The sequence below is a fragment of the Cupressus sempervirens genome, chromosome 3 (genome assembly GCF_028749045.1).
Source record: "Cupressus sempervirens isolate cs-2001-9-10 chromosome 3, ASM2874904v1, whole genome shotgun sequence".
Lineage (NCBI taxonomy): Eukaryota > Viridiplantae > Streptophyta > Pinopsida > Cupressales > Cupressaceae > Cupressus > Cupressus sempervirens.
This window is the reverse complement of record NC_143120.1, coordinates 180,340,662-180,412,750: the sequence shown is the minus strand read 5'-3', so window position 1 is coordinate 180,412,750 and position 72,089 is coordinate 180,340,662. Positions and strand designations below refer to the sequence as shown.

At 35.2% G+C, this 72,089-nt stretch overlaps 1 protein-coding gene, 1 long non-coding RNA gene and 2 other non-coding genes across 4 annotated transcripts; 1 reads left to right on the top strand and 3 right to left on the bottom strand.

Moving 5' to 3' along the window:
• Positions 1-25,493: 25,493 nt before the first annotated feature.
• Positions 25,494-25,564, top strand: TRNAC-GCA (transfer RNA cysteine (anticodon GCA)). The gene has a single exon. It is a non-coding gene; the product is annotated as a tRNA-Cys (tRNA).
• A 4,762-nt stretch (positions 25,565-30,326) lies between these two features.
• On the bottom strand, positions 30,327-30,398 carry TRNAN-GUU (transfer RNA asparagine (anticodon GUU)). The gene has a single exon. It is a non-coding gene; the product is annotated as a tRNA-Asn (tRNA).
• A 1,571-nt stretch (positions 30,399-31,969) lies between these two features.
• On the bottom strand, positions 31,970-71,117 carry LOC149565372 (transmembrane 9 superfamily member 7-like). The gene is made up of 7 exons (XM_089818885.1): positions 70,929-71,117; positions 35,255-35,419; positions 35,013-35,122; positions 34,701-34,806; positions 34,401-34,513; positions 33,574-33,727; positions 31,970-33,468 (listed from the first exon to the last, which is right to left on the bottom strand). Exons 1-7 carry the CDS (start codon positions 71,031-71,033, stop codon positions 32,311-32,313), a joined length of 1,911 nt encoding a protein of 636 aa, XP_089675011.1. The 5' UTR covers positions 71,034-71,117; the 3' UTR covers positions 31,970-32,310.
• LOC149565373 (uncharacterized) lies at positions 42,335-43,511 on the bottom strand. The gene is made up of 2 exons (XR_016361491.1): positions 43,245-43,511; positions 42,335-43,130 (listed from the first exon to the last, which is right to left on the bottom strand). It is a non-coding gene; the product is annotated as an uncharacterized LOC149565373 (long non-coding RNA).
• Positions 71,118-72,089: the final 972 nt, after the last annotated feature.

Sequence of the window (72,089 nt, the reverse complement as noted above, 5' to 3'; positions counted from 1 at the left end):
AGCTGATGTGTGAATTCTATAACCAAAATCTCTTGTGTTGAATTTGTCTCTTGCTGATGTGTCTGATACTCTTTACCTTGTCATTATTTTGCCTTTGTTTTTGTGTACCCTATTTCTTCTTTGTTTGTACTCTTTGTTTATGCTCCCCCTTTCACATCTTCTTGCAATTTATCCTTTTGGATGTATCTCCTTATTTCTTCCTCAAAATCTAAATATCTCCCCCTTTGAATATTCTTTATTTCCTTCAAAGAATGTAGTATTTGTATCTTCCTCATTCTTATTATATGCACAATGTTCATATCTCCCCCTATATCAAAAATGTATATCTCCCCCATGCATATGTATTATATCTCCCCCTTTTTGACACTTATGTCAAAGGGTCCTAAAGATGAATATAATATTTAGCCAAAAATGTTTTATTTACCTCCATGATCATCTTCAGAGAAGCATCCCAATTGTTCAATGTTATTTCTAGTTATTTGTGTTGGATGGCTATCTCTACTGCAAGATGTACAAGGCCTTCTAAAGTAGAAAAATTGGGGTCTTTCTTTAAGAAACTTTTTGCATAGGCCTATTCCTTATGTAGTACTTCTAGATGTGGAGTAATAGAGGATTGAATCTACATTGATTTGGCCTTTATATTGGCCTCTTCTGTTGTCCATACAACTAACTCTTTCTGTGTGTGAAGTGTTGTTGCGAAATGCTTCTCACTTTGAGCTAGATTTTTGGGTAGTTGTGTGCTAGAAATCTTGAAATTTTGTTCCAATCTCAGTATCCTTTGGCTAGTTTCTTGTGTGATATATGATGAATCACACAACTTGGAGTATAGTGAGAATACATTCCCAAGTACTGTTTTCACTTTTTCAACCTTCTTAGCCAACTCTACTTGTGAAAGCATTATCTCACTAGATATTTTCTCATTAAATTTCATTTGAAACTTCTTTTCTGACCATTCTAATAATTTAACATTCGTATCAAGGTCTTCATTCTGTACCTAGTCCACTGTGTTGGACAATTGCTCCATGATGGGCTTGGTTTCATCAGGTATTTGCAAGCTAAATGCATCAAGGAATATGTCTTTGATTTCCACAAAAGCTTGCTTCTATCTATACTCATTTTTTAGTATCTCTTGTTTCTTCCTTCTCTCTAGTGCCTCTTGCACTTCATTTATCTGCGCTAAATTCATTGTCCTAAAGTCATAATTGGGTATGACTATTTCTTCATCAAGTGCAGGGTCTCCATAGTGAAGTACCCTTGCAACCTTGGTGGAGCTCGAGCCTGGTGCTAAAATCTGTAGTGGTACTACATCAGTGCTCGACCTTTTAGTAGGATTCTTTGAGGTAGGCAAGTTCACCAATGTTTGTATTGCCTCCTGCTCCTTAGGGGTTTTTTCCTCTTCCTTCTCCTCTTCTCTACTGCCTTGGTCAATAATGATTATTTGAGGAGGTGCACCTTTGATTTGTGTTGTAGGAACATCTTGTCTTGTTTGTTCCTTTGCTGGCTCCTCGACAGTTGTTATCACTTTTACTGTAGAATCAACCTTAGCAATTTTATCTTGTGCTTCTTGCTCTTCAAGTTGATCTATTGTAGCTATGGGAGGTTATGAAGGTGGCTCTTGTGTGCTTTCCTTCTCCCTCATGATTTCTGCTACAGCCTTCTGTAATTTTTCCACACTCACCAAAACTAGATTAGTGCATAGTTGTAATTGCAATGTAGTTTGGTGAAGGATCTTTTTGAGATCCTCTGTAGTGGGTGGATTGATTTTCTAACCTGAGGTTTTAGGAACATCCTTTACAATTATTGTTTCTACAGGTGCTATATGTAGAGGACTTGGTGGTGGCATTTGGGTGTCTTGGACACTTTGTTCTTCCTGCTGCTCTTCAATTGTTGCCTCTTCACCCTGTGTCTTCTCCATTGTTTCCTCTTCTTTTTCTTTCTCTACCTTTTCCTCTTTTTCATTTTTTTCTTCTTCTTCATCATTTCTCCCTTCAAATTGGTCTTCCTTCCCTTCCTTGATAGTTTTTAATCCATAAATTAGTTTCCACATTTGTGTGGACTTTTGCACAACATCTTCAATTTGGTTTTGCAAAATTCTAAAGGCTCTGTATTTGGGTGCAAATTTTCTCCCATGTTTCTTGCTAGCCTTTGTTATTTGACTTTTAGTTAGTTTAAGCATTACATGAGCTAATGTAGATGCTCTTATTTCATTTTCCATCTTAAGATAGTAATGCCATTTATTTTCAACTAATGAGCTTAGCTCTTTAGGCATTGAATTGTCTAGTTCAAGTGGGGTGGTCTTGAACTTAGCCATCATAGTGTAGATGGACTCTTCCATTGTGTTTTGTTGTTCCTTTGACAACTTATTAAAATCAATGGTTTTTAGACTAGATAGATCTGCATTATCTCTAATGTTATTGCAAACACTTTCCAATTTAGATGTGGTAGAACGTCTTACCAATCTAAATTGATCTTCATCAGACTAGGTCCTTTCCTCATTTGATTTAGGAGGTGCAACATATTTTCTTCTCTTATTTTTCTCTGTAGGCCCTCCTTTCTCTGTTTCCTTTTGTTTCCCCTATTCTTTTTCCATTTACGTAGTTGCCTTGGTATCTGCCCTTGTTGTTGGCTTGGTTGGGCTTGGCTTTGTTGCTGTCTTCTTCCCCTTTGGTTGTGCAACTGGCTATTTTTGAGCTTTTCTTTTCTTTGGCTGAGCCTTGGGTGCTTCCTGCTTAGCACCTTCCTCCTCTTCAACATCGTCCCCCATTCCTTGGGTTAAAGGAAGTCATCCCTAACCTTGTTCCTCTTCATCATCCTTAGCTTCTTCACCTTCTTCTTCTTTTGCTACTTTTGCAGTACCCTCATCAAATTTGGCTTTTAACTTCTTTACAAATTTATCTTTCTTTTTTAGTGTGGAGGTAGTCTTTAACTCCATATCCACCTTATACTTGACCACATCATAGGTTACAAAATGTGGTGCACTTTTGTCTACTTCCTCTACTAATAATGTCATTATTTCTATTGATGCTTCATCTATATGTATTTCATAGCCAAGAGGTCTTAACTATCTCACTCTTTGTATGGTAGTTTTTATGTATGTATAGTCAATATCTACAAGAAAACATACATCATTTACATGTTTCTCTACTAGGGAAACTAGTATTCTTAGCATTTGCTTCATTGAATTCTTAAAGTCTTCAAAATAACTAGTCATTAGGGTCTCAAAATTAGCTCCCATCTGCTCTATGTATTCATTAACTTGAGCTATGATAGACATATTCATTTTCCATTCCACTTTACCAAAAGAAGGAAACTCATTCTACACATAAAAGAAAATACAAGTCAAAATAGCACCAAATTTGCATTGGGTTCCTTTGGTTCTCCTGACTACTGCTAAATTTTCATTAAGCTATTGTAGTTGCAGTTGTGCAAGATCATAAGTATGATCCTTTTCCACCAATTTGTAGCCTGCATCCACTACAATGCAAGGTACAATATTAAGTCTGCTAGATTGGTAGAATTTGTGTGCAATAACCTTAACAGCAAAATCAACAAGAGGGTCTTGAATGGTATCAATTGTCATCCCTCTCTTGTTCCTCTTGGCACTAGTATTTTTCTCAATTGCCTCCTTGGCATCACTCCTAAGGGTCTTTGGCCGATCTAGGTTTGGGTACCTTATCACTCTATGTACAATTCTCTTTGTGATTTTCACTGGGCCATCCTCCAACCATAAGCTTCCATCATGTATTCTACTAAGCACTAGTGTGATCCATTCAATCTTGAATACTGTGGGGAATTCTAGGGCTTGTGTCAAACCCTTCTTTTCAACAATCTAGTATTCTTCCTTCAACACTCCATTATCACACAATCTCTCATAAGCTTCCCTCATTCCATGTCTCCTATGGCTCCAATTTTGCAATTGTAACATTGTCTAACATCCTAAACCATAACTACCTTAGGGGGTATGATAGATAGGGCTCCAACTAGGTTGTTTTTATATGCTACCTCTGGTATTGGGTGGAAATTAGGTTGTTTCACTTCATTGGACACTAGTTGGACTTCAAATGATTCCTTCTCCTAAGTTTTCCTTGAGCTAGAAGCCATTTTTGCAATCTAGGGTTTATACATGAAGAAAATATGAAACTACGTAGCTCAGCACAAACATAAATACCTCAAGATTGATGAAATCATGCTAAAATTTTGTTGGAATCTTCTTAAACACTAGATTCTCTGTTGTGAGGTCGCTCTACACTCTTTTTCATCTTTGTTATTTGTTTGCAATGAAGAAAAATGATTTGAAATGCGACAATATACCCTATTTTCATTGCATTTATTGCTTACCACATTTACAACTATCCACTCATCTTTTGAAGGATTTTTACATTATTTGGCTTCCATTAGCTCTTCATTACTCAGCATCAACAAGAGTATCACTCACTTAGCTTTAACTAGATTTTCTCTTTACTCAGCTTCCATTACCAACTCAGCTCCAACTGATCATTCAGCTTCTACTATTTTTCATAGTCAACTCAGCATGCACTGGGATTTTACTCAGCATGTGAGGGCAACTTGGCAACACTTGTGAAATTTTAACTTTGCATCTTTAATCATGTTGATCTCTTCCTTTCAGTACATTCTTATTTAGGAACTAATGTATGATGAGACTTTGTAAATCAATCCCTCATGCCTTTTCTTTGCTTAGTTTGTTGAAGTTTGATCACTTGACCTGTTAGGTGAAGTGATCTCTTCATTTGATGTGTTGCTTCCATCTTTCTTCTTCCATGTCTTATTCATTTCTCCTTTGATGTGTTCAACATCTACCTTCTCTTTACCTTTGTTGTTCTTTAAGTTAGGTGTCTTTGACCTTGTTGGGAAATTTATGTTGATATGACCAGTCTTCAAGCAACTAAAACATGTGGTTTGTCTCAACCATTTGCTATAGTTCCCTCTGAAATGTGTTCTTATGCAATTTTCAAGAATGTTTCCATATTCTTGATAGTAATAATAGCTATACTTGGTGTTGTAGTCCCAATTGTAGTGATGTCCATGGTTATTTCCTCTTGTTGGTTGATTAGGTGTCCACATAGGCTTTGATTTGCACTCAAAATCTCTATGTCCATACTTCTTGCAATTGTAATAGTGAACTTCAAATCTTGGTGTCCTAATAGTCCTAGTCCTGCAGTTACATGCTTGATGTCCTTGCTTTTTGCACTTATGACGGTGACTCACATTCTTAGGTTTGTCATGTTGATGAGAATTCTTACTTCTTCATACATTAGAGATATGTCCCTTTCTACAACAGAAATCATAAGTAGGTTTAGTGTTCTTACCTTTGTTACTCCTTTCTTCTACAGTCTTGGATGACTCTCCTTGTTTAGTGCTGGTGTATCCTAGTCCTAAAGTATCATTGCTAGCCCTTGGTGATTTCAATAGCTACTCAAAGTACTTGATGGCCTCATTAGGTTTGTTAAAGCTCTCTAAAATCTCCTTTTCGCTTTTCAAGTCATTTTGCAGTTGTTCATTTTGCATCTTCAGTGTAGAGATCTCAATATCCTTGATATTCAGTTCATGATGAGCATTCATATTCTAGCTTAGGGTGTCTAGCTGCATGTTTGATATTCTTGCAAGTTCAATTGACTTTTCTTCCAATCTATTGGCAAGATTTCTCTTGTCTTCTTTTAGAATAGCCTTATCTTCAATGGCTCTTTTCTTCAGTTCAGTCACTTCACAGAGCATCATGGCTTGTGATTCTTGTTCAATCTTGAGTGTTCTGATTTCTTCTACTTGAGCTCTATTCTTCTCCATCATTTCTGCTATGGTTGCATCAAACTCTTTGGAATCTCCATTTGAAAATAGTTTTGAGGTTTCAATCTCCTTGTATTGTGTATCATTCTCAGCTATGGCAATGTCTCTTCTTCTTTTTAAGGATTTTCTCAGTTCCTCCCTAACTTCTTCCAAAGTATGTAAAGCAAGTTGTATGTCAATTGCCTAATTTTCTATGATCTTCCCAAGTTTGTAGACTTCCATTTCCAAATCTTTTCTCCAAGTTGTAAGGCTCCTTCTTGTGAGAGCTTGGCTCTAATACCAATTGTTGGAATTTACAAGTGGGAAGATTTTCTTTTGAGAGGGGGGGGGAATCAAAAGTTTTTAACTTTAACCTCTTTAAAACCTTTTAATTGAAATCATTCACATGCATCTAATCCATCTAATAAATATGAAAGTAAAGACATGCATGAAAACAAATAACACAAGAATTTGGTAAACTAGAAACCCTCCAAAATGAGAAGGTAAAACTGGGGTGGGGATGACACCCACAAAGTATCATTGCAGCAATATGTAACTATTCAAGGTTACAAAGTGTGACCACTTCCAATGGTATGCCCTATGAAAGGCTTGTCCTGTTAAAGACTTTACACCCTGTTAAAATTGACCTGGTTAAAGGATTTACAAACACTCACTTGAAGTGTTACCCTGTTAAAGGATTTACAATCTTGTTAAGGATCTACAATATGGCTATTAAACCTATATAGTTGTTAGGCTAACCTATCAACATAGGATTTTCATTCTCTCAATACAATAGTTAGAAAGTATAGAAGAATGTCTTGACCTGATGAATTGCAATCCTTAATTGTTGATTCCATATCCTTGTTCAGCTCTATCTGCTCTGGTACTTGCTTTATCTGATATATCACTCTTTGGATTCTGCAATGCTGCTCTGCTCTATCTAAGTCTTTAAACACCCCTCTACACTTTGCTATAATTCACCCATACACTTCTCACATGTACACATACAACAAGATATTGTCCTCCTTTTAAAGACTTTGAAGCCTTAGGGTTAGGTATGAATCTACAATCCATACTCATTCTTCATTTCTTGCTCAATTCTTGCACTTTTCCTATTGGTTGCATGCCTTGTCCTTGTTTCTTATTGGTTGCATGTTGACTACATAGCTAATGCAAAAGATTCGATCTTATATTCAAGATTCTTCAAGATTCATCCTATGTCAGCTCCAAAAATAGTTTACATCTAAGTTTGTGAAGATACAAACTCGTATGTTGATTCTGTGTTACTCGGCACTTACTAATTGCTAATACTCGGCACATATAGGAATTCTGTTTCACTCAGCTCCTATGGTAATTCTATTTTTCTCAACATCTATACTCTACTCGGCATCACTTATCACTTGGCACTTGAACTTTTCTCAGCACCTAAAGTTCACTCGGCACCTAAAGTTCACTCAGCACCTATTGGATTCTCTAGCTCGACACACATTGTAGCTCGACATCTGTATTATATTCGACATCATCTTGAGAATTTGGTTAAGTGTGTTGACACTCAAATGTCAAAACCAATCTAAGACCAACACATAGAAAGATTGTGCAATGGGTGCCTAAGTTGAAAGTTCTACCCCATCCCTTTGTATGAATTCTTTAATAAATTTTAAGTGAACAAAACACGACTGGGATTGTGATTTTTCATTCTCATTCCCCATTCCCACTATCATTCCTATTTCCCATTCTAATTTTCTATTCCTATGCTTGTCACCAAACGAGCCCTAAGGGCACAATACACTTCTTATTTTTCACCTTAATAAAGCACAGGAAGTTCTTTGTTATTCTACAATAAAATGGAAATAACTTATTTTAAACCTAAAGGGGCTAATGAGTAGATCAATAATTGAAACATAGTCAATTATAGAGGTCACAGTTAATAAAAATTATAATTTAATTGATTATTATTATTTTCATTCTTTTGTACTTCAACAATAAAGTTGATACTAGTTTTTAGTTTTAGGAAAGTGATATATTTTGTACAATAGATTATTTAAATTAGTTACTAAAATCTGTACAATTTTTCTTTTGTTTCAATTGTCAAGATTGTTTCTATTATAAATTAATATGAATAACTAAATTCGAAATAAATATTTTTTATTTATTTATTTCTATGTTGTAATAAACTTTTAAAACAAATGTCTAGTTTTTAAAACTCTTTAGATATTTTAAAATAAAGTTTTAATCATATTCTTGTAGATGTATTATTAAAAAGCTATACTACTATCTAAATGATTTATTTATTTATATTTCATAAATTAAGTTAATTTGTATTATTCATACCCTCCAATTTTTTTCAAAAAATTATAGAAGTATTTTTTTTATCAATAAGAGGCCGAATCCAAGATTCATTATTCTTATGTGTGATTAATTATTATTATTTATTTAGTTTGTGTAGAGTTGAACCCAAATACCTCTCGGATAAGAGGCTCACAATTTACTGTTGTGTTGTAGGCTCTTGCCTAAAAATTACAAAAGTATTATTCAAAAGCTAGAGTGTATCTAAATTAAGATTGAAATTACTTTACAAAAATTTAAGCAATGTTCTGATATACCTTAGATATATGAATTTAGATGCTACCCTATAAAATAGCTTGAAATAAATGTATAATATATAAATGAAATAACATCTTCAACAAAATATAAGAAAAAAATCTTTTTTTTAATATAGAAAAGATATATTTTTAAAATTATAAATAAAAGAAGATGGTGAATCTAATGCAACATATGACTTTAATTATATTAAAGAGAAAAGATTAATATATAAAATTAAATATTTTGAATTAAGAGAAAATAGAACTTCTTAATGAACTCGCTTTTAAAACGGGGAGGAATACAAATAAATATCTAACTTATTAGAAAAATAAAATTGTTGAAAAATAAATATGAAATGATAACTACTTATATATAGAAAATATTTATAGTACATGTACTCATTTAATTTAATAATATAATGTCAAAATTCTAATTAATTTCTAGAGAGAAATGATCTAAACACTCATGCAAGAAAATGATATTCATAAGAAGCTTTGTAAGAAACCAAAAAATTCAGGGCAGATAGTTGAACAACTAATGCTTGGCAATATATTGCAATCACAATGCTACCTTTAAGCATGGACATTAAAGGGTCAATTTAATTATATTTGGATAATCTCATGTGGGAAATTTAAAGGAGTAGAAAAACTCATTGGAAAAATCCAACAATTAGAACCAGTTAACCTAAAACGACATATAAAATCCAATGACAATGCAACTTGTGATCATCTTGTATGTCTCAAATGCTATACAAATATTTGATCTACAACTTTTAGCTTGACATGTTCAAATAGGAATAAAAATAATTTGAATATGATATTTTACAAAATGAAATTAGACTATGAAAACAATGATAATCTACACATTGCTTAACAACTATTGTAGTTTAGATACAAAACAAAAATCTTTAGTTCAAATATAAAACAAATAATCTTCAAAGGATGTTAAGCAAAATGAATATTTTTAAAATTTGATCAAAATACAAAGTCACTAGCCATATACACATGGGATGAATTTGTTTGGCTAATTCTTACAAGAGTTTGAGAATTTTAAGGAAATAAATAAAGTAACTTGTTAAAAGAGGTGGAGAATTTTTAAGAAACAAATAAGGTAACTTAATAAATATTAAAATTATGATGAGTGATAAGAATAGAAAGAAATTTAAAGGAAATAAAAAGACATAAAAGAAAATTAATTAAATTTTAAAATAATAAGAAAATAGTTTAAAATCATCCAAAAAGAATTTTTTAAGATTGGGCTGACAATTTTCCATCAAGAATTTGTAAAATCTAGGAGCAAAACTCCCACATATAAGCCAATCGACTTACTTATATTTATAGAATGCATTTCTTTTAATTTAGAATCTTACTATTTTGAATATTGATATGTTGCATATTCAAACTTCAATGTTTATGGATCTGATTCGCTGCATAAATTTATATATGTGTGTATTGTTGTATCAAAGATAAAGCAATGCTTTCAATTACTGAATTGTTATTGTTCTCCAGATCTTGCTTTGTATTTATTGATTTATGTACTTGCAAGAATGAATTCACTTAGGGCCTATTTGGCCATGAGAATAGGAATATATATTCTGGATTTTTTAATTTTGGAATAGAAATTAGGAATATGTATTCCTATTCTATGTTTGGTTAGACAAAATTGAAATTCGAGTTCGAATAGTAGGCGAAGACCAAAGAAGCATAGGTATGGTAACAATGAGATTTTGTACAACATGGCTTCATCTCTACTGTATCAGCACAAAGAATGGGAGCACAGGGTTGTTCACCTAGATGCGAAGCTGAGCAATGTGATGCTCAATAGGGAATGCTATATCTGACTTAAGGATTGTATAGTAAGGATAAGGTTTTAAAGTGTGTGAATCCCAAATTGGAAGGGCTTGCTTATGATAGAGAGGAGATACAAAGGGTTTTAATTTTGGGTTTAGTGTGCTCATAGTGTGATCCTCAATTGCAACCTTCAATAAGACAAGCCATTCAAGTGCTTGTGATCCTATCGACCACATCGACAAGGAAGTCTCATGTGTTTGCTTTGTTTTCCATATAACTTGAAGATAAGTTTCTTAAATTTCCTTGGTAGAATTGTATTCCAACTATCATGATCCAAGTACCACTGATGCCTTGTCTTCAAGCTTTCTTTGCTGAATAATTTTTGCTCCTTTGTAGAAAAAATTTAAAAATGCAAGTTAACCACTGGCACCAATATCTCTTTATTGGCACGGGATTAAGATTCATGTCTGTGGTAATGGGAGTTTGTGTGTATTTTCCTCATTTAGTCACACATCTCCTTGTCTTTATGTAATGGCTGATTATAACATGCTTGTTCAAAATTGGCTAAATCAACGAGGCTCTCAATGGTGACAAATGGCATTTTCCTACTTTCTATGACTGTGGGACTCTCGTTGGTTGTCCTCATGGGCATGGACTTAAAATTTTTATCATATATGAAAAGTCAAAATTGGAATAGGAATACATATTCGAATAACACCTACTTAGGTGGAATAAAAAATGCTCATTTTGGGACTAAAATGGGAATACTTATTCCTATTCTCAATTTTGATTTGGCGCATCCAAATGGAGGATTCAAAATTTTAAGCATTGACAAATGCCTATTCCAATCTAATCCCCGCTACCAAATGGGCCCTCAGTAAATTTCATGATGAGATACGTGGGTGAATGCGCATGTCTCTAATTAGATTCATGACCATTTATCACCATAACTCGTCATAGATTAGTTAACATTTTACAAATGCTAATGTAGATCAGTATATATTACACTGCTCATTATTGTGCATTACTTACACATAATACTTGCATGATCGATAATATTAAGAAGCCAAATAAGGATCAACATCTTCAGTATTGTGATAATCATATGAAATGTCTAAGGATTGACATCTATGGCCACGTCAATAATCATATGAAATAAATTTCACTAGTAAATTTGCACCTATTTTTCAATGAGGGTTGGTTAATTTTTCAACCATTAATAGTCAAAAAAAATTGTCGCTATAATTTTGTCAAAATTTTGATGAAATCTAGGGCTGTCTATTTATCGACGAACAACCCCATTGAAAATGAGTCCAATCTTTGTCAAGAGGTGGCATCAACCATAACTACCAAATGTCAAAACTTTGACAATTAGGAGTGTCTATCGATGAGCTTTCCATGTCATCGGCAACAAGCCTTGTCGAAAATTTGACAAAATGTGATCAAAATCCTATAGGCTTCTGACGATGTTGCCTATCATCAACAGCAACAACCATCGATAGATTGACTAATGGGCATCAAAAGTTTGATGATAGCCCTATTTGTAAAAAAATAAATCATAAGAATCATATTTGTTTGGTAATCCAAGGTAATTGGTGACTGTCATGTTGGCAACATTAGGAGTGTAAGATTCCTATTTGTTTGGTGATTCAAGGTAAGGAAATTGTTGGTATATGGGGAGTAAGCATTCCTATTGATTTAAGAGTGGGGAATAGATTTTCTAGTTTGATAGGTGAGTGTTCCACATGTTTAGTTGATTGGCATAAGTTTGACAAAGTTAAGGATACTATTGGGGGTTTAGTATCACATATTAGTTCAAGGGTATGGCACCAGTAATATCCTTAGGCCTAAAGAGAGTTAAGGACTGAAGGGTCAAGGGTTGATCCAAGCATTGGATAAATGAAAAGATGTAATGTGGGTTGGTTGGGAGAGAGGGAAAGTTACATTTTATTGTCTACATGTTGATAGTAATGGTAGTTGTCAATGGGCATTAAGGATGAAAAATATTGTGTTTGAATAGCCCAGGGGTGTGGACATAGGGAAGGATAAGATGTCTCATGATGAGAGTGTGATCAAAAATTATTATTGAGATCAGAAGTTGGACCTTGTAATATGATCAACATTTGATAGACTGATCAAAGTTTGAGTGCTTGATGTTTAAGGAGTTGAGTTTTGAACAATGACATTAGTAAGGGTAGATGATGTGAGAAGTTGTATCTTACAAATAGTTGAGAACTTATCCTTATTTAAACATTGTGTGTAACGCCTACTTATAACCAATCAATCTATGCTTGGAGGGGTGTGTCTCTTCGGGCGCATCTCTTTGCATCCTTGCAAGATATAAGATGGGATTCAAACTCTTTTCAAGGGGGGAATAAGCTAGATATTTTTATATTACAATATTATCCTTTACAAATTACTACAATTAGAGCAGCCTTAATAACATTCTATCCAATTGCAATAAGAAGGAAAAGATCATTGATTGATGTCCCTCATTTAGCACCAAACATGTAACAAAACAACATTATGCAAGAATCTTAAAAAAATATTGTCATCAATACTTTCCTTCTAGATTCAATCCATAAATAGATTCATTCCTTACCTAAAATTACCCTCAAATGATGGAGAGATGTTTTCATTACCCTACAACCTCAATTTCTCATTCAGTTCTATTGCTTGGTACCCTGCAACCAAATACAATGAAATCATGATCAATTAGCATTACAAAAGATATTGAAAAGTTTCAAGATATGTTCCAGTTTTATTTCTTTGGTGAGTGTGCTATATGCATATTAGGATCTGTAGTGTTATAACAACAGCTTTAAGAAGACTAAGGTCAACATGTTACCAATATACAAAAGATATTGAAAAGTTTCAATATATGTTCCAATTTTGTTTCTTTGGTGAGTGTGCTATATGCATATTAGGATCTATAGTGTTATAACAACAACTTTAAGAAGACTAAGGTCAGCATGTTACCAATATTGTTATAATTAGCATATTTAGATGACACATTTCAACAAAGGAAACAAAGCATTACTTTTAGTAAAATCAAAATGCAAAATGTAGCAATAGTCAAAATAAGGAACTCAACAATAGAACTACAATGTTGTAAGAATTTGCCTTAGGGAAAAATGACACCAAGATTAAGAAGCTTAAGAACTTAGAACAATATGGACCAATAATGGATGATCATAATAACTATAATGAGAATAAATATCATATGAATACACACTAGAAGTGCATGTATATAAAGGCATCTAGAATGACTAGGAGTCAGCAAAGTGATAAGCCTCACAATTAAGCACATGTCCACCAAGAGTGGATTATCCTCCATTGAGCACAGGAGTTTGTGTGATGATGAGATGATAAGCTTACATAGGTGTATCTCATAAAGAGATGTTGTAGACACCATGTGCTCAATTGGAGTGCAAACAATTGTGTTGTCTACATGAAAACTCAGATGAATATGCAAAATCATGTGTTGTCAACAAGACAACTCATATGACTATGCATACTCCTAGGTGTCTATATGATAACTAATAAAATAATGCATTTAACCTAAGTAAACTTAAGGTATAATAATAATTAATTATTTACACTAGCACACCTCCTTGAGTGCAACTTGGGGGAATGCACTTGAGCTCACAAAAGCTATGATGAAAATGCATGATGGGTCCTAGTTACTAGGCCATGTTAAGTACCCATGTAAAAATGCAATGCTCTACATATAATGCAATGCAATCTCTCTGAAAATGGAGAAAGAGGGAAAACCTCATGTGAAAAACCCTCCCCCAAAAAGAGAGATAAGTACAATAAAGAAGAGAAGAGTCATCTCACAAATGGATATACTTGACCTCAGTGAAGGGTTTGGTGAAGATATCTGCAACCTTCTATTCTGTAGGACACTACTGCAATGCAATGACCTGCTCATGTATCAACTCTCTGATGTAGTACATATGAACCTCAATATGTTTGGTCCACAGATATTGAACTAGATGTTTTGAGATCTCAATAGCACTCTGATTATCACAATGAATGATTGTAAACTGTGTAAAGTTGAACCCAAACTCCTTTAGGATATGTTGTAGCCATATAGCCTCTATAGTTGCAATGATAATCCCTCGATACTTAGCCTCAGATGAAGAAAGAGCAATAGTATTTTTCTTCTTACTCTACCAAAAAATGGGGCTGGAACCAAGATGAAACATGTAACCTAAAGTAGACTTGCGAGAATCAAGATCCCCTGCATAATCTGAGTCTATATATCCAACCAACTAAAGTCTAGTACCTATTGCATAGTGTATCCCATGTGTATGTGTACCTTATATGTAGTGAAAGATGCATTTGGCGGCCTTCCAATGAAGCTCATGTGGCTCTTGCATGAAGCAACAAACCATGCCAACTACAAAAGCTATTTCAAGGCATGTATATGTCAAGTAGATGAGACTCCCAACCAACTATCTGTATAATGTAGTATCAACAAGTGGAGTGGAACACTTGGCCTCTAACTTAACACCTAAAAGAAAGGGAGTAGGAGCTGGCTTACAATCACTCATGCGAAAGCCAGAAAGTAAATCAAGAGCATAATTGGGTTGAGAAAGTGTGATCATAGCTAAAGATTGTGTGATCTCAATATGAAGGAAATACTGAAGTAAACCCAATTCTATCATAGCAAATCTGCCCTACAAAGAAGTCTTGACACTAGCAATGATGGATGAAGTACTTCCTATAATGATCAAGTCATCTACATAGAGCATGAGTATCAAGTGTGAGTCATCCCTTTGAAGAATGTAGACATTCAAATCTGAATGACACTTAGTGAATCCTACTGAGAGTAGGAAGGAATCCATCTTGGCATACCAAGCCCTAGGAGCCTACTTAAGGCCATAGATAGATTTTTTCAACTTGCAAAGAAAAGAAGAATCCTGGATGAAACCCTATGGCTGCTCCATATAAATCTCCTCATGAAAATCACCATTCAAGAATGCACTCTTCACATCCATCTGATCAACAACCCAACCATGAGCTGCAACAATAGCTAGTGTCAAACAAATGGAGTTCACCTTAGCTACTAGTGTAAAGGTCTCAGTATAGTCAATACCAGGAATTTGTGAGAAACCTTTGGAAACAAGTCTAGCCTTATACTTATCCACACTTCCATCTACTGCAAACTTGGTCTGATAGATCCACTTACAGAAAACCAACTTTCTTCCCTTAGGAAGAGGAACTAAGTCCCAAGTGTTGTTTTCTGTTAAAGAGTTATATTCTTCCTCCATGGCCTTGTCCCATTTAGGAACCCCTTATGCTTCTTTAAATGACTATGGATCAAAAGCAATGGAAATATATGCATGTGGAAATGATTTGTGTTGTGACCTTGTCCTCCTAGTATCTAAAGGATTCCCCGCCAATGAACCTATTGAATCAAGTGTTTGTTGTGCCCAACGAGGTCTAGTAGAAGAAGAAGTAATATCCTCAACTATTTGTGGACCTTGCAAAGGTGGTGTCCTGTGAATCAAATTTGAAGGATATCATCTTCCAAGTCACTATCATCACTTTCATCACTTTCCATGAAGGAGGAAGGAGGAGTTGAAGGAGCCAAACTTGGACAAGCTTCTTCAAAGTGAACACTCCTCTCAAAGAAAATTTCATGTGTCTCTAGATCCATGATTTTTTACACCTTAAGATGGTTAGGATATCCAAAAAATATACAAGGTTTACTTTGAGGTTCCAATGCCTTCCATTTTTGTGGAGGTATCCTTGCCTATGTTGGACAACCAAAAACATTAAAATGTTTTACACTTGGTTTTCTTCCACGCCAAGCCTCAAAAGGTGTAATTCCATCCAAGGTCTTATGGGGACTTCTGTTTTGGATGTAATTGGCACAACACATGGCTTATACCCAAAAAAACTTGATCTAGAGACTTATGTTGTAGCATAAAAGTGGTCATCTCCTTAAGGGTTCTATTCTTCCTTTTAGCAACACCATTTTGTTGTGGAGTTTATGCAATTGAATGTTGAAGATCAATACCCTCATGAGTACAAAAATCTATAATCCTTGAGTTCACATATTCCCTTCCATTATTTATTCAAATATTCTTGATGGCTTTCACTAATTGCTTCTCAACTGGAGCTTTGAAGGTGATAAACTTATCAAACACTTCACTCTTTTGAGCGAGAAAGAAGACCCAAGTATGGCGTGAAAATTCATCAATGAAGGTGAGAACATAGCAGGCCTTTCCAAATGATGGTACTGGAAATGGGCTAGCTACATCTTTGTGAACCAATACAAGAACAACAGTAGTTCTCCAAGAGTTCCCCTTGTCAAACTTTTCTTTGGGATGCTTGCCTGCTTCACAACCTGTACATACACCCTTTGAATACTTGACTTGAGGTAGACCTATGACCATATCCTTGTTGCAAATTTTTTGAAGGTAGTGGCATTTGAGATGTCCAAACCTCTCATGTCATAGTTTGCTTTGTGAATTTGAGTGGCTCAACAAGGCAAGGGAAGTGGACTTAGGCACAAAATGAGAAAAAGAATAAAGTCTTATATCATGATTAGCCTTGCCAATTGCCACCATAGAATCATCCTTTAGATTTTTCACCACAACTAAATCAAGAAGGAACTCCATTTTGTTGCCACATCCATAGTGAGTTATTTGGTAGATTGAAAGAAGGTTGGTGCTAAGGTTGGGAACATGAAGAACATCCTTGAAAACTCCATTGTCCAACTCAACATTCCCTTTTCCCTCAACTTCCACTTGTGTGTCATTTCCCACATAGATGTAAGGTACATGTGATGGTTTCAAAGAGAAAAAATACTCCCTTAAAGCACCCATATGATGTGTAGCTCCTGAATCAAGAACCCATTCCTTAGAATTGTTTGTACTTTTTACTAAAGCTTGCCCTTACTTTTTGAAGTGGTTGAAGATCCCTTATCCTTATAGGCATTTCGTATATCAATTTTATGTTTCCTCGTTATGTTTAGAAACTCATCAATTTTCTTATCCTTACACTCATGTTCATCATGACCATTCTTCTTACAATAGGCACAAGTTTTCTTCTCCCTTTTGTTGAAGTTGTTCCCCTTATTATTTTTGGAAAAAGACTTGCCTTGTTGTGAGGAAGATTGATGTGTAGAGGAATATTGTTGTGTGTCATCTTGTGGCTTAGCCTTCTACTATTTTTGCTTCTTGTTGGAATTTTTACCACCTTGATTCCCTTGATTAGCTACCAAGGCTTTAGTCTTGGAAGACTAGAGAATTCCCATACTCACTAATTTTTCATGTTCAAAGACCATCAAAGATTATCTTTAACAAGGTTCCTAAGGCCATTTCTTGTTTTGATGCCCAGTCATCTTTACAAGACTCATCAAGTTTCTTTGCTGCACCAATTAGATAACGCAGTAAACCTTTTTCAACTAATGTTCCTTTATCTTTTCTTTCCAAGTAGCATAATTATGTGATGCTAACTTAGAAAAATAATCCATAATGAAAAAGGAAGAGCACAATATCAAGGAGACACAAGAACACAAGACACACCACCCCCCCCCCCCCCCCCAAATGAATGCGTTAGGCACTTTATACTTGGTACGATTACAATAGGCTACTTATCAAAATGGACAAAAGTGGACTTTTGATTTTTTTGTTTACAACATCCTCTTGGAGTTCAAATGTAGTACTTAGCAATGTAGCTCAAATATATAACAATTTTGAAGTTTAATCAAAGCAATACAATGCAAAAAAGGACCTATTTCTAAAAGTGGTATTTCTATCCACACAAGCCTATAATCTAATAAGAGATCTGGAAAGTAGAAAAAAAGTTATGCACTTTCAAAAAAAATAGAACCTGAATATGTGTTCAGATGAGCCCGTATAGATCATTTAAAGTTGCAAAATGTAGGATTAGATAGGTACAGTCATCAAAAATTGATTTTTCTAACAAATCTATGCACCAAAACCATAAAATAATAGCACCACTAAAAAAATTAAAGAAATTCTAGCCCAAATCAAAAAAAAAAAAATTGCACCTGATTTGGAGTTTGGATGACTGAGATATGGCCACTCGAAGTTGGACTGTTAAATGAAAATTACATATGGTGAGGGGTCTGCCCTGATGATGTTAGGAAAACATTGGGTTAAATTTGATGTCTAAATGGCCATCATGGTAGTGCAATATGGCCTGCTTGTGATGGTCAAATGACCGTTAATTTTAGACTCGTAAAATGATGATGTCAACAAAAAATAGCCTGGCTGGCTGACATGGCAATATGGATAGATGATTGTGTTGTATGGTGTTGACGTGTTAGATTTGTATAGTGACGTGTCTTGGGGTTGTGATGTGGCAATGGAAAGTGGTCATCTGGCACCAAAAAGTGTTTGGCTGATGGGAGCTATAGCTGTCAGTGGGAGGTCGTCGATGGTTGTAGGTCAGAGGTGGGAGGTTAGTCATTGGTGAGAATTGGAAGCCGGAAAAGGTGGTGGACTGTGGCCATAGTGGTGGTGTTGGTGTTGGTGTCGGTGGTGCAGTGGTGTGGGATTTTAGTCCCACATGCACCGTGTCATGTGCGTAGACAGAGTTAAAAGCAGGAGTCCACAGAGATTGAAATGGCTTGGAAGTCACGGTGTATTGTTTTGTTGGTTTGTGTATGTGATCTGGCTTGTGGTTATATTGAATGTCAATTATGGTTTCACCGGTTGTGGTTTGAACACCAATTTGTGATGGAATATTTCGTGGAATATGCTGGCCATGGCTGTCAGGGTTTGATCACCCAGTGTGCCTACAAAAAATGCTCTCCTACAAACTTGATGGCCAAAAAAAATCTGGAAAAAGATAATGCAAATCCGAAAGAAAAATTACAGAGACACAAATAAAAAATGTAGATCTGAAAATTAATTGCACAAATTTGAAGAGATTATACCAATTTTGCAAATCAGGCCTTTGGGTTTCGGTTTGCAAAAAAAATTTGCCTCAAATTTGACTATGGCCTAGGGTAGGCAAATTTATAGTCAAAATTCACCAAATCGATGCTCCAGACATAATGGTGAGGTTCTCTTTGGCTCTAGACATTCCCAATAATTGCAAATACTCTGGATCTGAATCATGGCCCTCTAAGAGGTGAAGCAAAAATAGTCTCCAATGGCTATGTGAAGAGATCTCTTATTGCTCTGATACCATGGAAGAATTTACCTTAGGGCAAAATGACGCCAAGATCAAAAAGCTTAAGCACTTAGCACAATATGGACCAATAATGGATGATCATAATAACTATAATGAGAATGAATATCAAATGAATACACATTAGAAGTCCCTGTATATAAAGGCATATAGAATGACTAGGAGTCAACAAAGTGATAAGCCTCACAACTAAGCACATATCCACCAAGAGTGGATTATCCTTCATTGAGCATAGAAGTTTGTGCGATGATGAGAGGATAAGCTTACATAGGTGTATCTCGTAAAGAGATGTTGTAGACACCATGTGCTCAATTGGAGTGCAAACAACTGTGTTGTCTACATGACAACTCAGATGAATATGCAAACTCCTATGTTGTCAACAAGACAACTCATATGACTACACATACTCCTAGGTGTCTATATAATAACTAATAAAATAATGCATTTAACCTAAGTAAACTTAAGTAAAGTGTAATAATAATTTAATTATTTACACTAACAAATGTAAATAGTGAAGAATTATTGTTTGTAGCCACTAAAGAATCCATATGTCTTTGGCTTCTCTCCCTCCCATCCAAAATAAGATCCAACCACTTTGAATCGAGAATGCACATGCAACAACATTCCATATGCAAGGATAGTAGGTGGAGCTGAAAAAATGCACCACATTTACATTAATGACCTCTATAAAAAATGCAAACATGTTGCATTTTTTATACCCACCTGATGTCCTATGCATATCAATTGAGATTGCATATATTGAACTAGGGCCTCCTTTTGCATTTCCTAAAACCAAGAGATTGACATAGTTAACATCTAATATTATCTCCACTAATTTGGTCCACTAACAGGATCAACTCACAGATAGAAAACAAAGTGTTTGATGTAGATGCAATGAAGAGTTTAAGTGTTGCTTCAATTAGTTTAGATAGCTATGAAATATAAATAGAAGACAAAAAAATTATCAGTATTAAGTGCAAGATTCTCAACAAGGTTTGTAAAGTCACCATAGATTTTGGTTCCACTAATAATATAATCTCTGATGAAGCAACAACTAAGCTAAATTTGGAAAAAAATACCTCACAATAGCCCTTATAAAGTCACTAGGTTAAAGAAGGGTTAGCATGTAATTGTCAATGAACAAGCTTGGGTAGATTTTAGTATTGGAAGGTATAAGGATAGGGTACTATGTGATGTCTTACCTATGGATTCATTTCATCTCATGTTAGGTAGACCGTGGCAATTTGATAGGGAAGCTATACGTGATGGCAAGAAAAATGCATATACCTTCAAGAAAGATGGGGTTACTTTGAAAAATCTGTCCTTGTTAGAAGAAGGGGAAAACCAAACCATAGGTCCTAATGTGTTACTTGTTGGAGAGAAGGATTTACTTGATACCTTAAAGGAAGGAGGAGGAATAGGATATGACATAGTGGTCAAACCTAGAGAGGAGAAGAAAGAGGCCAAAAATGATATACCAAAGGAAGTGCAAGATATCCTAAATCAGTTTCAAGACATAGTGAGTGATGGACAACCAACTACTTTACCACCAAAGAGGTCCATAAGCCATCAAATAGACTTTATCCTAGGAGCTTCTTTACCTAATAAGGCAGCCTATAAGATGACACCACAGCAAAATGAGGAGATTGCCAAACAAATTCAAGAGTTACTTGACCATGGACTGATTATGAAGAGTATAAGCCCTTGTGTTGTTCATATTGTTTTAGCTCCTAAGAAGGGTGGAACGTGGAGGTTATGTACTAATTCTTGGGTCATAAACAAGATCAATATCAGATATAGATTTCCTATACCAAGGATAGAAGACATCATAGATTATTTATTAGAAGGGGCAAGGTACTACGCAAAGATTGATCTCAAAAGTGGATATCATCAAATCGGGATTAAGGAAGGGTATGAATGGAAAACCACCTTCAAAAGAACTGAGGGATTTTATGAATGGCTTGTAATGCCATTTGGTTTGACAAATGCACCTTCAACCTTTATGAGGTTAATGAATGAAGTCTTGCATGACTTTATAGGTAAATTTGTTGTAGTATATCTTGATGACATCTTAATTTTTAGTAAAATAAAAGAAGAACATTTAAATTCAATGTGACAGATTTTACAGTGTATAAAGGGAGCATTCCATCCATCTAACAAGTAGGTTCAGACCTCTCTCAAATTACTGCCAAGTTGCCAAAGCAAAAGGATAAACCCCTTGAAGCTGAAAAGATTCTTAGTTCAAGGATTGGGAAACAAACAAGATACAAGACATGCATGGATTACCTTATCAAGTGGAAGGACATACTTGATAATGAGGCTACTTGGATCCCTGAAACTGACTTCAAGAAGAGAGGAATCAATCCTCAACTACTTACTGTTGTTGTCCCATGACAATTGCTTTCTTTGTGGGGGAGAATGCTGCAAGAGCACCCTAATTTTGGCTTGCAAGACTCAATTTTGGGTCATAGATATGGAATAAGGGTTTCTCAACAACCCAAGTGTGTGTTTTTACCTAAACGTTTGGTTTATATTGCATTGTGCATTTATTGCATTCATTTTCTTTGTCAAACTCTCACAGAGCTTCCTAGGCGGTCAAACGTGGTCAAACAACCACAATATGGTCACAAGCATGAAACACCATAAGACATGCATTTTTACTCCATTAGTGGCAAGGAAGCCAAAAGTTGTCATGCAATTGTCAACTTTGCAAAAATTGCAAAAGTTGAAAAGTTGCAATGTTGCAACTTTGGAAAATAGGTAGGAAGTTTGAAATAATAGTTAGTTTTCACCTTCCTTAAGTTGGTAATCATCTTAAAATCACATATAAGCCTTTTCAAAGGTAGTTGTACGGGCTAGAGACAAGAATTTTCTCAAACTGAATACCAAATCAAGCTTTTGATAATAAAAATATTGTATTTGCCTATTGTTCACATATTTTTGTGATTGAATGGGAAAGTTTATTGTAAATAGGAGTTAGATATTGTTGTTAGCATAGTTCTTGTACAGGTCTTGTTTTCCCTCCATTGAGTTTTGCATATATTCCATTCAATTTGCTAAGTGTTGTCAGTTTTTCCTTGTAACTGGACAATTTTTACAAAATGTAGTCTGACTCTTCTTACCACAGTTGAAAACTCATGAAACATTGAAGAAAGGAGGTAAACTCAGTGTACTTTAAGATGAAAAATGTTGGAGTTAGTGACAGTTAATTTGTGAATTTTTCCAACAACCCCTATGAGGGTTAATGGTGAATCTGGCTAGAGATGAATGAAGAAATGTACCTGCCAAATGTATAGGAAGCAAGATAATTGCATGGTTTTTTTCTCATATTAAAGAGAAGAGAAAGGAGGTCCTTAAATAGCAAGGGAAAGGTTCCACCGATCCATTGAAAGGTGTTACAAATTCATTTGATGCATACAACCAAGAAAGGCTTCAAAACCCTTAGAAACCTTCCATTTTGGGATTTGTGTTGTATGGAGAAATTTGAGAAGCCAAACCACTAAAATCATGTGCAATGTCAAAATGTGTATGTTGAATGGTGAATAGTTTGGTAGGTTGTTAATAAAGTTTGCAAATTAATGCCCAAAAACCTTGTTTGGAGAGCTAATTGCAAAGGGCTACTAGGAAGTAACCAGCCAATTTAGAAATCGATAGAGAAAGGGATTTTGGGTTTGTTTTAATTGTTCATTCTAGATCAAAACCAAGTTTTTTAGACTTTATTGAACTTCTTTTAAGACCTTGAAAAGAAAGGAGCAAGTTCAAGCAATTAAGGATAGAGAAACCATGTTGGGAAAAGAAGGTAATTTTTGGGTATTGTAAAGGGCCTCATTATAAAGTTGAGAAAAGTGTGTTAGGTGGAGTTTGGTGATGACCAAAGGATTCAATTAGACCTGTCAAGAAACTTAGAACTAAGTTTGTGAAGTTTCTTTTGATTTCACATCACATTATCAAGAGTTTCAAAGTGACAAATCTAGTTACCAATAGATAATATTCATCATAGAAGAGATGACTGTGATTTATTATGGAAATGTAGTGATAATAACTAATAGTGTAGACATGTGATGAAACTATATGTCTTACCATTGCCTATTCTCAGAATTTTAATTTTCTTTCCTGAAGAGTTTTTTGTAATTTCTTTGAATTCCTTAAACTTTCTAAGGATCTCTTTTGATTCCTTGCACTATAGGAGGTATATCCAAGTCATCCTAGATAAGTTATCAACAAATATTACATAGTACAAAAATCATAGTAAGGAGGGTACAAACATGGGTCTACATAAAATCAAAGTAGACTAATTCTAACGTAGCTTTAGTTCTACTCAAATAATCAGGAAAAGAACTCTAGATGTTTTCTCCCAAGGCACACACTTTACATGACTCACTATGATTGATTTAGATTAGGCAATCTAGTTACAATAATATCCATAGAAGTTAGGGCATGAAAGTGGATATGGCCTAAACTTTGATGCCAAATCTCATTTGAGTCAGAGGTCTCATGAATAAGAGCTTGGATTGTCTTAGTGCAAAGTTCTTATAGAAGTCATTTTCTCATGCCTATAGTTTGAGCCTTATTTATAGTTGAATTCTTTGGTTGTGCTAGGACTTCACCCTCCATGAATATAACTTTTTATCCTTAATCTTCAAGAGTTGATATAGATATTAGATTTCTTTAGTTTCTTGGCCCATGATAGTACACTAGAGAGTTGAATAGAGTTCCTTGACTTCAATTTGATGGTGCAAGTTCTAAACCCTTTTATGAAATGTACAAAATCATCCCCAATTGCAACTTCCTCATCTGATTGTACTTGCATGGTTTCTAGATTGTCTCAATACCTTGTGATGTGCCTTGATGATCCACTATCAATTATCTATGTGTTGGATTTGTTTGATACTTAACTGGACGATGCTCAAAATCTTGTAATTTTGTTCAGTCAAGGAAATTTGTTATACATTGTCCATATTGATCGCATTTAGAGCATTGGATTTTAGATAGGGCTTTCTTCTATTTAGATGATCCCTTTCTATAAAATTTTAGTGTCCTTTTGAAGTTCTTCTTCTTGCCTTTCTTATGAGAGTTGGTGTTAAGAATATGAATGTCTTCATCTATAGGTTTATGTTTTCCTTTAGTCATTTGTCTTGACTCTTCTTACAGACAGTCAAATCTTAATCGATCCAATTTTTGAAGTTTAGGTCTCACACTAATACTCTATACAAATGACTCCCATGAATTTGGTAGGCCACCTAAGGCTATTAGGGAAAACTATTTGTTATCAATTTTGTATCCAACAAATGACAGTTGATCCTTGAGTCTGGTTATTCTCATGAAGAATGCATTTATAGATTCTCCCTTAATCATGCTTTATATGATTCATTTGTCTCTTGAAAGCAAGCATATTGCTAGTGTTGTTTATTACAAATGCACTTTTGAGGTCTTTGAACATGCGGTATGCAGTTTCATGTTTTGGTAATATAGGTACTATGTGGTCTCAAACTACATCCACTATAATTTTTGTGGCTTTCCCATTGCTCTCGATCCACTGACTCTTCTCTGGATCATCTCTTGGTTCTTCCTTTTCTCCTTTCACAAATTATTCTATCTTGTCCTCTTGCAGCGACATCATTATTCAAAGCTTCCAAGATACAAAGTTATCAACACTTGCAAGATTGTCTTTGAATCTTATCATGTTCGGCATTTTGAAGAATGATATGTGGCTGCAATATCAAAGTATCTCATGTCTCTAACTTAATAGGGTCTTCCTTACCTAGGCTTTGATACCATGTAAGTGTTTACTAAGTTTATATCATATTTATAGAATGTATTTCTTTTAATTCAGAATCTTACTATTTTGAATATTGATATGTTGCAGATTCAAACTTCAATGTCTATGGATCTGATTTGCTGCAGAATTTTATATATATGTGCACTGTTGTATCAGAGATAAAGCAATGCTTTCAATTATTGAACTGTTATTGCTCTCCAGATCTTGCTTTGTATTTATTGATTTTGATAATGCAAGAATGAATTCACTTCGTATATATAATTCATGATGAAGTACTTGGGTGAATGGTATTAACACGACCATTCACCACTGCTTACATATCATCTCCGATAAATAAAGCAAAATAGAGTTTTACCTTAGGATAAACTAGATATGGGGATGGCGACATAGCCAAGTGGTAAGGCAGGGGACTGCAAATCCTCGATCCCCAGTTCAAATCTGGGTGTCGCCTTGGTAGTCTAAACAAATACAAAAGTCTCTATTTGTATCCATGTCTTTTGGAGACAACTTGTGTAGCTTCAGGTGCTATTGCTAATATAGCAAATAAAATTGAATTTTATCGTTAATGTCTGATCTGATAGGTAGTTTATAGTAATTAGTTACAATAAAAAAATTTGAGAAGCCTCTACTATCGACTCATCCTTTCATAATAGGAAGGTAGAAGATTCCCACTTTGCACTATTTTGAATAGTTCCATTATCATCAAGAATCAATAATGATATTATTATTTGTTTTTTTTTACTTTTTTTTAAGTTTTTAAAAAGAGAGGGATTCGTATGGATATAGTCGGTATCGCTTGGGCTGCTCTAATGGTAGTTTTTACTTTTTCTCTTTCACTCGTAGTATGGGGTAGAAGTGGAATTTAATAGAATTTGAATAGTCCTTCTGTGTTTAATCGTTCTGTTAAAAACAAATAAACAATGATTATTACGATGATTAAATCATTACTATCATTAATTATTTATCTATCGTTAAATTAAATTATCAACGAGATGATTTATAATATCAAATTGATCATGTTAGAAATAAAATTCTACTTCATATTTAGAAAATATGAAGTAGAGTTTTATATAGCGAACCATACTATTTTTCACTATACATCTGTTAAAGCATATGGAGCATTATTGCTCTGTCTTTTCCATATCAATTTTTTGCCTTTACGATATACAATTTTGTATATTACTATGGAATAGTAAACAATGCGTATTCGTATTATCAATATTTTTGAAAATATTATTCAAATCAAAATAACACCTATGTTTTTATTTACATCAATTTTTCCAGAGATATGTAAGAAATTATGTCTAGTTCCCACGAGACAAATTATAATTTAGATCTACTTATCCAAAATCTGTATATAAGTGGTATAAACGAAAAAAAATTTGTAACTACTTCTTCTCAAAAAAATCTACTGACCGCTATAACTTTTTTATAGTGATGATTTAGACTAATTCTAGATTCTAAGTAATCACTCTAGTTCACTTTGAGGCTTCGTTTGCGCGTAAATGACGATTAGAAAAGCAGTGGGCACTGCAATGAATAATAGAATAGCAATAAATGCAAGGTTATTTACTTCCATGATTGATTTTCGCTTCGTTTTAAAATAACTCGAGATTTGATCTCATAGAGTATCTCTTTTTTTTGTAAAAAAAAAATTTCATTAATGTTTGTCTCAATCAAATATTTCTTTTTTATGTTAATGTCTATTATATATTAGAACAGGATCTATCTATATAGAGATAGATGGTTTTGATAATAGTCAAAAACCAAAAAGGGTCTAGTAAAAAATTGATGAGCAAACAAAAATATGAGAGATGAACGCAGAGCGTAAATCTATACACGGTATTCTTCCTAACACAGATCTATCTTACTACGCCTTTTTTATTTCTCAAGGAAAAAAAGATTGCAGATCTAATAATTCGGCGAATCCACACACAAAATGTGTAAAAAAGATGTCAAATCTATTCTAGTCTACTCTATTTCCCTTTTTTGCTCTTGTTTGGGGTAGGAATTGCTCAAACAATTGTTCAATTTATTGAATCGGGACTAATTTCAATTAGTACGTATTACTTATAAAACTAAATAAAAATGAGAAGTAAGTGAACCTAACCCATTGACTGATTAATAATATAAGTTATTCTTATATTGAAAATTGAGGTAGATTTTGAAAGTGAACCTTCATGAAATTATTCAAATACTCTCATATTTGGTTGTTAATTGGATATTCTGTCGAATGATTTTTTTTCTTTCAAAAAAAAAAACAAAAAATGGATATGTAAGTCTGAATTCTAGATGGAAGTATTTTCCTTTTATCTTTAAAAGCATAATTCGATTATGATGTACCAAACATTCTTACTATGTTTGTACAAGACATTTTATTTTGGTCATTCTACCAGTGGAAAATAGATTGGAATTGAGATAAAAAAAAGATAAGAAAAAAAGAAAATAGAAACAACTTCGAATTATCATGCATTTACTATATATAAGTAATTCGGTTTCAATATAAAATCCGTGCCAATAAGGAATCTTCGAAACCCGATTTATTGAAAGGGATGATGGATGAAAAATTGTCCATAAATATTTCAATATAAAACAGTGTATACCCTTTGATTCTATCGAATAGGGTGTTCGGAAAAGGTTGAAATAGTTAAATAGGAGGATTACTATGACTATAGCCCTTGGAAAGTCTTCCAAAGAGGAACAAACTTTATTTGATATTATGGATGATTGGCTACGCAGAGACCGTTTTGTTTTTGTGGGTTGGTCTGGTTTATTGCTTTTTCCTTGTGCTTATTTTGCACTAGGCGGATGGTTCATGGGCACAACTTTTGTGACTTCGTGGTATACTCACGGGTTGGCCAGTTCCTATTTGGAAGGTTGTAATTTTTTAACTGCTGCAGTTTCTACGCCTGCTAATAGTTTGGCACATTCTTTGCTACTATTATGGGGTCCTGAAGCACAAGGAGATTTTACTCGTTGGTGTCAATTAGGTGGTCTATGGACTTTCGTTGCTCTTCATGGTGCTTTTGGTCTAATAGGCTTTATGTTACGCCAATTTGAACTTGCTCGATCTGTGCAATTACGACCTTATAATGCAATTGCGTTCTCTGCTCCGATTGCTGTTTTTGTTTCCGTATTCTTGATCTATCCATTAGGTCAGTCTGGTTGGTTTTTTGCACCTAGTTTTGGCGTAGCAGCTATTTTCCGATTTATCCTCTTTTTCCAAGGTTTTCATAATTGGACCTTGAATCCATTTCATATGATGGGAGTTGTCGGAGTATTGGGTGCTGCTCTTCTATGTGCTATTCACGGTGCTACCGTAGAAAATACTTTATTTGAAGACGGTGATGGTGCAAATACATTCCGTGCTTTTAACCCAACTCAAGCCGAAGAGACTTATTCTATGGTCACTGCGAACCGTTTCTGGTCCCAAATTTTTGGGGTTGCTTTTTCCAATAAACGTTGGTTACATTTCTTCATGTTATTTGTGTCGGTGACCGATTTATGGATGAGTGCCATTGGAGTAGTTGGCCTAGCTCTAAACTTACGTGCTTATGATTTTGTTTCCCAGGAGATTCGTGCAGAAGTGATAAAAAAATTTGCAGAATCATTTGATTCTCTTTTTTTTATTACCTTCCTCGTGTATGTATAAGATTGAATATATTCGATTGATATAAAGAATAACTAATCCTTAACTTCGCGAGGAATCCTTACTCAGTGGTTATTATAGTATGCAATATAGTATATAAATTGTAAATCATTCATTTTTCTTTTTTTTTTTCTTTTTTTTTTTAAGTTCAGTTATGAAAGAGTTAAAAATAAAGTGAAAAATAAAAAATAAAACCATCTAATTTAAATCGTTCTGAATAGTCATGAGATGCTCATCTTAGGGTAATCTTTTTGTCGACGGATGCCTTCTTTTTTACACTCGTAGTTTCTGAAGAATGAAAACTTACTATGTAGCATCTACGTTAAGAATAAAAGTACACGTCAATCTGACCCTAAAAACTACCCGTAATAATTCATTTGTAAAAGTTATTTATTGTATTGGGGTGGTGTAGTGTGTTAATTCAATCAAACAATTGAGTTTGTTTCTTACTTTGCTTTACCTTAATTCAATTCAAATTTTTGGTAAAAGTGATGTCTTAGTCCAAGTGGGAATAACAATCTTTTTTTCACATGTCTATAGAGTTTTTATAAATAGAAACAAACATCTCTAAAAAAGATATTGTATGTAATAATTTATCAAACGAATCGCACTCCTTCATATACATCGGGGGTCCATTGATGAAAAGGAACTAAAGAAAGTTTGAATGCAATTCCTACCGTTACAGATAGAAGTGCAATCCAAATTCCTGGAGAGTTATACATTTGTGTATTTATAAGACCATTGGCTATTTCTTGAATTTCAATCTCACCTCCAGTAGATATTGATGATATTCTTTTCTATATTTTGTATATTAATATCTATATTAATATATTTATTTATTTTCATAATATAAATAATGAAAATTCTAACAATAGAAAACTAGAATGTTATATTGAAGTTGTGCTCTTTATCAGCATTGATGTTTATAACATCATCCTATTTCAATATCGTTCCCTAAATAATATTTTTTATAGATTGTTAAAATTCAGTTATTTCATCAACTCGTTTACGTTTACATAGAACAATATAGAGATAGATAAAAAATAAATGAAAGATTATGAAATAATTGATTGAAATGCTTGCTTAAAAACGAAAGACTACGATCGCTAATATGAAGTCCATTTTCATACTTTACCACTTCCTGATAATTCATTTCAAATCCTCGAGCAGATCGAATAAGATTTCACATATCCTATCAACTAGCCCATGATTCAAAGGTTATACAGTCTACATAAGGTATAAAGATGAAAAGGCCAAGGACCTTCTCTTGATCGAAATCAATTCTCTCGAATTGATGAATATAGCTCGCTCATAATTTGAAATAAATGAGCGAGCTAACCCTGGGTTTTAGATTATTCCCAATCTACACAAAGATGTTGGTAACATTGCTAAAATTATCAATGAAGTTCTAATTAATAGTTGAAAAAAAGAATGTGTCGGAGCGAAGAGAGGTTTACTCCAATTCAGCTAAATTGGGCAAATTTTGAACTCTTTTTATGGTGGACCTTACTTATAATTATGGAACCAAGTGCTTGAAGAAAAAAAGAAAAAGAAAAAAAGAGCTCTCCTCAAATAGGATTTGAACCTACGACCAATCGGTTAACAGCCGACCGCTCTACCACTGAGCTACTGAGGAATAACGAAGGTATGATAGCACTTAAAACTACAATTTGTGAGTAAATAACCCTAATTTGAATAAGCAAGCGTCTTAATGAGTAAGAGCCCTTGGTTCTTTTCTTACCAATACGCCGTGCAAGCCCGGTGCCAATGAGAAAGAGTTCTAGGTCATACAAAAAAAACTGTCTTATAGAATGGGATCTTAAATATCTGAATAAATCAAAGCTTCACTATAAACATAGCTCTTGGTATTCGCAGTTCTCTTAATAGTTCGAGAGCAGCCGTAGTCATTTTACTATTAACTCATCATAGGTTAGTTAGCATTTAGCAAACGCTAAAGCAGATCAGTATATATTGCACCAATTCATTATTGTGCATTATTCACGTATAATACTTGCGTGATTGATAATATTAAGAGGCCAAATAAGGATCGGCATCTTCAGTCATGCCAATAATCATATGAAATTAATTTGAACTTTCCACAAATGAAATATATTGTGGGCATCGGTCACTTTTCAAAAATCAATATCAGATCATATTGATATAGGCCTATATGTATATATACATATTAATATGCAAGACATATTGATATGCATATATGCATATGGAAGTTCAGATTTATTACTCACAAAGATTGTCTGACCAAGCTACATAGTTTAACAGCAATGTTTTTCTTCGAATGTTTAAAAAAGTCCTTAAAAGGGGACAACTGGTGGTGGTTCATTAATATAATATGTCTATTAGGTAATGTCTTATTGATGCACTGATGTCACTTTTTAGATCTAAGTAATATATTTAATTCAGTTATTTTACCCATGATCAGCACTAACTTTTAAATCACAATTATTATTATTAAAAATATTGAAAATTAAATCAACATATTCTATCGCAACTATAGAATGTGCTCCACTACTAAATCCTCTCCCTCGATAGAGCGAATTGAAGATTTACAGGATAACACTGTATTGACTTCCATTAAAAACTATAACTTTATAAGAAGAAGCTGACTGGCTGAAAAGAAAACTCTGAAGATCATGTTACATGTTTTATTTCGGTGACCCAAAATCACCACTTTGGTGGACTAAAGTTCATAGCCGAGGCCTTCTTACGAGGAAGAGGTGTTTCTTCAACCAACATATGAATGTAACTAAAGGTAGTCCAGTTCATTACTACATGTTCCAAAAAGGAATGTGCAATAGGTCCTTAAGTTTATTAAGACAATGTCTAGCAACCTAATTAACACGTCAATGTCCTAATGCTAATATGGAAACTCCCAAACTCAGCCAGGAAATTTTTTGGATGTTCAAGAATAACAATCACATAAAAACCCAGAGGAACTGGAATTGTCACAATGGTGAAAAACATGTCAAACAGAGGCACAAGTGTTTCATGGTTAAGTCATGACATGGGCAATTCCTGCAGATTTAAAGAACCACAACTGATTATACAAACCCAGAGAAAGTAGATATGTTACAAACAACTTCAATTAATACAACATAAAGAAACAACTGCATTAATATGAAGCTCCGAGTTTTTTTCCCTTGTAAATTGACAGCAGCTAGAAAGACTAATAAATTAAAAGAAGCAACCTTAGAATCCACCAAACAATTGTCATAAAATTTATTTAAAGAAAGATATCAAACAGACTATATCCAGTGGCTCAATATATCACAGGTATCAGCATTCAACGCAATGGGAAACATTGTATTACATTGAAAATCAAGCTCCTCAAGTTCTCATACTTGAGATTGTATCAGGGAAGTTAAAGCTAAGCAGAAAGTACACCATCAAACAAGATTAGCATTGCCTTCGCTGCCAGCACATGCTGTGTTGTCATGCTCAAACTCTTAACTACCTAAATAAGAAAGTGGCAATTCTTTAAACCAGAACTTCCCGGGTCCTTATGAAAAATGACCACTATATGAGAAGCTTCAGTCTATCTTCACTGACGAGTATATCATCCGCACAAACCAGAAGCAAGCATAGAAACCTATTGTACCAGTCAATACAAAGAATGCATATGACATGATCGTCATGTAGCCAAAATATAAAATCCCAGAAACAAGCTTTGTGATCTCCAGCTTGGTGAAGAAATAGAATGTTGCATATAGAAACAAATAAAAAGCTGAAGAGCCTGCAGTCAAATAAGATCTCCACCACCAGTGATAATCTTCACTGCACAACTGGAAGTAGCATAGGACAATGGTTATCTCTGCACATGTGACAATAAGAATCACAAAGACAAGGAACAGGAACCCAAAGATGTAGTAGAACTGATGCAGCCATATAGATGTTAAGATGAAGAACAGTTCAATAAAAACAGCACCAAAAGGCAAAATGCCACCAATGAGTATAGAGAAAAACGGCCGCATGTACCAAGCTTGTTCTGGAATCTGACGGGGAATTTTATTGGTTTTCACTGGATGCTCAATTGCAGGTTTCTTGTACCCAAAGTAGCTACCCACAAAGACCAAGGGAACTGAAATTCCAAACCAGAGAGCAACCAGAGCAAACATGGTACCAAAAGGAACGGCACCAGATGACTTCTCACCCCAAATCAATGTGTTCAATACAAGGAAAATGCAAAATACAATGCCTGGAAACAAGAAGGCTGTCTTGAGTGTATTCTTTCTCCATTCTGTGCCTTTAAACATCTTATAAAGACGAGAAGAGCAGTACCCAGCAAACAAACCCATGAAAACCCACAAAAGAAGCATAGCTGTCATGAGACCTCCACGATTTGATGGGGAAAGGAAACCAAGCATTGCAAAAATCATCGTGACAAGGGTCATCCCAAAAAATTGTACACCAGTTCCCACATAAACACACAGTAAGCTTGCATGGGAAGGAGTCCTGAATACATCTCCATGAACCAACTTCCAACCTGTTTCCTCTTGTGCTTCATCCTGTGTTTCTAATTGATTATACTTTGAGATATCTCTGTATAATGTTCGCATCATTATCATTGCAACCATTCCAGAGAGAAATAATACAATCATCAAAGAATTAATGATAGAGAACCAGTGGATCTGATCATCTGTCATCAGAAGGTATGTATCCCAACGAGATGCCCATTTCACAGGGCTATCCTGCAAGATCCACAGACATAACAAAGAGGAATTTGTAAACATAAAGGTTGCAGCTCAAGCTAATGCAGAGGAGATGTACAAGCAATCATATGAACAAGTTCATACCAGGAATGAAACGTCATAAGAAAAAATGATTTCTTGGTCTTCCACCACTTCCTGGGGTATATCAGTATTTGAAACTGTACGTTTAGTATTTGGATCACATGTTGTCAAACGGGGATTTTCATCATTCCATGGTTTCTCATACTCATGCTTCACACTGTGATAAAGACAGTTAACTAATTTCAAGATATAGATCATAGAGAATATATGCAGTTTATAACACAATTGAGGAATATTAACAAACTTGAAAAGAAATTCATAAATAATAATTTATAAAATGTCAGGTGAATTAAAACATAAATAATCTACTTTACTTTCAAAGAACAATAACACATCAAATTGTATCAGTTAACTGATTTCAAGATATAGATCATTGAAAATAATGTAGTTAGTGTAACAGATCAAGGAATATTAACAAGCTTGAAAATTCATAAATAATAATTTAAAAAATGTTAGGTGAATTAAAATATAAATAATCTACTTAACTACTATGAAATAATAATAACACATCAAATTGTATATGTAACATCAGTAAAAGTTAAAATGTACTTTCCTGCTCGTTTAAAGTTTTCCTCTGAAAATTAAGAAAACAAATTTAGTAACTTCCACAATGGAATGAGGTGACAATAATAAACACATTAGTAATCTTTGTTTTAAATTTCATCAAATGAACGAATAAGAGGAATTGATCTCAGACTAGAGTCATCTAACAATAAGTTAACCTCAACAAAAAACGTAATGTTGCTGGTTTCTCCATAGCATTTCATATAAGGTGAAAGGGGGTAGAATCAGAAACAACTGATGCTCATCATCTTACTATATAAACAAACCTGTACGGTGCGACTTCAAATCCTACAATACGTGCATAATCTGTCTCATGATCCTTATGAAAGGACACATCAAAAGATAAATGATTGTGAATGAAATATCTCTCTTCAGGACTCTGCACCAATGCAACAAAGCAGATCAAGTCAGAATAGTGTTTATGTTCATGTTCAAAAACACAAGTGACATTAAACTGCATGAAAATACAATTCACCAGATTGCCAAAACGGAATTCCAGTTGTGAAAATCAAATTACTCTTTACAATGTTAAATGCCTGCGACTGCAAGTAAGAATTTCGACTCACCCCACTGAGGCTTCCTTTCAATCCAACCCTAAAGCCATGCTCATAAGAAGGAGACTGACCATCAGGTCTCAGTCTAGCAACTGCCACTGGGAGATTATCCAAAATCCTGATTCCATTATGACAAAAGCATAAAAGTGCAACACATCTCAGAAGAATTTGAGAGCTTATGCATAATAATGGAAAAAAAAAACTCTGCTGACAAAGTGAAGAATAAAGCACTTGCTAGATGTGTGAAAGTGCAAATAGAATAGAAAAAAACTGTTGTGTTGGAACACTAAAATAGCATTAAAATGTAAACTAAAACACCCTTACATATTCACACGATAGTCATCATCGATCTTCTCCTTGAAATTCTTTACTCCACTTGCATCAAATTTAGTCTTACAAACAACATTGCAAAGTCTACTTTCTCTCATTTTAAACTGCAGTGGCAGGAGTTGCATTAATTTATCTCTTTATAGCCACAAACATAAGAAGGTGCCAGAAATATTAAGGCATCTAAATTCTATATTAAAAAGAAAAAACAAATGAGTTGAAAGAAACATTTAACTCACCATATAAGGAGAGTTCTCAATGCGATCACCTCGAAGAACTTCACCAAGATTTTCTGAAATATCAATAATCTTCTTTGGAGGACAATATGGTAGAGAATAGTACCCATAAGGAAGTTGAGTCTTTGTAGAAGCCAACTTGTTTACTTTGACCTGTAGCAGATCACCCTGGACACAAAGAAACAATGAACATGTAGGATAGAAATCGCTATAAAACCACAAGGAAACAAAGAAGTAAAACATACTTCATAACATGACACAGATTTAAAGAACGATCTCACTAGCTGGTTAATCTGCTTTAAGATATATTAAATATTCAACTAGACACTGGCAGGATGCAAACATAGATTTCAACTGCTAGTGATTGGATGAAAACATGTTACAATACATTATTACATGATTTTTCAAATGTATGGTCAATAAGTCCACTGTCACATCCAGATGATTATATTATTTATTTCAGACTGACAAGAAAATATTAAATCAAGCTACTTTTAATTCAAAGTGCACCATGTGGCAGACGGGGAGATTATCACCTTACCTTATTAGCAAAGGTCAGTCCAAGTAGGGTTAATTTTGTAAGGGAAGTCAAAACTAGTTGTAATTAATGATATTAGATCATCACTCATGAAGAGATGAGATTCTCCCGATGCCAGGAAATTCTAGACTATCACACGCAACTGGAGCTGAAAGATGTTGAACAGAATGGGATATCTAATTATACCTGAACCAGTATTCAAAATAGAACACATTTCAGAGAGTAGTGTGATTTAACAGAATTTAAATTTCCGACACAATTACATCACTTAATGCATTTCCCTTTATGCTGTTTCACTGAAATGTGCCTCAGAGTCTCATGTTTGTCATGTCCACTTTTTCCATAAGATTCAGAACTAAGCCCATCTTTCATTTTCCGTGGGGTATAGTGAGTTTCCTGAGTACCTGACCATGGGGCCACAGGATTTATAAGTTGATCACTTTAATAATGGTGTTGGCCAAGGATTGTGTGTAGGTCTATTTTTAAGGGAAAGGAAAATATTTGAAAATTGTATATTTAATCAAGACAAGGTTCAAAAGGGCTAGGGGCCTAACGCAAGTTCTGGTAGGCACAAGATCATGAGATCCAAAGGGCAAGTTTTGCAAGAACCAGCTGCCACCAGTCATATTTAAAATTTACCCAGTGCACCACCAGTTATGGAGGGGCTACCTGATACCTACAATCTAAAAAGAGAGAGACATGGTTCAAAGGAAAATGTGTTTGTCCGTTGATTTAACTCAAATAGATTGGACCTCCTATCCATCTAATGGAAAGTGGAGGATGAAAACGTGATTATTTTCAAAGAGTATCATTCGTGGGGTGTCAAATAGCTTCCACAAAGGAGATCTAACCATCTAAGGTAAGCATTGTTCCCATTCTTAAATCTTTTAATGAATTTATTTCAGATTTTGCAGAATTTTTTCATTTGGGAAGAAATTTTCCAAGTTTTTTTCATTTAAAGAAATAAAAAAACAAATTTAGTTATCTATTTTAATATTTTTATATCTTTTTATGCACTTGTATGCTTGATGTTCATAGTTTTTTCTAATTTTAATTTATTTAATTTCTATAATAGCAAGAAATCAGATTGTATTGTGCAAGAATGTCTGCCAGCCGATAAATTCAAAATTCCATGTGAGGGCAAGGAGCTGATAAATTCAAAATTGATGTAGGATCTCCTTTATGGAGACATACCACAAAAATATCATAGGTTTTAGGAGGTGGTCATATATTTGAAAGTATAATGTATGTGATAGCAAAAACGATTCAATAGCTCATATTCTCAGTCGAACATCATTATATGGACCCTTTTGGTAAAGGAATGGGAATGTGCAAAAACAAAGATGGGAAGAGTATGTCTAATGCAACAAATAGAAAGATATATAAAAGAATAAGAAGAGGCCAATAAATTGGTTTTAAGATCAAAACAAACTTCTTATTAACCTCCATTCCGAAAGAAAAAAATGCAATTACCCATTGAACCAATTGTATCCTCCAAACATCCATTCTTGCAAGTACGTAAACCGAAAGTGGAAGAGGAAGAAGTAGAAAATACTGGCTGCAAAAGACGTCTATTGGACACAGGATTTAAAATGGAGGCAAGAGAGCTTTTTGATCAAGTCATTGCAAGTTGGCTCTATGCCAATGGTCTTCCTTTCAACTTGGTGAACTCACCATATTGGAACGAGATGGTGGCAGCCATTAATAAAGCACTAGCTGATTACACAGGTCACAGGTATGAAAAGCTGTGTACTACTATTGCAAAAAGAGAGGACTTCTATAGAGAGATCTCTTCAACAAATTAGAAATTCTTGGAAAACTTTGGGTGTTTCTATTGTTTTCAATGGATAAAAAGATACAAGAAACCATCCATTTATTGATGTGATTGCAATGTCCCTCAAATGGGAGTGTTTTTTAGGGTGATTGATTGTGAATGGTAAGTGAAAGATCCACAATTCATTTCCAATATTCTCATCAAGGCCATAGAGATGGTGGGTAGTGAGAATGTGGTCTAGGTGATTACAGACAATGTAAAAAATAATAGGGGTGCAAGTGCTTTGACTGAGGGTCGATATGACCATTTTTTTTGGACACCATGCATCGTAGACTATTACATCTCAATTTTTGACCTAGCTTGAAATATAGTCGTTGAGGTTCACATGAAGTCAGTTGGCAGTTTAATTTGATATAATTTGGCGAAATGGTAAGATAGTTGGTCGTTATGATTTCAAGTGCAGATGACATGTTAGTTGATCATTAATCGCAAATTCATGGAATTAAGATGAAAGGTTAACTGTTGTGATTATTTATGATTAAATAATTTAATTACGGAGAACTTCCTTGCAGGAAGCACATCGAAGGGGTGGAAGCATTGTCAGAAAAGAATTAGGCAGGGCATCACCATCACTGGGCAGACAAGTAGAGGACCTAGCGATTTGAAACAGGATAAATTTGTGGAACTACATGAGTTACTTAAATAAATAATTTAAGTTAAAATAATTGACTTAAAATATAAAATGTATCTTACAGGATTTTAATATATCTTTCATCATATTATTTTAATTAATATTTATAAGCATGCATATAATATATAAATGTTTTGGCACCATTATAATTTAATAAAATGATGTTTATATGAACCTATAAGATTATAATGATGTTCATAATTTAATAACATTTGGATTATAACTCTATTTTATTATCCCTCGCTTTAAGCCAATTAGCACTTGGTTTGGAACCAATTTAATATTTGGTATTTGGAGCTATTTTATAATCTTTTTCCCTTTTAATCATTTCCTCTTCTCTTTTATGTTTTTAATCGATTTATTACTTGGGGATCTAAGTCAAATTTATGGTTGGAAATTCGTAAGGTTTATTGATTCAGATGGAAGCCATAGAGTCGGGCTCTTATTATTTATTAATTAAGTGATGTTGCTTATTAGTTTTTAATAATTAAAATAACTTCTAAAAAAAAACCTTTTATTTTCTTTCTTTCTTTCTTCTCCTTTAGCCGATTGATTAAAGATTCGAGTGATCTTTGTAACTGTTGGGTAGCCGTACGGTCGGCTCAAAATTATTTATGCAAACCTTTAAACATTCTCGGCATCCATCTTTTGTTTGCTAATCGACAATCTTCAACGTAACTCGGCATCCTTATTTTCTAGCTTTGGCGTTCAATTCTGCTCTCAGCTTCCAAGCCATTAAATATTCAAGCCTTTTCAGTTAGCATTGAAAATAATTTGAAGAAGCAACAGCAAGTAATATTGTGCATATGACTGAGTGTCTTGCTGCAGGCTAGAGGATACCTTCAAACTCAAATTACATATTCACAGGGCAGGGTCACATAAGAACTTTTAAATGCATTTCATTGAGACGTCTTTCATTCTTTCATGATTGGTATGTGCATTCGTCCCCGTAACAGTCGTATAAGATTTCTCACTATTCTTGGCAAATAATTAGTTCTTTTTGAGACATCAATCTGAGATAGGGTCAAGTGATTTTTATACTCAGTCTGCCTTTTCATTATAGGAACCATCTATATCCTTTTTCAAATCTTTATCATCAGCTGGAGATCAGTTGATTGCTATTGCAATGAATAAACATAAGTCTGATACTATTATAATATGCATCTTTCTGAATTTCATCTTTAAAATCTTCGATTGCTATTGCAATGAATAAACATAAGTCTGATACTATTATAATATGCATCTTTCTGAATTTCATCTTAAAAATCTATCTTCTCTAAAATTATTTATCCTGCAATTTAAATATAAGTTTGATAACTGAGATGAGATAATTAACCAGAACACCAAGGGATTCACCCGGCTAAAAGCCGGATTAAGGGTGAAGGTGGTGCGGAGTATCTTAGTAAAGCTAAATTGAAGGCACCAAGGAATCACCAGCTTGATGGCCTAATTATGGTGATGAGGTGTAGATGAGCCTATAAAAACAAGAATGATATCAGAATCAAATAAATATATATAAAAAAAAACAATGCATTAGCTCAAGCATGAAGAATGTGGTTAAGAATGTTGACATTTTGAGATCTCTTAAGAACATAATCATTGAATATGAAATGATGGTTGTATGTAAACTTCTTGAACAAATGAACGAGCCATTTACTCTAGAATCCCAAATACCTGGGACTCACCCGGCTGTGAAGCTAAGAAGATGGGTGATAAGGTAAGATAAAGGAATCCTCAATAGTATGAATCAGTATCAGCTATGACATTTCAATATTTAGCATTTAATATGAATTAATTAATAGCTCATGCACATTCCTGTTACTGTGATCTCCTATTGCCAAGTCGTGTGGTGAAGCCCAGTGGATGGCAAGATGACCCCTGTCTGTTCCAGGTAGGGAAGGCCTTTCTCGTTAGAGATTGTGTGGGGATAAGATTTGGTCCGAGGTTGGGTGGTTAAGCCCCTGACAATGTTTCACCTCTCTCAAGAAGTCGAACATGTATCAGACAAAGATAAGCTATGCATTCAATTGTTATCAAAAACAAGTAATATCATTTTTATTTATGTGGAGGTAAGATTAAATGGAGCTAATTTATTGTTACTATTACATGCAAGATATAGAATCGTGGATTGTTTTTCATTTATATGGATATCAAATATATGTATATTTCTAACCTTGAGTTACTGTTACAGTTAAGCAATCAGAAGGAAAGGAATCTGAAACCCTAACTCATTTCACCGTCGTGGAAGCCCTAAATTAAATCTGGCATCAGGAAAGCCTTAATTGAACCCATTGTCACGTAAGCCATGCAAGATATAGAATCGTGGATTGTTTTTCATTTATATGGATATCAAATATATGTATATTTCTAACCTTGAGTTATTGTTACAGTTAAGCAATCAGAAGGAAAGGAATCTGAAACCCTAACTCATTTCACCGTCGTGGAAGCCCTAAATTAAATCTGGCATCACGAAAGCCTTAATTGAACCCATTGTCGCGTAAGCCCTAATTGAACCCTTGGTTGCGGAAGCCCTAAATTGAATCCGTGGTCACGGAAGCCCTAAATTGAATTTGTGGTCGCGAAAGCCCTAAAATGAAACCATGGTAGCATAAGCCCTAAGTGATATAGCAGTATTAGAAGCCCTAAATGAGCCGATGGTAAATGATGCCCTAATTGATACAGTGGTAAGTGATGCCCTAATTTAAATATAGTGGTATTTAGTTGAAATTATCATTTGATTTTGAGATGGTTGTTTTTATGTCATCATGTGAAATTGTTATAGCATATTTGTGGACTAACCCGGGTGGTTGCAAAAGCATCCCTAGTTGATTTCAACCTCAATTTTCTGAAGTATGTAGCTTTCAATTTCTGTAATAATTTCATTTGATAGTACTTCAAGTTTTTAAGTCAAGAAATTTTGTCCAACTAATTTTAATAGTAAATCTTATTCACATGAACATGAAATGAAATAACTGTCTTACTATGAAACGAAGTTACAACTGTATTCTTTGAGTACGTTAGATGTTAATTTAGACCCGAAAAATCTGGATGTTACATAGACTCCCTTGACTTGGTTATGTGACAAATGGCACTCAAATAGATTGAGTGCACCAAATATACCAAGAGGGAGAGAAGATACAAATGTTTGTGACAAACCATCAAATGTCACAATTGATATTCAAATCATTCTCCAAAATGGAATTGTTGAAGGTATATTATAATTACTACGTTTTATAATTTATTTAATTATTTCATTTTAATAAGTTTTATGTCATGTTTAATTATCAAATTGTATATAACTTTGCTTAGTATTTATTGACATTGTTATTAACATGCTTAGGTTACGGAGCCCCGAATTGCATCTCATATTATTGTTATGAGATGACTTGTCAAGGTGCAAGGGGCTTTGAGCCAAATGGTTAATTCCAACCACTAGAGTTTATGGAAGGCTTCACATTTAGCGAGGGCCCAAAGGATCAAGGCATTGGTTTTGGATGATAGTTAATGGGCTCGTGTGCAATTTGTTTTAGATTTCACCAAGCCTATCATGACTATGCTCCACTTTTTTGATACAAATAAACTTTGTTTAGGGAATGTCTTTTAACGGCATTGACACAATGGTAGAGAAGGTAAAACTTACCTTACCACATGAGAATGACCCCATAAAATGTGAAACCTTATGCAATAAGGTGGTGTATAAGGTGAAACGTGAAGTAATGGAAAAGCTCTCAATTACTTCACATTTCGTTGTGGGCATTCTAACCTTATACCTTAAAGGGAAGTTAAGGAAATAGATTCTCTCAACTCCAACTCTGAAGTTATTAGATCCCAATAGATTAATGCTATGCTCCACAGAATTTCCAGGACGGAGACGTTTTAGGGGATGAGAACGTGTTTCTGGTACAGGTGCGGGTCGAAGCCAAAATTTAGGGGACATGACCTCAAGGTAAGACTATTAAATATAGGGGATTTTTAAATTTTCATATATGGAGTATTAGACTTCAGAGATATATTTCAAATATGCATATCATAACATTGATAAACCATTCAACATAGAATACATGGAAATTCAAAACTATCAAGATTAAGATCAAAATGAGAATATAATATGATGATATATCTGAATATCGCATACAATTAGCAAAAATGCCCAAAGGCTCCAAGTATCAATGTATCATCATCATGCATGAAATCAAAATGACATAATGAAAGTAAAAACTAAAGCATAAATGAGATGTCCAACTCCATAATAATCAAAAGCAATAATGTATCTGAGTATCTGCGAAGCAAAAAGCCAAATATATGGCTGTCCTCTAGGAATCTAAATCTATATCTAAATCAAGATCAGTGCCAATCTCTTCCTCTGAATAACTGGCAAGGGTAGGCAGAGGGTCCTTATCCAATGGAACACCAAGCAGCCTTGGAGGTGTGTTATCCTCATCAATCTACAATGCATCCTCAGGATTAACATCCCAACATAGTGCTGGAGCCTATTGATACTCAAGACTCTGTCGCTCTTGTAGTCGCAATACACTGTGAACAGCCACAAGCTTCTCCGATCGTCTGGAAGTAAGGTTATTCCTCTTGACCGATTGGATGAAGCTATATGTAGACCAATTCCTCTTTGCAGCAAAGGAACTCACAACTTGTGAGAGAAGATGGATGGCAAGACCTTTCAGCTCAGGTGCGTTTCTACCATGCTATGTCCACCATCCAATCGAGTACCTTTGAGCTAATGTAGCTCTATCAGTCCTCGCCTCTGATCTACCAAATGTTGGACCACGAAGATTGGCAAAGTCAAGCCATGGCCCTCAAATTTTTGCAGCATCCTCTGCATATACATTTTTCAAAGGGCCTTGAAGAAGCCCTCCTTCACCTATATTGAACAAACAAAAATTTAAAAGTTAAGAGTTTATAAACTTTACAAATAAAATCAAAATTTTAAAAACAAATTATAAAATCAGAAATCTTAAACATGAATTAGACTCACCTCCTCGTCACTAGATGGAGCACTCTCCTAGGCCTTGGTGCATACCATTTCAGATTGATAGGCTGCCATGTGAAGTGGGGTGTTCATAGTGTTCCACCTTTTCGTTACAATGGGCTTAAGATGCTCCTCATAGAACTCCAAAGTAGCTTCCTTCTCTTTAATAGCTTGCTTGATCTGCCCACGAATGCTATCAAAGGTCTCATAAATCTCTCCAAGGCTAGGAGAGTCAGTATCAACATATCTAATGACTTGCACAATAGGGTCAATGAAAGAAAATTGCAAGTAAGAAACATCATATGCTAAAAAAATCGATAAGTGCTTAAATCAGAAATATTTTTATTAAATCAGCAATAACAATTATGATGTCAACTATTTAAGTTTCTTACCTCATTGAGGTCCACCAGTTCTCATCTAGGATTCTCCGTCTGACAAGTCTTCCATCTGAGGTGCTTGATTCATGCCATCTATTCCACTCTGCATTGACCACCATGGATTGTAAGGCCTCTTGGACCTCAAGGATCCTCTCCAACAAAATGAAGTAGCTAACATATCTAGTCTCCATAGGCTTGGGGAATTCTTTTTTGGAAAATGTCCTAAATAATGCAAGAGATGTGTGATGATTGCAAATAAACAGTTGCACGTCTCTAGCCTCGAACACCATAGCCTTTATCCAATCAATTTTCCCAAAGTCCTTCAAGGTGTTATTTGATGCATGTACACAACATGGGGTCCAAAAAATGTGTCTATAGGTGCTCTCTACTATCAATCCAGCTGATTTATACACCTAGGTTGAATCAATGACTACTTGCACAACATTTGAAGCCCCTACCTTTTCTATAGCATCCTTCAAAATCTGAAATTGGAAGGATGATGCATCCTTCTTTTTTCCCGAACAATCAATGGCTCCAAGAAAATAGGCCCTCGTTGTACTAGTAACAATAAGATTGATGAGTGGCCGATGTTTGATATCTGTCCAACCATCTATGATGATAGAAGATCCATCACTCATCCATGTTTGTTTCATATCCTCCATCAAAATGTTTACGTTTGAGTACTCCTTCTCAAGGATAGTGGTGCGTAATTTAGTCACTCCTAGTAGTACAAATGAGGGACCAGCAGCATAAATATCTTTGCACATTTGTTTGTAGAATGAAGAACGAGAAACATGGTATGGTATACCATGAGCAACAAGAAATCTACCAATGGACTCTTCAACTCTCTCTTTTGCTTGTACGGTAAATAAATCAGCCACATTGGTATCTCTCTTGGCCTTTCCCTTCCCTTTACTAGTAGTGCTAGTGGGAGTGAGTGTGGGAGTGAATGAAGGTGTGGGTGTGCTACCTGTAAGACCCCCGGATTTCAATAACTACCCCTCCACATACAACCTATTAGCCTCAAGTTTTTCATCATCCTTAATTTTTTTGCAACCTTTCACCCCTTGCCCACCTATCCATAAAAGATGACAATACACTCTTGTGTAGCTCCCAAAATAATGTGTCTTACATATATGACACTCCCATTCCCTACTACCCTTGGAATTTTTCTTCTTGTTGTCTAATAAGATTATGGCAAATTGTAGGAGAGGTTTCTTACGGTTGAATGGGCCTTTGGCATATTTTTTTAGGGCTTTGAAAGGACACTCAAATGGATTAGGCATTGCATCTTTCATAGGGACATCTATATTAAGCTCACTTGGAAAATCATCCATGGCTGTCCTAGGTCTTTTTCTTGGTCTTTATAAATGTGACACTTGAGTTTCTTGCATGGCAACATCCCTGCTATCAAAACTTTCCTCACTCTCACTGCTACTCATGTTTTTGCCTTTGGATTTTACAATGTATTATTCTGTTGCAAGTTATGAAAAAAAAAAAACATTTCAATGTTCCATTCAACATGCCCTCTCTATATCATTGGAAAAAATGAAATATGGCAACAAACAACCATAAAATTTGAATCAAACAAAAAGAAAATAAAAAACATACCTGGAATGAAGAAGAAATGAAGGCAAAACCTTCTCTTGCACCTCCAAAATGCACTCCTCTTTTGTTGTTGTTTTCCTCTTCCTCTTCCCAACTTGCACACAACTCCAAATGAACAATACTCTTTTACCTTATGTTATTTGAAGCCACATTAGGGTTCCTTATTTTAGTAATCTCCAACGCCCATGTGGGTGGAGTTGAAAAAATAATTTAAAAACTTTTTTGTTTTGCCTTTTAACTTTGCCGTCATCGGGCTGGGAAAAGGGGGATGGTGTTGGCAAAAGGGGATGGTCGAGGGACGAGAATGGAGTCCCAAGTACGGGATTCCGCCCCCCCATTTCTTGGCTTTTTTTTCACGCATTTAAAGGACTTTACCCCTTTTCCCCAATTTGGGACGTCGCACAAGACGGCAAAAATAAGTACCCGTGTCCCCATTTCATACCCGGTACGGGGACAAGCCTAAAAAGGCCGGAAACACATCCCCGTGGAGCATAGGATTAATGCAATCCAAATGACGGAGCACTAATGCAAACAAAGATTTAATGGTTTGAGAATTAGAGAAAGAATGCAAGATCCTTAAAACCCTAATTGTAAAAAATGCAAGCAAAGAAGTAGGAAGCCATGGTTTGCAATTAAAGATTGTAGACATGAAAGTGAATTTACTAAAATGAATAAAGCAAATAAAAGACAATGAAAAGTAAGTGGAATACTAGATCTAAATTTCTGCTCTATGTACTGCTCTTGATAGAAAACCAACCTGATTATGGACAGGGAATTGCGAGATCTACAAAACCCTAAAATTGTTCGGCTCTAAGACAGAGCCAACTTTTTGGGATAGGGAAGAAATGCGTCCTAGTCCTTCTATGTCCAATCACGAAACTGATTTTGGATCTCTGATATTCGACGAAATTGGTATTTGGATCTATACTATGTTCTATCTTTCGATATCTGTAGATGTTTGAAAATGGGTGTTTGGGTGGCTATGTAGGGGTTTGCCTTAATCAACCCCCCGTTTTGGTGAATCTCACCTCCACGGATAGTCGTTAAATCAAAGTAAATGTGTGATGCTTGTGTATGAGCTTTGAAAGTTTGCAATGCCAAGATCTAAATCCCTAGATCAAAAGCATGTAGATTGTAACTAAATTTGACATTGAAAATGAAGTGACAAGCATAGATTTGAGAATAACCAATAAATCATACCAAGCCCCCAAGGCTAAAGCACTCTGACCCATACTCATAATCCGTGTTTTCTACTCCATGATTAAATCTTGAATGCTTGAATGATGAATTGAATGGCAAAGTGAAGAACTTTGTTGCTTCAAAGGATGTTTCCAAGCTTCTTTGCTTCCACCTTACAATGCACTATGTTAGATTGGGATGTCCACATAAAGTTTGTGTTGTTACTTGCTTGATTCTTTGATGTATGCTTACTTAGATGTCAAATGAAGCAATTGAGTGTGCTTATCAAGGGATTTGGAATAAACTTTTTCTTGATTGCCAACTAGGCAAAGAAATGATGCCTCGGATCAACCCCAACATAAGGGCCAAGAAAGGAACCTGGAATAGGTCTTGGAACTAGGATGTGCTACGTCCCAGTCTCGGTATACGGATGTAATATGTCCCAAGCCTAGGGCCTAGAAAACTCTGAAATTCCTCAAGAGTCCCACAACAGGTCCTAATTTTGAGAGATTTGGGGCAGACTTCAAGAAAAGCCATGTTTCGGTGCAGATAAGGGTTTTTGTGATTGGAAGATGGAAAGGGAGGAAATCACGTGGAGCTTTTTGACATAGAATAGGAATAACAAGGAGGATCCATTAGATCCTACCCCAATTCCATCTTGGAGAGATAAAAAGAGATATGCAAATGCATCCTAAATTAAAATTTACCATGAAACTACATTAAATAGGCGTAAACGGCCACTAAATCGAAGTGTTTCCAATTTAGGACGATACGGGTGAAAACAATTATTTATCATTGTTGGGAAAAGATGACTACCCCTTGCACCTCCTTACGTATGTCCTATATTTGAGGTACTATCGCAAGGAAATACTTGCTATGCTGGATAGAGTAGCACCATATGCGGATGAAGAAGTTGCTAATGTGTGCTAAAAGGCTTTTGAAAGACTCTTCCAAGAAGAAGTACCCAAAAAAGTTAGGACAAAATTTGGATTATTTGTCTCATGAGTAAAACTTTGTCCAAATGCAATAAGGGACCAAAACGACATGGGAGCTATTATATGGTGGTACCTCTATTGTCAACCATTTAAGCATGTACAAACTCTTGCAATCAAGGTCCTCTCACATGTTTTTTTGTTTTTTGTATACCACGTGAATTCTTAAATTCTACAATTTAGTGCTTAACATTCTTTAATTTGCTTTTCATTTTAAAATTTTGTGAACATTGTCTAGGTTGCAAGTTCTACTGCTAAATGTTGTTGGAGTGCATACTCCTTTATCCACTCAGTAAAGTGTAACCAGTTGGGCTCAAAAAAAGCTTAAGACCTAATTTACATTCATACCAACTTGTGTCATTTGTCACGAAGGGAGGAGGATCACTACAAGGAAGAGCAGCCAATCTTTGGGATGTAGCCCTTGAGTGCCCCAACTTGAATTCAATGGTTCAAGATCCTATTGAACTCACTACAATCACAAGAACATCACAACACGCTGCATCTAGTACAAGTGGAACCACTTTGGATTCAAATGATCTAGAACTTTCAGCAATCCTCATGATTTTGATTGTTGAATCTTGAATCCTGAGTAATGAACATTGAATCATGAACTAAATTTTGATTTTGTAATTGTAATGATTTTCTGATTTGCGTTGGAATTGTGAACATAGACATATGTGATATGGCTTATTAGTTTTTTCAGTTTGGATATTTGTGAAGTATCAATTGGCATTTGATAGTTATCTTGATCAATAATGAAGCATCATACTATCAAAACATATATATAAACACCTCCAAATCCCCAGAAAGAAAATGTGTGCATACGCTCACTTGTTTCTCGCACTCACATCTGCACCAGAATTGGCAACTTAGCTATTCAATATAGATTTTCTATATTTCTAATGATAATATTGCTACAGTTGTTCTTAAAAGTTCTGGTAAACTGAATTATCTATATAAGTGTAAAGCCACTGCAATGAGAGGAATAACCCGTGTTGTGAACTGATGTGTTGTTTGTTCATTTTCCAAGGGTTTACAATTCATTTCTTCATATGTTGTTAAGTATATTATCGGTTGCCATAGATCTGAGTTTAAATAAAAAATTTAATATAGGTTACCATGGAGTCAAATTAATTAGAAATATACAATATCTTTATTTGAAGCATTACAGTGCTGTCAGAGCTATGATCCAGCAATAGAGGGAATCAAAGGCAGGCACAATTTAGTCAAAAAAGGATGCCCAAAATGGCAGACAGATGGTGGAATGAATTGATAAGAGGAAGATAAAGGTAAAACAATGTTTAAAGCAGCGATCAATTTGAATTCAGGCCAGAGAGGGAGGGCTCAAGGACCCAATGATGCAATGGTAAAGATGATGCAAGTTACACAAGTTAGAAAGCTCCAGGAGCTCCAAAATTGCCTACTTAAAAGGGAAGGACATCAGGTATCAACATTGATTCTTCTCCTAATCCCTTCCAAACCAAATTTCTACAAAAGAGATCAGAGTCATCAGACCCATTGAAAGAAGAGGCAATGGAGATAATAGAGGATTTCTAAGCCCTTTCTGTTGAATATAAAGTCCTACAAGAGATTTGAGACAATCTATCATTTTCTACATTTCCCAAACTGAAATCCCAAAATGGTTTTTGAAACGAGAAGAAACCAATTCAAAATTGGGGTAACAAGGAGTTACAACAATATTTAGGCAAGGTTCCCTATGTTTGATGGGACACAAAAGAATTTAGTCTATGCTTGGTCTTTGAATCAATGTGTTGCTTGCACATCAATTCAAATTTGTACTTGCAAGGATCTGCAAACACAAACACTTCAATACATCATTAGATGAATGGTTAGTCACATGATACCTGTAATAATCTCTGCTGGATTGGAACAGAAATACTGAGTTTGCACTAATGGTAATATCGTCAAACAATTGTCATGAAATCAAGTCCTTGAACAAAGTTATTACCGACATGCTACTGTAGTAATTACTAACAGAAATGGTATGCAGTAGATTACTAAACTAAGAAGGAAACTCAGTTCTTCAATCAAATTTCTAGATGGAGTCCAAAACATCAATACTGCAATAAGGGATTATAGATATGCTAACAATTCAATCAGCTGTGATACAATGTTCTAATGACAGAATTTTGTGAACATACAGCGATTGAGAGTGAGTGATGATTAACATACAGTCCTGTTACTGGAGTGCGTATCAACTGGAGGACTGATTCGACCCAGAAAATACTCCTAATGTTCATGTCCTGATCTTAAATGCCACCTGCAATCTGCAGTATGCTGGACCCGACTGCATTGATTGATCAATCTCTTTCCTCTGTTGTCCCCGTGGCTGGAGTACTGAGATATGACTGGTCTGAAGGTGATGTCATTCACAATGCCGGCTGCTATTCCGTATTACCACCAAACGTAACACTACCCTTGCAGACGTGTCATCCTCTATGAGGTATACCTGTTATTATCCCCAACCTGCAACTTCTGTGTATGATCACTCACGTGTGGGCATTAAACATGAAGCCAACCTGACTGCTATTCAATCCCCATATCTGCTTCGTTCTCAACTTGGCATTACAATACTAACCCATGCTGTTGCAATCCGACTGAACTTGAGGCACTCACATGGTAATTATTATTCTGCTGTAGATGGATTCCTCAACTCTTCTTGCCATCCAACTCCCACTCTGCCAGTTAGCGTCCTGAAGTTGTGATTCTCTGAGATCAAAACATCTTTCCAATCCTTGGTTTCTGAAACACAATGTGAAAGCCAGGTTTGCATCCAGCTCCACTTTTTTTTCTCAAGGGTTTTCGTCCTCAAGAAATAGCCAAGTCACATCAAGCAACCTTTTTGGATTTGTTTTATAACATATATTCGTTGTGTCTTTCCCAAGACTGAGCCTCCATTTTATAACCTTGAAGCGAGGGAAGAGTGTTGGAATAAGAGATGTGGGATAAAACACCAGTTTTGTCTTCTAGTGACTTAAATCAATTTATAAAAATAAATGTCTTAATAAAACATAAAGTAACTTTATTAAAGTACTTATAATACATTGAATGACGAATTTAAATCGAATCTTCCCTTGTGTCTTTCCCAAGACTGAGCCTCCATTTTATAACCTCAAAGTGAGGGAAAGTGTTGGAATAAGAGATGTGGGATAAAACACCAATTTCATCTTCTAGTCACTTAAGTCACTTTATAAAATAAATGTCTTAATAAAACATAAAGTAACTTTATTAAAGTACTTATAATACATTGAATGACGAATTTAAATCGAATCTTCTCTTGTGATTGGCAGGCATCCTTTTTGGAAATGACGTTAATCTATCCGGATGTGGAGATAGATTAACCAGGCACCAAAAGAGCTAGCGCGAAAGAGGGGACATGGCAATCCTCCCTTCCTGGGATTGCCTACCCTCAAGCAATCTCAATGCTGGATGTTGTAAAATAGTCTCACCTTCCCAAGTGGCGTCTTCATACGGTAAATCCTTCCAACAGACTATATATTCTCTGACAGATTTATTTCACAACTTCTTTTCCTTGGTCTCAATCACCTCTATCGGCTCCAATACAAATCTACCCTCATCGTCAAGTGGAGGCAAGCCCTATGATGGTACAAACATGCTGACCAATTGCCTTCTTGAGGCATGAGACGTGAAATAGATTGCGGATTCGACTGTTGCCCGGTAAATCCAACTCGTAGGCAACCTCACCAACCCTCTTGGTGATGCAATAAGGTTCGTAAAATCTGGGCTTAAGCTTTTCTGACCACTTTTCTTCAGTGAGCTCTATCTATAAGGCTGTAGACAAAGATAAACCATGTCACCTATCTCGAAGTTCTACTCTGTATGATGTCGATCAGCATATAACTTTTGTTGGTTCTGTGCCTGTTGAATATTATCTCTAAGAGATCTGAGAATATCCTGTTGATCCTGGATCCAATCTTTGGCTAAGGGAGCCCTACTGTCCTGTAAAGCCAAATCAATGAAAGAGAGAAGTTTGTAGCCATAAAGAACACGGAATGGAGTCATCCGAATAGACATATGATATGTGGAGCTATAACAATTCTCCCCCAAATACAACCATTTAACCCAAGCTCTTTGCTGACCTGCAATGTAGTTCCTCAAATACCCTTCCACCTATTTATTCACTATTTTGGTTTGACCATCCATTTGCGGGTGATAGCTAGTACTAGGTGTCAACTCTGTACTTGCCAATTTGAAAACCTCCTGCCAAAAGGCACTGAGAAATCTGCTATCCTTGTCACTCACGATAGTCCTGGGTAATCCATAAAGACGAAAAACCTCTCGAAAGAACAACTTGGCCACCTGAGAGGCTGACCAATCTGCTGCAATAGCAAATAAGTGCACAAACTTAGCCAATCTGTCTACCACCACAAAAATACAGTCCCTGCCTTGGACACTGGGCAACCCCATTATAAAATCCATGGAGATACTCTCCCACCTCTGAGCTGGAATAGGGAGAGGCTGTAGTAACACTGCTAAAAAGCCCTTTTTGACTTATTCTACTAACAAGTCTGGCACTCTAACATGCTGCAATACATCGTCTTTTAGCCCCTTCCATGAGAATCTCTCTCTAATCTGCCTGTAGGTTTTGAAAAAACCTAGGTGATCCATTAAAGGTGCATTATGTATAGTATACATAATATTCATCTTAAGTTTAGACTCTGGTACTAGGTAGATTCTATTCTTATATTATATAATATCATTCATTACCTTGTACCAATCATCTTGAAGTAGACCATCCATAATCTAACAAGCGTGAGTATTTTTAGAATACCCAACTAACAGCTAGGACCTCCAATCTGCTGAAATCTCGAAAATGGCACAACACTCCATCACTGAGGATCTTCTAAAAAGTGCATCAGCAACTATGTTATTTTTCCCCTTGACATATTCAATGTCAAAATCACATGCTTGAACCTTGCTAACCTATTTTTGTTGTCTTTCATTCAACTCCTGTTCCAGAAAGTAACGCAAGCTATTATGATCCATCTCTATTGTGAACTTGCTTCCTACCAAGTAGTGTCTAAACTTGGCTAAAGTGTGCATTATGGCGAACATTTCCTTATCATAGGTAGAATATAATAGCTCGCTGCCCCTACGTTTTTGGCTCTCAAAAGCTATGGGATGACGGATCTGCATCAAAACCGCCCCAATTCTGCTCCTTGAAGCATCACACTCCAAAACAAAGGCTCTAGAAAAATCAGGAAGTGCCAAAACTAAGCACATGCTCATCACTTGCTTTAGTCTATCAAAGACTACCTCTAAATCCTCTGTGCATCTAAATGCCCCTTTCCGTGTCAAATCAGTAACGGGGGATGTTGCCTAGGAAAAACCTTTGGCAAATCACCTGTAATAAGAACAAAGGCCGAGGAAGCCCCGCAACTCAGATACATCTCTCGGTGGTGGCCAATCAAGGATTGCCTGTATCTTTTTCTGATGTACCTTAACTCCCTCTGCACCAATCACGTGACCCAGATAGAGAATCTCAATTAATCCAAATTCGCACTTATTTGCAAATAAAGAGTGTTCTTCCATGAGGCCAAGGATCTCATCTAGGTGTTGCAATTGTTCCTCCCAAGTCATGCTAAAGATCAATATATCATCAAAGAAGACTAGCACACTCTTTCGTAGCTGCTTTTTAAAAATGTGGTTCATGCATGACTGAAAGGTAGCTGGTGCATTAGTGAGCCCAAATGGCATCACCAAAAACTCATAGTGCCCGTAATGACATCTGAAAGCTGTCTTATGCACATCCTCTTCCTAGACTCGTATTTGATGGTACCCCGATCGAAGATCTATCTTCGAGAAATAAACAACGCCATGAAGCTCATCTAGTAACTCATCAATGTGGGGAATTGAATACCTATTTTTAATGGTTCTCTTATTAAGGGCGCGGTAAGCAATACACATCCGAAGAGTCATCATTTTTCTTAACCAACACCACTGAAGAGGCAAAAGGGTTGGAGTTGGGCCTGATATGTCCCATATCTAGTAGTTCCTTAATCATCTTCTCTATCTCTTCCTCATAATCCCTTGGGTGACGATAAGGAGTGGTAATGACAGGTTTGGCGCCCTCCTCTAGCTCAATGATATGCTGAAACCCTCTATCTAGTGGAATACTTGGGGGTAAATCCTCAAATACCCTCCTATGCTTGTCAAGCACCAACTGAATGTCAAAATGGTACTGTTGTCTGATATCCTGTCTCCTTAGAAGAGATGAAACACTATGTCGCCCACTCGATATCATCGTGCCTCAAAATGGCTTCCATCCTGTGAGCTATTATCAACTTGGGCTCCCCTTCTGGCATAGCCTTGAAGAACACCTGTCGACCATCCTGTAAGAACTCCAACTACATCTTCTCATGGTCAACCATATATCTCCATATAGTCTAGTCCATCTAAATCCACCACATAAAAATCTGCCTCAAGAAGGAAATCACCAAAATGAATCGGAAATCCGAACACCTTCCCTGAGCATCTCAATCTCTCACCTCCTGCTACCCTAACCTCAAACTCGAGTATGCCATCAATCTAAAAATTTCTTTTGGTAACCCATCGTGAGCTTATGAAGTTATGCAAGGCACCTATATCCAAGAGACAAATAATACGATGTCCCCAAACAATTCCTTTCAAACGAAAGGGGTGACCTGTGGGATCGCTAGAAAGTGATGCTATGATAGGAGGTTGCTCTTGGGTACCTGCCTTCTTATTCCCTCTAGGTGGTCAATCCTCGTTCTCCTCCTCATCACTGCCCTCAACATCACTGCCCTCTTGCTGCTCATCCTCCTCCTCTGAAAGTACCTCTACATAATGTATCTTGCCCTTGCCAAGGCACCTATGATCCAATGTCTATGGCTCTCTACAAATGAAGCATAGCTTCTTCCTTCAGAGTTCATTCCTTGTCTCAAAATCCATCCTGGGAGGTGTAGCCTTATGCTGGTTTTTGTTCCTTTGGAACAAAGAGGTCCCCTTATATGTCTTCTTAAGAGGTTGTAATATCAAAGAGGGTGACTCTTGGTTGTGAGCAATCTTAATAGCATCATCCGGAGTGTTTGGTTTAAGTACCTTAACCAAACCTCTATATCTATCCTGCAAACCCCCAGTGAACAGCATTACCATACAATGTTCTGTCATGTCAAGAACCATCACCGAGATCCGCTGAAACTCGTCAATGGAATCATCTAGAGATCTGCTCTGTCATAGCTATGCCAAGTCCTTGTAATAGACCTCTATATCCTTCCTGTAAAAGCGGGTAATCAGCTTAGAGCTGAAAGTCTCATATGATGTAATCAGACCATGATCCTCTGTAACCAACTCGTGATGCCACCAATCATACGCCGCTGCCTCTAAGTGCATCATAGCAAACCTAATGGCTTTTGTCTCTGACATAGGTTTAAGAGTTAGGTACATGTCTAGCTTGTGAATCCAAGCTCTTGCAAATGTCTTACTGCTGCCATCAAAATTAGGGAGATAATTTGCTCATAGCATGCTTTAGGTCTCTGTTAGGTGCTCTAGGTCTCCTATCCTGCTGCTGTCTATTTGACTCCCTTTTCTGATTTAGATACTAGACAAAGGTCAAATTTTGTTTAATAGGATCGACAAACAAATCCCATTCATCATACATTGCCATAACATTATTCGGTAGTAGATTTGGTGTTGCTGGTGGTGTTGTCTCTTCTTCTGCATTATACATTGGCATTTAAGGCCTGTCAGTATTACGTGTGGGAGCTCTAACAGCTCGGGGTGATCCAACTACACTATTACCTCCACTGTGATGGCTTGGGGCTCTCCTATTAACAGAGGCTAATTGTAGTATACTAATAGCAAGTTGTTGAAGTGCATCAGCTATGTTATTCTACCCATCTCTAATAGCCCGCAATGTTTCCCTTACTTCCCTACCCTGTTCAACTTCATTATGTGCCATTTGAATGATATTTACCTGTTCTGTCCGTTCAAAATGATCAACCTGTTTAATTTGTTCAGTCTGTTCACCTATTCCAAAAATCAACTCCTCAACCACTAAATAACTATCTTCAATGTCAATATGTTCTAAAGAATCTGCTTGTTCCAACTGTAGATGGTTGAATTTATAATGTCTTTTACTCATTCTCGGCTGACATTTTTTGATAAAAACTCAGTCTACAACTATTGTTTTCCCACAAGATGGTAGGTCTTGTGGCTCTAATACCACTGTAATAATCTTTGCTAGATTGGAACAGAAAAAATAAATTTGGACTAATGGTAATATCGTCAAACAATTGTCATGAAATCAAGTCCTTGAACAAAGTTATTATGGACATGCTACTGTAGTAATTACTAATAGAAATGGTATGTAGTAGATTACTAAACTAAGAAGGAAACTCAATTCTTCAATCAAATTTCTAGATGGAATTCAACACATCAATACTGCAATAAGGGATTATAGATATGCTAACAATTCAATCAGCTGTGATACAATGTTCTAATGATAGAATTTTGTGAATATACAACGATTGAGAGTGAGTGATGATTAGCATCAGTCCTATTACTGGAGTGAGTATCAATTGGAAGATGATTCGACCCAAAAAATACTCCTATCATTCACGTCCTGATCTTAAATGCCACTTGCAATCTGCAATATGCTAGATTTGACTGCACTGATCGATCAATCCCTTTCCTCGGTTGTCCCTGCGGCTGGAGTACTGAGATATAACTGGCTGAAGGTGATGTCGTTCACAATGTCGGCTACTATTCTGTATTACCACCAAATGTAACACTACCCTTGCAAAAGCGTCGTCCTCTATGAGGTATACCTGTTATTATCCCCGAACTACAAATTTTGTGTATGATCACTCACGTGTGGGCATTAAACATGAAGCCAACCTGACTGCTATTCAATCCCCATATTTGCTATGTTCTCAACTTGGCATTACAATACTAACCCACGCTATTGTAATCTGACTGAACTTGAAGGAGGTACTCACCTGGTAATTACTATTCTACTGTAGATGGATTCCTCAACTCTTCTTGTCGTCCAACTCCCACTCTGCCAATTAACGTCCTGAAGTTGTGATTATCTGAGATCAAAACATCTTTCCAATCCTTGGTTTTTGAAACACAATGTGAAAGCCATGTTTGCGTCTAGCTCCACTTTTTTTTCTCAAGGGTTTTCGTGCTCAAGAAATAGCCAAGTCACATCAAATAACTTTTTAGGATTTGTTTTATAACAAATATTCGTTGTGTCTTTCTCAAGACTGAGCCTCCTTTTTATAACCTCAAAGTGAGGGAAGAGTGTTGAAATAAGAGATGTGGGATAAAACACCAGTTTCCTCTTCTAGTAACTTAAGTCACTTTATAAAGTGAATGTCTTAATAAAACATAAAGTTACTTTATTAAAGTACTTTAATACATTGAATAACGAATTTAAATCGAATCTTCCCTTATGACTGGGAGGCATCCTTTCTGGAAATGTTGTTAATCTATCAGGATGTGGAGATAGATTAACCAGGCGCCAAAAGAGCTAGCACGAAAGAGGGGACATGACAATACCAAATAAATAAAGAATAAAAACCATAAAAAACTACCTATTTCTGCCTACAAGATGCAAATATGGGTGCTCTTAGATTTTTCAACCTATTCAATGACTTGACTACACCGAGGCGAAGGATTTCTATATGAATGCAAGATTAATCTCTATTTTTGCAGTTTTCAATGCAAATAAAGATGTAATTAAGGTAGATGCAAAGCTAATATAGAATGAAATTGTACCATTTCTATGAAGGAAACATGATTGCTAAGTTCATATGATATGCAATAATAAGCTAAGATGATAGCAAGCAGCAAAAATCACAAATTCGATGCACAATACCGCTAGAGCAAAAACAACATGATAGCATTACTCTTCAATTGCACATAAGAAACAAGGAGAAGAACCCCAATTTTATTGAAAATCTAGATAGAATGAATGGTTGAGATTAATTGAGATGAATGGTCAAGATTAATTCAAAGCAGAATAAAAACTGAGATTAATAGCACACACTTTGAGTTGATTAGATGCTTTAAGAGATCAGAGTTGAGTTAACAATTGTTTTTTGAGTAATTTTAGAAGATAACAGGGATAACAGATTGATCTAATCTACGTGATTGAGTTAACAGCTTTATCTCTTTTCATAATTTATGCATTCTTCAATTAACTTGCTTTTCTAATTTATGCATAGTTGAGTTAACTACTTTTCTTCCTTTTTTTTCTAATTTACACAACTATGCAACTCAACTTTCAAACTCAAGCTCTAAATTAATCTTGTTTTTATCAATTTTTAGGATAATTGTGAGGATAATTCATTGTTTTCCCCAATTATTCCTTTTTTCTCATTTTTAAAAATATTTTATTCAAATTAATTCTTTTTTATGTGTAAATGGCAAATGGGTTCAATTCAATTACTATGCTAGGAAATTTAAATTAAATTAATTGTCAATTTGATGTTAATGTTTAAGAATTAATTTATTTTTGATGATTTTGCAGATGTTGATGAATTATACAATTTTGATGATCAGATCATATTAAAGATAGAAATTGGATGCCTTTTTTGTTACAACATTTGTGATAATGATCAACAATTTAGCTTAGGGGTCCATGGTCTAGGAGACCAATTTTGGGTGATTAAATTTGGTTTCAAACAACTTTCTATATCTGATCCAATCTATGAAGAAGTCATCAAGTTTGCCTCCCTCCATCTTGAAGGGCTAGGCCATGGTTGGGTGTACCATGGTATTGTGACACGAGCATAGTCTTATCACTACTTTTGAACTAAGTTGCCGGTTCGGATTCGAGTACTGCTTCGGGTTCAAAATTTGTTCAATTTTTTTTGGGTTGGGTTCAGATTCGTTTTGGGTTCGTCCATACAAGAATATATGTTTTTATATATATGTACAAAGATGCAGCGGCAAATAAGCTCATACAACACTATGCTCATATAAGCAACATAGCAAAATACACCACCACATTAATGTTTCAGTTAAAAAACAATAATGTCAACATTAATAATCAGACGCCATTGTTCAAATATCATCAAAACCATGAAACAAACCATCATCATTCTATTGTTGCAAAGTAGAAGCACAAAATGTAATGCTATAGGCCTATTTAAGGCCAAGGTTGTGATTGTTGCCATATTGTAAGCTTCACACATTAACTATCATACTGAATGATTCAAAGAAAGCAGCTTTGGATCAGACTAGATGAAGCCAAGAAAGCAGGCTTTTGATCCAAGGAAGCAAGCTTTGAATTTGGATACATGTTGCACTATATGCATGAAATATGGTGTATATCATGCATTCCATAATAGATGCATGTCACTTTTATACATCTCGATTCCTCTTCTCAAGTCATTTAATTCGAATAAAATACGATGAGTACTTTGAGTCTAATCATGTGCTTGAGTCTAACTTGAAAAAAAAGACCTTTTGAAAAATTAAACAGAAGGGTGTGTTTCAACCAAATTCTCTCAAAATTCTCTAAAATTTTGTTTGGATTCCTCTGCTGGAAACCAAAGTCACCCAAAAGTCATCTGAATTCTGCCAGGGTTCATCTTAGAGAATTCCCAGCAAAATTCAATCTCTGCAGCAGACTTTTGACAGAATCTGACAAGGACCAGACTTTTGAGAGAATTGAACCAAATATTCCTAGGTCCAAGAGAGAATCTGGTAACTTAGCTTTTGAAGAATGCAGGAAAAGATTGATACTTCACTTTCAAGAAATGGCATAGCTAAAACTTTCCAGATGATGGTTGTCAAAGTTCTTGATCTATCTGGAAGAAGAATCATGGTTCTTATTACAATAATAGATAATTCTCTATTATTAGTTAATGGTTATCTATTGTAAATATCTACTTAGCTTTAGTTTGCTTTCGTTTTTTAGTTTTCTCTATTAGAATAGAATGTCTCTATTCTTTACAATCATTTCCTAAGGAAACATCATTTTATTCTTTTGTATAAATTGACCTTTCCGTCTCTGTTAATAACAAGCAAGTATTTTACCAATTACTTTTGTAGTATGTTCTCAGAACCTAGACTTTAAATTTTTTGAAATTTTTAATTTCTTTCAAAATTATCTGCTCCAAAAATTTTGAAATTCTTTCTGAAGTCTTTCATGGCTTTTTGCGTGCTCCAAAATATCTGACATCGGCTAGGTTTTTTAAGAAACCAGTGTTTGCAAAATCGAGTTTTCCTTCTCGTTTAGAACCGGACACATCTACAACTCACAATTTTTTATCTCCTCTACAAAATCACAACTTCAATCTCAGAAATCACGGGTTTTTCGTCCTTAGACATCACAGGTTTCCAGAGTTCTGTTTGAAAGTTCATGTTTGATGTTGTTGAGGCCATGTTCTAACAAATTGTGGCATCCAATCACATTTTTTCAAGCGTCTATCAAATTGACATTTTAAGGGTGAAGAATTTGCTTGTTTACTGTCCATTCTTCCTCGTTTGTACTGTCCTTGCAAAAACGCCTCAATTCTAGAAAAAAAGGGGCTTTTTGACCTGCAAACACCTTTTTTCTGTTGTTTTTGACCTCCATGGCCACCGACCTGGTTTTTTGCTCAAAACCCTAGTTTTTTGAGCTCGAAAATATATTTTGATTTTAGATTCTTGGTGGATTTTTTGAGAGCTCAACTAGGTTGTCAAATTTTTCTAGGTGCCTCAATTTTCAAGCCAGCGGATCCAAAAAATGACAACATATTTCTTTTGGGTTTTTCGAGCTCTCTTCTGGGTCAGTCTCCATTTTTTTTGGGTCTTTTGTTTTTTGCCTCGAAGAAAGTGCCTTCACAGATTTTCACAATTTTTCATTGAAAAACGTGCCATGGCATCTCTAACAAACATTCTACTCGAGCACAACTCCAAATTCAATGGTTGAAATTATGGCACTTGGAAGTAGCGGATCATCGCAATTTTTGAATATCGTAACATCGATCAACTTGTTCTGGGTGTTATGAAGCGTCTGACTACTCCTGGTTCTAATTAGGGGATTTGAATAATCGAGAGGTAATGATGCTTCTCAAATTATTTGTAGCTGATGATCAGCTTTCTCAGATTCCATCCGGCAAAACAATTGCCAAGATTTGACATCTTAAAGGTCTTCATGAGACTTCTGACAAAAGTAGAGCCTTCTTTCTGAAAAACACTTTGTTTTCTATTGTCATGGATGAGCGCACCTCGCTCCAAACACACCTGAATCGGATTAAGGAAATTCGTGATCAATTACTTGCCATCGGTCGCAAGATGGAGGAAGAGGATATTGTGGTTATTACTCTTTGGAGTTTACCAAAGTCCTATGAGCATTTTATTGAGACTCTCAACATCACATCTTCTAGTGTTGACTTGAAGTTCACTGATCTCTGCACCCTGTTGCTTCAGCAAGATCGGTGGAAACAACAGTTTGGTAGCAGCTCTACTTCCATGAGCAAGCCTTTGCTGCGAAATCCTTTCAGAAGGATAAAGGCAAGTTTCAGCAGCCATCTCAATAGAAGTCTTCTGCTGCAGCTTCAGATGGTTCTCGTAAGAACATTCAATGCAACTACTGCCACAAGTTTGGACACATGAAAGGTTGAATGTTGGAAACGCTTAACTGCACAATCTAAGCAATCAGGGTCGCAGCCCAAAGCAAATAGTGCAAAGCACACTGAGCAAGCAGAATCTGCCTTTTACGCCTTCATGGATAAAAGACCTACAGATAATGTGAAGTCATCTGCCTGGTACATTGATTCAAGTGCCTCTCATCATTTCAATCATTGCAGAGACTGGTTTACTGAGTGGCGAAGAAGAGTACACGGTTGTTGGCAAAGGCAACATTCCTTCCGTAATAGTTCTATTCACAAAATGATTAATAGAGCCATTAAAGGGATTGGCCAAAGCATTGAGCCTTCTACTCTCCAAGTGGCATTTGAAGGGGACCTCACTTAAGAGTCTTCCTTACCTCAAGTCAACCTTGTGCTAGTTTGCTGTCTGCGTGGTTCTGTTTGCTAAAAATTGATATATTGTTTATAATAGTATTGCTGCAGTTGTTCATAGAATCATAAACTTGTGGCAAATTAAATTATCTTTAAGTGTAATTCTCACTGTAATAAGAGGAGTTTTGGAAACAGTTGCATCCTTTGTCCATTTTGCAAGGGCTTATCATTCATTTCTGCATATGCTGTTTAATATATTTTCTGTGTGATAGATCAGATATGAAACAAGATTTAAACATTGGTTTCCCATGGAGTTCAACCAATTAGAAATATAAAATATCCCTACTTAGGTATATTACTAGATCAAAGGCCTTTTAATTCAGGGTTCTTGTCAAAAGCATGAATTATCTGACAGCAAACAGACCCTTAAGATTTAACAGGCAAGCAGACACATAACAGAAGCTTTTTCCAGAAAGATTAAGTGTAATCATAGTTCACAAACTTTGCACTCTTTGAACTGCCAAGTATCCTATTCTTTTTGGCAGGCAAGTTTTCATAAGTTTAACTCACAATTTTGCAGATGCAAAAAAAATATGGGTAAAAATGTCAACCCATGTAAAACGTTGGTTAAATTGTGTTCTTGACTTGTTTTGGCTATAACACCGTGCATTTTCTCTTTCGAGATGTCAATTTTTAATTTAATACATTCTGTAATAGAACTTCACAAATTAAAAAATAAACAAAATTGTCTTTAAGGGATTTTACTTTTTAGTGCTTTCTAAGTTGCCAAGTTTTGTTGAGTATTTGCCAAGTTTTTGGCCACTTGAAAATTTTGGGCTTGCCAAGTACTCTCCAAGTTCCAATCTGTGAACTATGAATGTAATTAGCGCAAGAAAATATTCTGGAATTTTTACTAATTAGGCACCCCTCAAGTAATAAAATGTTAGATTTTTATACCAAACACCCTAGAAACTAGATTATGTAGATGGAGAGTTCAGGAATGGAGTTATTTGATACAGAGCTGCATAAATTTTATAAAGAGAAAAACAAAGCCCTAGAAATGCCAAGCAAAAGTGGGAAACAAAGTCAAGTACAAATAAAATATTCTCTGAGATGTAAAAGGAACAGCAGTTGTCAGAAATTGACCAGGTCAAGATGGCTTTCCATGCTGTTTAACAAAGCTAGTCCTTGATAAGGTAGTTTCTTGACTTCCGTTAATTTGGAAAATCAATCTCACTAGTTGGTTGCAGTTACCTTTATAGAACTTATTCACATTGCTTTGATTTTTATTGCGAGTGTGGGGTATTTAGAAGCAAGCTTTCTCACACTTATCATTTGAAACATAGTTCAAAAACTCGTCAAGCAACCGTGTGGCCCGCCAGTGCTTGCAAGTCGTAGTACATAGCAAGGAACTCGCCTGCATACTCCAACAAAGTTGGCACAAGTTACAAGCATGAACACACTGCAAGTACCACTAAAATGGATGAGACCAAGCCCATGACTGGCTACATTTGCAATGCAGTGTGCAAAAGAAACAGCAAGAAAAAACACTATTTGATTTGCCTTCTTAACCCTTGCTCGCCCTGACTTGTCATTCACAGAACAGCTTATCTCCTTTGATTTGAGTTTCCACATTGCAAACGGGTACTAGTACACAGACACAATATGTGCTAGTCTGGCAGATTTTAGAGGGGAGACTGGTACATTTTGGAGGTCTGTACAAAAACACTAAAACTATATAATAATATTTGACTAACGCAGCGTAAATAACAGTAATAATATACTTAAAAAATAATAATACAATTAAATAATAAATATGGATATTCAATTATACTTTGTTATTAATAATTAATTATAAACTTTTTTTTAACTTTATTAAACTGTATTAAAAAATATATTTATTATTTAAAACTTTCAAAATTAAATTTATTGTGAAACATCATAAATTATTAAATTAACTTTAAAGTTGAGCAAAAACTTAATCAATAGAAAAAAAAATTAAAAACTGTGCAAGCTGGTCAAACGGAAAAAAAGGGTCAAAATAGAGCCCCAATAAACTTTAGTCTTTGTCTAAAGATGTCTTTTGCTGGTTCAACTCCGGAATAATATCTTCCAAACAAGAAACTCCCCAAATTCGCCCCTCGAGCAACTGTGCGGTGTTATAATAAGTTGCAAACCCATCCACTGTCCTTTGGACTATACAGTTGTGTGTCCCTCACAAGGTGACTAAAAATGTCACTATAAATGTGTCACCTCTAAAATCATTCCGGATCCCCTCCAAAATGCCACAGAAGAACCAAAATCAGTTGGGTTAAGTGGGAGAAACTCTAAAGCCTTTCCAGCAGCAAATACAGGTTCTCTGGTCGAGTCTGCAATCAATTAGATCCAGTATATGATTCTGGGACGTTTATTCCCGGAACCAACTTATACATGTTTGGATTTTGAGACACAGCCTTTGATCTCTTCTTCTGGAAAATTTTGGTGATTTTTTGGAAGCGAGAAATTAGAGATTTCAGACATTTTATTTTTCTGTTTTCTAAACAAGTTCTTCTAGATTTTTTAACAAAATTGGAAGGATGAGAATGCTTGCGGTTATTGTCACAGTGATGAATCCAACATGGCATTAAATTAGAGGCAAACACAATTGAGATTTTGGGCTCTATTGACAGGTCATGAATTCATGGCACATCCCCTTTATCAAGCTCCAACCAAATGCAATCACAGAGATTTTTCATTTCATGGAAGGCACCAAGTATGATAAAGCAAGCACAGTGTGTCAAAATTTTTGGTAATAATACAAACACTTGTTCAGATTCCAGAATGACAAGATATTTGAAGAATTTGGTCACGAACATGACAATTGCAAGAATGGAGTTCAAGGCAGTCCTTTGTTGCTCAAAAAAGCAAAACCAAATGCAAAGACAATTATGGAAGAGGAAAAAAATTGGTGAAAAAAAAAATATTGGTCCAAGTATGGATGCATTGTATCACTAAATGGACAAATACATGGAAGGAACTGCACATTCATAACCTTCTACTGCTTCAAATGGTTTAATGATGATCTTAATTCTTGACATCACCTCAAACAAAGCCAAGCATGATAAAATCCAAGTCTAATTGTTAGAGGGGGAGGTGCTTGAGGTTGTTTTACAAAAGGGATACAAGTTAGCTAATACAGCGGCACAAGTGACAATAGAGCCTACTAGGACTTGTAGAGAGGCACCATCACTTTTTTCAACCCCTTGCACTTAATCTTATGTTGGAAAACATAGAATAACTTGATTGGCTGAAACCAAGTGGTGGATAACACTGAGAACATAGCCAAACATCACTCTTGGGTGCTTAGCTTGAAGCCTTGCTGACAGATCATAAGAAGGGGAAGGAGCTTGCACAAGTAATTGCCGCACGATCTGTAGCCAACTTCATCAACTCACACACAATTTATGGTTTGCTAATGTCTTTGAAGCAGAAAATTTGTGAGCCAACAATAACAGGAGTCTTTTTATTATGTCTCTACAGAGAGCGCTCATGAGATCAAGGTAGCTTGAAAGTTCTATTTAAATTTTAAATTGTATCCTTCAATATGATTTGTTCTAATATCTAATCATTAGATATGGTTCATTTTTATTATTATTTCAAACTGCAACTTTAACATGTTTGCGAGTCTAAAAACCCTTAGGGTTTCATGCTTGGTGAATAGGGATTGAAGACAAGGCCAAGGAGGCCATCCAAAACTATTATGGAGTAATAGAAGAAAATCTAATCCCATTTGCACATATATGAAATTTCAAACAATCAATTCCATCAATTCATTCATGTAGCATTGTACCACCCCAACCCAAAATTTTCTTTGCAGATCACTTCAATGATGTTGATAAGGAGGTCACGGGAGGCTTCTCAACATGCATTGTGAGGAAGTTGATTCAAATTTGAGGTCAAGTACACAATTATTGAAGAGTTAAAGAAATCTAAAACATGTTGAGGACGCCTCTTCTCTTTACCCCTGGCTATCTAAGGGAGAATCATACAAGCATCCAGTAATAAAAACTTCAATCTTAATTTCACTTCAAAATCTTTGATATGTGCAATTATTGCTCACTTTTTCTGATTATCTATTTTGTAGCTATTTAGTGGGAAGATTGGGGTGGCCCCAAATGTTTAAAAAGTAGCCCTTTGAAGTTTGTCTGAACCTCGCAAAACTTTCGGATGATAGCGCAATTGGTACTTGCTTTATGCCATTCACAAGAAGCAGCACTAAAATTTGACACAGATGTACCTCAATGAGCCGTTCTTCATACAACACAACCTTTGCATTCACTTTAAAAGGTGGAAATCTTAGATTGATCTGGATGACACTGACTGATATGGTGACTAGGTTATCTAGGATGAGGTTCCCATGTTCATAGAAGATAAATTTGCTGATTTTGAGAAGAAAGCTAGGGAGGGTGCAGCAAAAGCATGGCATCATGGTTGATGATGTTGATTTGCCTGAGAAACACAAATTACCATTGAGTACTGGGGAGGAACCACAACCAATGGAAGAAGCAAGACCCCAACCATCACTAGTAGGATGTACAAAAGAAAGTGAAAATATAAATTGTTGTAACTTGCCCAAAATTGTAATTTTTAATAATAATTTTTGTTCATCCTAACATTCATCTGGTTGTATATGCACATTAATCTTATATTGTATTTTATTTTCATTCAAAGCTAATAAAAATATATTTTACCAATGCTCTAGGTTGATGTTTGGTAGCTTCAGTCGGATAAAAATATGAGACAATACTATTGTAGATATATATATTTACATATATATTTATTATATATGAGATATTATATATATATACGTATGTATATTATGTACATACATACATACATACATACATACATACATATATATATATTAAAAGAGTATGTGTTAATGAATAGACATGGGACATGTCTCTCCATGTCCCATCCACAATATAAATTAGAGAGAGATTGATGCCATTGAAAAACACAAATAAGAAATAGTGCCATTACATTTGCAGAGATCCTTCATTATGCAACATGGTATCAGAGCCAAGTTGCAAATGATAACTGGCAATGGCTATTGTTTTGAAGGCAAATAATCCGTTCATTATCTGTACAAACTTCAACAGTCATACTATAGCACTGGGATAAATAGTATTTCATGGGAATTTATCATAGCCGAATTTAATATAAGTTCTTGTTAGTTTAATTTTGACTGCAAGGCGACAATATAAAGAGGCAAACTATTAATTTGTTTATATGTTTCTTAATAATATTTATTGTGGAATATTGAAGGGGTGTTATAGAGGAACATGAGTGTGTTTGAATTGCATGTGGTAGACTTATGAAACTATGGAGTTGCAACACTTATTTGAGATTATAGTGGGTTCTGAACATTAGAAACTTCCACTATTGTGATCAACATGTTTCAGGAGTTAATGTGCAGTGTTAATGACAGGTGTCTAGAGTCCCAGACCAGGAGAAATTGCAACCAATGATTTGATTGAACGGTTGAATACTGCTTGCGATAAAACGTGTCTGGAGCTGATAGATGTCCTTATAGACTACAACTGTCATTAGCAGTGGTAGTGGATGTCTCGAGTAAAACGGAAGTGTTTCTTTCATCTGCGTGAAATGTGAAAGACCCAGATTGGCAAGCAATGAATAACATCATTTGGTTTTCTTACCTCATAAAGTATTGGTCTTTTGTCACTGTTGAAAGCAAACTAAAATTGCTAAATGAATCGAGCATCTTCTTGGTGCATATCATGCAACTTGCTGTTCACGAGGCCATTACTCAAAGTACTTGGTGAATTTCATGTTGACATTCAAGAGGCCATTACTCTTAATATCATGAGATGATATCTAAATGGTGGATATCTTTTGATCAAAGATACCCTTATAACTTGTCATTCCTGATTTTACATTGAGGTAATATTATATCTTGTGTTTAACCTCCCTAGCTAACAGGGAGTGTTGATGTTTGGTAGCTTCAGCCGGATAAACCTATGAGACAATAATATTGTAGATATCTAAGTATTATTATGTTAGAGAAATTTTATATAATAAGACTAAAGAAATACTTTATACATATATATAGTCATTGTATTAATTAAAAGAGTATGTGTTAATGAATAGACATGTCCCATGAAGGGACATGTCTCTCCATGTCTTATCGACAATATAAATTAGAGAGAGATTGCTACATTTGAAAAACATTGAAATGACAAATAGTGCCATTACATTTGCAGCGATCCTTCATTATTCAACACTCTACATACTTGTTTCATATGTCTTGTATTTGTATTTTGCATAAGTTTTTAGAAGGAATTTTTATTATATGTTTATATTTAAAGAGAAGATATTACAGTAGTTCATGTAATGAATTTGTTCTGAAGAAGAACTATGTACCTTTTTGGAAAGAAAATTCTACAAGGATTTTAGTTATTTTAAATTTGCCAAGTTTTGCAGATTTTATGTTGAAGCATGGAATCCAAGTCAAAAAACATGAGGACTGTTGGGTTTTAGCAGGGTTTTGCTAGGTCACTAAATCTGAATTAAAATAGGAACTATCATGTTTTGCCAAGATGCTGGACTGGCTAGATTCAGAGGGAAAATAACCGTCTTTAACGTCACGCAGTTTTCAGAACTTGATTTCTTTGTATCATAGTTTCTTCTCAATTGAAGTGTTCTGCCCTACAGGTGAATGGATGGGATGAAAGAGGACATGAAATGCGATAAATCTAGAAAAAAGAATGAGAAAACTACTCCAATGCACTCTACAGAAATTAACTGCAAGGAAAATTTTGGCCAGATGAAAGTAAACTAAAAAGGACAAATTCAGGATGCCATCTCACTCAGAAAATTCAAAACCATAAGAAGAAAATGGTTGGGACGGATTTGAGATTCATGCTGATAAACTTCCTAGTCCTCTGCTTCTCATTACCCCCTGAGCCAAAATCATAACATCCCAACTGAGCATATTGAAGATTGTAGTGAAGCTATGCTGGAATATGGATTTCCAATTTTCCAGGATGGAGATGCCCATTATACAACTCAACTTTCCATCAAAAAAACTCATGGCTTAGCTCAGCTACAGATGCTCTTGAATATCAAATGATTCAATGAATTTTCTTTGGGTTCTGTTTTCAAATCTGGGCTCCAAAATAAACAATGGCAACAGAGATACTCTGCAGATGGTGACAGACAGAATCTTCCTAAAAATAGACAAAGCAAGTTTGATGAGAGATCTTCTGTTATTGCTGTGATAGCCTTTGTCTCACTGCTCTGATAGGAATATAATCCCACTGCAGTAAAAGATTTATTGAGATTCCAGTCCTTTTTTCTCATAAACTTCTTGTAAAAGCATTGTCTTTTTGAGATTCCACAAAGATTTTACTGTTTAACAGGAGACATGGCATTCGTAGAGCGATATTATAAGATGATGTATGGGGCTTCTGATGATCACTTCATGAAATCTCCTCTTATAAGTTATATGTCCAGAATCTGGTTTTACATGACAGAAAATTGACCACTTAGAGGTTATGTTCCTGGGTACATTTAACATGAAAAACAGTCTATCCATATGTATTCTCTCTGTTCATTATAGATCTCAAAAAAGGCCATGTTTCTATAACCCGTTTGCTCCATTTAAGGCTCATTTTGACATGATTTGAGCCAACATCAACCTCTAGAGACCTATAAATTGCATTTTTGTGTTCTGTAGCCCAAAAATTTATATTTTTCCATTCTTAACATTGAGACGCAAGGTTAAGAAACCTTTCCAAGCTTTGTCTTCATTGCCAACTTTCCAAAATGCCTATGGAATCCAGAACAAGGCCTTGAGGACAAGGGGCACATCACCAAAAAATTGATAACATTGTGAATGGTTGTATAACAACATGCTAGAAATACATGCCTTCCTTCAAGAATTTCATGTTCTGTGCTTCTAATCAATTCAATCACAAAGCGCAAACAGAGCTAAATTATGGAGCAGCTCACACTAATTTGATCTAGAACATCACTCTCCATATATATGTAAAGAATTGCATTCATTATTAATTTGGTTCAAATAGTCCACCTATCATATAAGCTGGACTAAAATTCAATTCTTCCTGAAAGATTAAATAGTAATACCACTGTGTGTGGGGCAAAGACTGATGCTAATAAACGATTTGTTTGATGTAGCAGAGGAATCAAACCCCACATTAAGTATGAAATAGAACTTGAAACTCCTGCTTTATATTTGTAAACTTCAGCATTTCAAATGTGGCAGTACCGTGTCAATTAAATGAATTGTGAATAGAATCCTATCAATTTTTTATTTGGTCTGGAATTAGAGTGAACAATTTTACGCTCAAATATTTCTAACAAAAAAATGAAATACTTACCTCAGCCCAACATCTAACAATAGATGAATTACTAGAACACAACAATATGCATGTATCAACTGAAATATTAGGGCCCGATGGATCATACAAGTGTATAGTAATAGAAATAGCAATTGGATGATAAATTGCAATCAGAGGAAATTAACAAGCTTAAATAGAACACTACACGCCATCAAGAAAAATAAACCACATACACTAAAGTGTCAAGAGAAAATTCTGGGTAAATCCTCCTTCATTATTATCAAAGTTATCCTTTTTATGTAGAGTATTTTACTATTTCTCCTTCCAACAATTAGTGCTCTTAAATTAACTAATGGCATAACTTATAAAAACTTTCTTAAATTTTTATTCCTGTTTAATATTTTTGACTGTATAAAATTAAAATTCAGTGGCTATTCCTTTCTATATCCCATTGCCCTATAATTGAACCTCGGGTGATATTGCTGGTAGTTAATGCTCCATAGCCTGGAAAGCTACTCTGATACCTACTAAATATGATAGTTGAATTATTTACAAGCAATGCACCACTGATTTAACGTTTATTGAGGAGAGGGGAATGGATGAGGAAACGTTTGAATAAAAAATGGGAGGATTCTAGAAACACGTCTATAATCCTAGAGATTTTTATTGGACTTTAAAAAATAACATGGTAACATGGATGGTAGCTACTAAGTGAGGAGTTATAAATCATCCCAAGACCATTAATCACAGAGTTTTACATAAAAGTTGAAATTATAAAGCAACTGATTTGTCTGTTATAATCAGCATACCATGTGTGGGAGACCAATAATGAAATTGCACTCCTTGAAGCAAACGACAAGTTTCAGGCAATAAATCGCTTATACAAAAGAAGTGAGCGGATGATTCCAGCCAGTCTCTAATTTCCACCATCAAGCACCATGGACCGATGTCCAGGCATTTGATTTTGTAGTTCTTATTAACAAAAACCACATTAAAGCATGGAAGGCCACAAAATTCCAGACTTTCCAAGAGTTTGGAACTTTGCTTCGATGTCTTAGAACTTAAAAACAGCCCTTACTGTTCTCAATATTTGCAGAGAATGAAAACTGAAACAAGGCCATTAAACACAACAAAAGCAAACCCTTGGACCTTGAAGCAAACAACTGGGCATGATAAATGTCTGAAGAAAGGGATGATTGAAACTTACCTTCTTGAAATCTTGAGGAGCAACTCCAGGAAGATAGAAGCACTCTGCTCTCAACAAAACCACAACCGCCATGGAAATCCATACTACCAGTTTAATCAGTGCCATGTTCAGTTAGGATCGAAACCTACAAATCCGCAAGGATTCGTTAGAGAGTTGGCTCTGGAAAAACAAGTTGGATCTGTACTCAGTGTGTCAAGGGTTTAATATTATCATTTTAATAGAAGGAAACGAGGAAGGAACTAAACGGAAATTTCAGAGTTTATTAAGACACTATTTCGTATTTGTTGCTATTTGGATGGCAATGCTATTTTGTTTGAGGAAATTTGGAAAAACCGATAGTTAGTACAGGAGCGTGAAAATTGGCGTCCATTTACAACTTTTCCTTTGGTTTTTTTTGTGGAATATAATTGCAGGTATTTTTTTTCAATTAATTGCATCCTTCCCCTTGACTTTGCAATTTAATGAAAATCAAGTTTCTAAAAATTTAAAAAGATCTGAATAAAATATTACCTAGAAACATTTAGCAAAACAAATTAAAATCCTTCCCCTTGACTTTGCAATTTAATGAAAATCAAGTTTAGAAAAATTTTAAAAGAGGATAAAATATTACCTAGAAACATTTATCAAAACAAATTTTAAAAAAAGAAATAAAAAAAAACTATTGAGTGCTTAGAAGTGGTAAGACCTTGTTTAGGCACGTATGTGCCTTAGCACATTAAGATATGGGTGCTTTTAAAATTACAATTTGATCTACAAGTTTCAACTAATGCCACTAATTATGGGCTCTTAAGTTGACCATAATAGTAATGTAATTATAGTTTTCCTCACAAATTATTGTAGGGTAAAATTATAATTAAAATGTATATAATGGTCTGTTGAAGATTTAAAAATATTTCTATTTAGAGATTCTAAATAGAAATTATGATTTATAAATAATTTGAGAACTATATTTTAGTATACGTGTTAGTGTTGATATTTATTTTAAGATAGATTTAAGTGTCTTTTTTATTGGTTTGTTTAGTTTGTTTGAAATTTTCATATTAGGTGGTTAAAAAGGTAGAATTCATTTTCTAAGAACGTAATTTATGGTTGTTTTTGGTAGTTGGAATTATTTCTTGTATTGTTTGTGTATTCTTGTTTGAAGTTATCTTTAGTTTTACT

What these genes read in the sequence shown, in the direction of transcription:
- LOC149565372 (XM_089818885.1), bottom strand. Translation starts at nt 71,033, where the DNA reads ATGGCACTGATTAAACTGGTAGTATGGATTTCCATGGCGGTTGTGGTT. An exon ending in TGAAAGGAAGCCTCAGTGGG is followed by an intron (nt 34,514 to 34,700) that starts GTGAGTCGAAAT and finishes GCATTGGTGCAG; the next exon opens with AGTCCTGAAGAGAGATATTT. An exon ending in CTTATGACGTTTCATTCCTG is followed by an intron (nt 33,469 to 33,573) that starts GTATGAACTTGT and finishes TGGATCTTGCAG; the next exon opens with GATAGCCCTGTGAAATGGGC.